Raw genomic sequence first — 72,089 nt, 5'->3', positions numbered from 1 at the left:
TGTCCGAATATATTCATCCAATATATCAATCTTTCAGTCTCGACCATTTCGAGACTCCTCGTTATGTCCGTGATCACATCCGGGACTCCGAACAACCTTCGGTACATCAAAACTCATAAACTCATAATATAACTGTCATCAAAACTTTAAGCGTGCGAACCCTACGGGTTCGAGAACTATGTAGACATGACCGAGACACGTCTCCGGTGAATAACCAATAGTGGAACCTGGATGCTCATATTGGCTCCCACATATTCTACGAAGATCTTTATCGGTCAGACCGCATAACAACATACGTTGTTCCCTTTGTCATCGGTATGTTACTTGCCCGAGATTCGATCGTCGGTATCTCAATACCTAGTTCAATCTCGTTACCGACAAGTCTCTTTACTCGTATGTATCTTGCAAATTTCTATGTCTCCCACCTGGACTAAATCCCGGATGGATTTGAAGCGTCTCTTGATGTGCTTAGTTCTCTTGTGAAATCTGGATTCCTTCGCCAAGGCAATTGCACCAGTATTGTCACAGAAGATTTTCATTGGACCCGATGCACTAAGTATGACACCTAGATCGGATATGAACTCCTTCATCCAGACTCCTTCATTTGCCGCTTCCGAAGCAGCTATGTACTCCGCTTCACACGTAGATCCCGCCACGACGGTTTGTTTAGAATTGCACCAACTGACAGCTCCACCGTTCAATGTAAACACGTATCCGGTTTGCGATTTAGAATCGTCCGGATCAGTGTCAAAGCTTGCATCGACGTAACCATTTACGACTAGCTCTTTGTCACCTCCATAAACGAGAAACATATCCTTAATCCTTTTCAGGTATTTTAGGATGTTCTTGACCGCTGTCCAGTGATCCACTCCTGGATTACTTTGGTACCTCCCTGCTAGACTTATAGCAAGGCACACATCAGGTACACAACATTGCATACATGATAGAGCCTATGGCTGAAGCATAGGGAACATCTTTCATCTTCTCTCTATCTTCTGCACTGGTCGGGCATTGAGTCTTACTCAACTTCACACCTTGTAACACAGGCAATAACCCTTTCTTTGCTTGATCCATTTTGAACTTTTTCAAAACTTTGTCAAGGTATGTGCTTTGTGAAAGTCCAGTTAAGCGTCTTGATCTATCTCTATAGATCTTGATGCCCAATGTATAAGCAGCTTCACCGAGGTCTTTCATTGAAAAACTCTTATTCAAGTATCCCTTTATGCTATCCAGAAATTCTATATCATTTCCAATCAACAATATGTCTTCCACATATAATATTCGAAATGCTACAGAGCTCCCACTCACTTTCTTGCAAATACAGGCTTCTCCAAAAGTCTGTACAAAACCAAATGCTTTGATCACACTATCAAAGCGTTTATTCCAACTCCGAGAGGCTTGCACCAATCCATAAATGGATCGCTAGAGCTTGCTCACTTTGTTACCTCCCTTTGGATCGACAAAACCTTCTGGTTGCATCATATACAACTCTTCTTCCAGAAATCCATTCAGGAATGCAGTTTTGACATCCATTTGCCCAATTTCATAATCCTAAAATGTGGCAATTACTAACATGATTCGGACAGACTTAAGCATCGCTATGGGTGAGAAAGTCTCATCATAGTCAATCCCTTGAACTTGTCGAAAACCTTTTGCAACAAGTCGAGCTTTATAGACAGTAACATTATCGTCAGCGTCAGTCTTCTTCTTGAAGATCCATTTATTCTCAATGGCTTGCCGATCATCGGGCAAGTCAACCAAAGTCCATACTTTGTTCTCATACATGGATCCCATCTCAGATTTCATGGCCTCAAGCCATTTTGCGGAATCTAGGCTCACCATCGCTTCTTCATAATTCGTAGGTTCGTCATGGTCTAGTAACATAACCTCCAGAATAGGATTACCGTACCACTCTGGTGCGGATCTTACTCTGGTTGACCTACGAGGTTCAGTAACAACTTGATCTGAAGTTTCATGATCATCATTAGCTTCCTCACTAATTGGTGTAGGCGTCACAGGAACCGGTTTCTGTGATGAACTACTTTCCAATAAGGGAGCAGGTACAATTACCTCATCAAGTTCTACTTTCCTCCCACTCACTTCTTTCGAGAGAAACTCCTTCTCTAGAAATGATCCATTCTTAGCAACGAATGTCTTGCCTTCGTATCTGTGAAAGAAGGTGTACCCAACAGTCTCCTTTGGGTATCCTATGAAGACACATTTCTCCGATTTGGGTTCGAGCTTATCCGGTTGAAGCTTTTTCACATAAGCATCGCAGCCCCAAACTTGAAGAAACGACAACTTTGGTTTCTTGCCAAACCACAGTTCATAAGGCGTCATCTCAACGTATTTCGATGGTGCCCTACTTAACGTGAATGTAGCCATCTCTAAAGCATAACCCCAATATGATAGCGGTAAATCAGTAAGAGACATCATAGATCGCACAATATCTAGTAAAGTATGATTATGATGTTCGGACACACCATTACGATGTGGTGTTCCGGGTGGCGTGAGTTGCGAAACTATTCCACATTGTTTCAAATGTAGACGAAACTCGTAACTCAAATATTCTCCTCCACGATCAGATCGTAGAAACTTTATTTTCTTGTTACGATGATTTTCAACTTCACTCTGAAATTCTTTGAACTTTTCAAATGTTTCATACTTATGTTTCATTAAGTAGATATACCCATATCTCCTCAAATCATCTGTGAAAGTGAGAAAATAACGATATCCGCCATGAGCCTCAACATTCATCGGACCACATTCATCTGTATGTATGATTTCCAACAAATCTGTTGCTCTCTCCATAGTACCGGAGAACGGCGTTTTAGTCATCTTGCCCATGAGGCACGGTTCGCAAGTACCAAGTGATTCATAATCAAGTGGTTCTAAAAGTCCATCAGTATGGAGTTTCTTCATGCGCTTTACATCGATATGACCTAAACGGCAGTGCCACAAATAAGTTGCACTATCATTATCAACTCTGCATCTTTTGGCTTCAACATTATGAATATGTGTATCACTACTATCGAGATTCATCAAAAATAGACCACTCTTCAAGGGTGCATGACCATAAAAGATATTACTCATATAAATAGAACAACCATTATTCTCTGATTTAAATGAATAACTGTCTCGCATCAAACAAGATCCAGATATAATGTTCATGCTCAACGCTGGCACCAAATAACAATTATTTAGGTCTAATACTAATCCCGAAGGTAGATGTAGAGGTAGCGTGCCGACGGCGATCACATCGACTTTGGAACCGTTTCCCACGCGCATCGTCACCTCGTCCTTGGCCAGTGTTCGCTTAATCCGTAGTCCCTGTTTTGAGTTGCAAATATTAGCAACAGAACCAGTATCAAATACCCAGGTGCTACTGCGAGCTCTGGTAAGGTACACATCAATAACATGTATATCACATATACCTTTGTTCACCTTGCCATCCTTCTTATCCGCCAAATACTTGGGGCAGTTCCGCTTCCAGTGACCAGTCTGCTTGCAGTAGAATCACTCAGTCTCAGGCTTAGGTCCAGACTTGGGTTTCTTCTCATGAGCAGCAACTTGCTTGCTGTTCTTCTTGAAGTTCCCCTTCTTCTTCCCTTTGCCCTTTTTCTTGAAACTGGTGGTTTTATTGACCATCAACACTTGATGCTCCTTCTTGATTTCTACCTCCGCAGCCTTTAGCATTGCGAAGAGCTCGGGAATCGTCTTATCCATCCCTTGCATGTTATAGTTCATCACGAAGCTCTTGTAGCTTGGTGGCAGTGATTGAAGAACTCTGTCAATGACGCTATCATCCGGAAGATTAACTCCCAGTTGAATCAAGTGATTATTATACCAAGACATTTTGAGTATATGCTCACTGGCAGAACTATTCTCCTCCATCTTGCAGCTGTAGAACTTATTGGAGACTTCATATATCTCAATCCGGGCATTTGCTTGAAATATTAACTTCAACTCCTGGAACATCTCATATGCTCCATGACGTTCAAAACGTCGTTGAAGTCCCGGTTCTAAGCCGTAAAGCATGGCACACTGAACTATCGAGTAGTCATTAGCTTTGCTCTGCTAGACGTTCATAACATCTGGTGTTGCTCCTGCAGCAGGTTTTGTTGGGGAACGTAGTAATTTCAAAAAAATTCCTACGCACACACAAGATCATGGTGATGCATAGCAACGAGAGGGGAGAGTGATGTCCACGTACCCTCGTAGACCGAAAGCGGAAGCGTTAGCACAACGCGGTTGATGTAGTCGTACGTCTTCACGATCCGACCGATCAAGTACCGAACGCACGGCACCTCCGAGTTCAGCACACGTTCAGCCCGATGACGTCCCTCGAACTCCGATCCAGCCGAGTGTTGAGGGAGACTTTCGTTAGCACGACGGCGTGGTGACGATGATGATGTTCTACTGACGCAGGGCTTCGCCTAAGCACCGCTACAGTATTATCGAGGTGGACTATGGTGGAGGGGGGCACCACACACGGCTAAAAGATCAAACGATCAATTGTTGTGTCTCTAGGGTGCCCCCCTGCCCCCGTATATAAAGGAGAAAGGGGGGAGGTGCGGCCGGACAGGAGGGGGCGCGCCAGGAGGAGTCCTACTCCCATCGGGAGTAGGACTCCCTCCGTTTTCCTTGTTGGATTAGGAGAAGAGGGGGAAGGAGGTGGAGGAGAAGAAGGAAAGGGGGGCGCCGCCCCCCTCTCCTTGTCCTATTCGGACTAGGGGGAGGAGGGCGCGGCCCTTGCCCTGGCCGCCTCTCCTCTTCTCCACTAAGGCCCACAATGGCCCATTAACCCCCGGGGGGTTCCGGTAACCCCTCCGGTACTCCGGTAAAATCCCGATTTCACCCGAAACACTTCCGATATCCAAATATAGGCTTCCAATATATCAATCTTCATGTCTCGACCATTTCGAGACTCCTCGTCATGTCCGTGATCACATCCGGGACTCCGAACAACCTTCGGTACATCAAAACATATAAGCTCATAATATAACTGTCATCGAAACGTTAAGCGTGCGGACCCTACGGGTTCGAGAACTATGTAGACATGACCGAGACACGTCTCCGGTCAATAACCAATAGCGGAACCTGGATGCTCATATTGGCTCCCACATATTCTACGAAGATCTTTATCGGTCAGACCGCATAACAACATACGTTGTTCCCTTTGTCATCGGTATGTTACTTGCCCGAGATTCGATCGTCGGTATCTCAATACCTAGTTCAATCTCGTTACCGGCAAGTCTCTTTACTCGTTCCGTAATACATCATCCCGCAACTAACTCATTAGTTGCAATGCTTGCAAGGCTTAAGTGATGTGCATTACTGAGTGGGCCCAGAGATACCTCTCCGACAATCGGAGTGACAAATCCTAATCTCAAAATACGCCAACCCAACAAGTACCTTCGGAGACACCTGTAGAGCACCTTTATAATCACCCAGTTACGTTGTGACGTTTGGTAGCACACAAAGTGTTCCTCCGGTAAACGGGAGTTGCAGAATCTCATTGTCATAGGTACATATATAAGTCATGAAGAAAGCAATAGCAACATACTAAACGATCGTGTGCTAAGCTAACGGAATGGGTCAAGTCAATCACATCATTCTCCTAATGATGTGATCCCGTTAATCAAATGACAACTCATGTCAATGGCTAGGAAACATAACCATCTTTGATCAACGAGGTAGTCAAGTAGAGGCATACTAGTGACACTCTGTTTGTCTATGTATTCACACAAGTATTATGTTTCCGGTTAATACAATTCTAGCATGAATAATAAACAATTATCATGATATAAGGAAATAAATAATAACTTTATTATTGCCTCTAGGGCATATTTCCTTCAGTCTCCCACTTGCACTAGAGTCAATAATCTAGATTACACAGTAATGATTCTAACACCCATGGAGCCTTGGTGCTGATCATGTTTTGCTCGTGGAAGAGGCTTAGTCAACGGGTCTGCAACATTCAGATCCGTATGTATCTTGCAAATTTCTATGTCTCCCACCTGGACTAAATCCCGGATGGAATTGAAGCGTCTCTTGATGTGCTTGGTTCTCTTGTGAAATATGGATTCCTTCGCCAAGAAAATTGCACCAGTATTGTCCCAAAATATTTTCATTGGACCCGATGCACTAGGTATGACACCTAGATCGGATATGAACTCCTTCATCCAGACTCCTTCATTTGCCGCTTCCGAAGCAGCTATGTACTCCGCTTCACACGTAGATCCCGCCACGACGCTTTGTTTAGAACTGCACCAATTGACAGCTCCACCGTTCAATGTAAACACGTATCCGGTTTGCGATTTAGAATTGTCCGGATCAGTGTCAAAGCTTGCATCAACGTACCCATTTACGATGAGCTCTTTGTCACCTCCATAAACGAGAAACATATCCTTAGTCCTTTTCAGGTATTTTAGGATGTTCTTGACCGTTGTCCAGTGATCCACTCCTGGATTACTTTGTACCTCCCTGCTAGACTTATAGCAAGGCACACATCAGGTCTGGTACACGGCATTGCATACATGATAGAGCCTATGGCTAAAGCATAGGGAACATCTTTAATTTTCTCTCTATCTTCTGCAGTGGTCGGGCATTTAGTTTTACTCAACTTCACACCTTGTAACAAAGGCAAGAACCCTTTCTTTGCTTGATCCATTTTGAACTTCTTCAAAACTTTGTCAAGGTATGTGCTTTGTGAAAGTCCAATTAAGCGTCTTGATCTATCTCTATAGATCTTGATGCCCAATATATAAGGAGCTTCCCCGAGGTCTTTCCTTGAAAAACTCTTATTCAAGTATCCCTTTATGCTATCCAGAAATTCTATATCATTTCCAATCAGCAATATGTCATCCACATATAATATCAGAAATGCTACAGAGCTCCCACTCACCTTTTTGTAAATACAGGCTTCTCCAAAAGTCTGTACAAAACCAAATGCTTTGATCAAACTATCAAAGCATTTATTCCAACTCCGAGAGGCTTGCACGAGTCCATAAATGGATCGCTGGAGCTTGCACACTTTGTTAGCTCCCTTTGGATCGACAAAACCTTCCGGTTGCATCATATACAACTCTTCTTCCAGAAATCCATTCAGGAATGCAGTTTTGACATCCATTTGCCAAATTTCATAATCATAAAATGCGGCAATTGCTAACATGATTCGGACAGACTTAAGCATCGCTACGGGTGAGAAGGTCTCATCGTAGTCAATCCCTTGAACTTGTCGAAAACCTTTTGCAACAAGTCGAGCTTTATAGACGGTAACATTACCGTCAGCGTCAGTCTTCTTCTTGAAGATCCATTTATTTTCAATGGCTTGCCGATCATCGGGCAAGTCAACCAAAGTCCACACTTTGTTCTCATACATGGATCCCATCTCAGATTTCATGGCCTCAAGCCACTTTGCGGAATCTGGGCTCACCATCGCTTCTTCATAGTTCGTAGGTTCGTCATGGTCTATTAACATAACCTCCAGAACAGGATTACCGTACCACTCTGGTGCGGATCTTACTCTGGTTGACCTACGAGGTTCGGTAACAACTTGATCTGAAGTTCCATGATCATCATCATTAACTTCCTCACTAATTGGTGTAGTCGTCACAGGAACCGGTTTCTGTGATGAACTACTTTCCAATAAGGGAGCAGGTACAGTTACCTCATCAAGTTCTACTTTCCTCCCACTCACTTCTTTCGAGAGAAACTCCTTCTCTAGAAAGGACCCATTCTTAGCAACGAATGTCTTGCCTTCGGATCTGTGATAGAAGGTGTACCCAACAGTCTCCTTTGGGTACCTATGAAGACACATTTCTCCGATTTGGGTTCGAGCTTATCAGGTTGAAGCTTTTTCACATAAGCATCGCAGCCCCAAACTTGAATAAACGACAACTTTGGTTTCTTGCCAAACCACAGTTCATAAGGCGTCATCTCAACGGATTTTGATGGTGCCCTACTTAACGTGAATGTAGCCATCTCTAAAGCATAACCCCAATATGATAGCGGTAAATCAGTAAGAGACATCATAGATCGCACAATATCTAGTAAAGTACGATTACGATGTTCGGACACACCATTACGCTGTGGTGTTCCGGGTGGCGTGAGTTGCGAAACTATTCCGCATTGTTTCAAATGTAGACGAAACTCGTAACTCAAATATTCTCCTCCACGATCAGATTGTAGAAACTTTATTTTCTTGTTACGATGATTTTCAACTTCACTCTGAAATTCTTTGAACTTTTCAAATGTTTCATACTTATGTTTCATTAAGTAGATATACCCATATCTGCTCAAATCATCTGTGAAGGTGAGAAAATAACGATATCCGCCACGAGCCTCAACATTCATCGGACCACATACATCTGTATGTATGATTTCCAACAAATCTGTTGCTCTCTCCATAGTACCGGAGAACGTCGTTTTAGTCATCTTGCCCATGAGGCACGGTTCGCAAGTACCAAGTGATTCATAATCAAGTGGGTCCAAAAGTCCATCAGTATGGAGTTTCCTCATGCGTTTTACACCGATATGACCTAAACGGCAATGCCACAAATAAGTTGCACTATCATTATCAACTCTGCATCTTTTGGCTTCAACATTATGAATATGTGTATCACTACTATCGAGATTCATCAAAAATAGACCACTCTTCAAGGGTGCATGACCATAAAAGATATTACTCATATAAATAGAACAACCATTATTCTCTGATTTAAATGAATAACCATCTCGCATCTAACAAGATCCAGATATAATGTTCATGCTCAACGCTGGTACCAAATAACAATTATTAAGGTCTAATACTAATCCCGAAGGTAGATGTAGAGGTAGCGTGCCGACGGCGATCGCATCGACTTTGGAACCGTTTCCCACGCGCATCGTCACCTCGTCCTTGGCCAATGTTCGCTTAATCCGTAGTCCTTGTTTTGAGTTGCAAATATTAGCAACAGAACAAGTATCAAATACCCAGGTGCTACTGCGAGCTCTGGTAAGGTACACATCAATAACATGTATATCACATATACCTTTGTTCACCTTGCCATCTTTCTTATCCGCCAAATACTTGGGGCTGTTCCGCTTCCAGTGACCAGTCTACTTGCAGTAGAAGCACTCAGTCTCAGGCTTAGGTCCAGACTTGGGTTTCTTCTCTTGAGCAGCAACTTGCTTGCTGTTCTGCTTGAAGTTCCCCTTCTTCTTCCCTTTGCCCTTTTTCTTGAAACTGGTGGTCTTACTGACCATCAACACTTGATGCTCCTTCTTAATTTCTACCTCCACAGCCTTTAGCATTGCGAAGAGCTCGGGAATCATCTTATCCATCCCTTGGATGTTATAGTTCATCACGAAGCTCTTGTAGCTTGGTGGCAGTGATTGAAGAATTCTGTCAATGACGCTATCATCCGAAAGATCAACTCCCAGTTGAATCAAGTGATTGCAGTACCCAGACATCTTGAATATATGCTCACTGACAGAACTATTCTCCTCCATCTTGCAGCTGTAGAACTTATTGGAGACTTCATATCTCTCAATCCGGGCATTCTTTTGAAATATTAACTTCAATTCCTGGAACATCTCATATGCTCCATGACGTTTAAAACGTTGTTGAAGTCCCGGTTCTAAGCCATAAAGCATGGCACACTGAACTATCGAGTAGTGATCAACACGTGACTGCCAGGCATTCACAATGTCTGCAGTTGCTGGCGCAGGTGGTACACCTAGCGGTGCTTCCAGGATGTAACTCTTCTATGCAGCAATGAGGAAAACCCTCAAGTGACGGACCCAGTCCGTGTAATTGCTACCATCATCTTTCAACTTTGCTTTCTCAAGGAACGCATTAAAATTCAATGGAACAACAGCACGGGCCATCTATCTACAATTAACATAGACAAGCAAGATACTATCAGGTACTAAGTTCATGATAAATTTAAGTTCAATTAATCATATTACTTAAGAACTCCCACTTAGATAGACATCTCTCTAATCCTCTAAGTGATCACGTGATCCAAATCAACTAAATCATAACCGATCATCACGTGAAATGGAGTAGCTTTCAATGGTGAACATCACTATGTTGATCATATCTACTATATGATTCACGCTCGACCTTTCGGTCTCAGTGTTCCGAGGCCATATCTGCATATGCTAGGCTCATCAAGTTTAACCTGAGTATTCCGCGTGTGCAAAACTGGCTTACACCCGTTGTAGATGGACGTAGAGCTTATCACACCCGATCATCACGTGGTGTCTGGGCACGACGAACTTTGGCAACGGTGCATACTCAGGGAGAACACTTTTATCTTGAAATTTAGTGAGAGATCATCTTATAATGCTACCGTCAATCAAAGCAAGATAAGATGCATAAAGGATAAACATCACATGCAATCAATATAAGTGATATGATATGGCCATCATCATCTTGTGCTTGTGATCTCCATCTCCGAAGCACCGTCATGATCACCATCGTCCTCGGCGCGACACCTTGATCTCCATCGTAGCATTGCTGTCGTCTCGCCAATCTTATGCTTCTACGACTATCGCTACCGCTTAGTGATAAAGGAAAGCATTACAGGGCAATTGCATTGTATACAATAAAGCGACAACCATATGGCTCCTACCAGTTGCCGATAACTCGGTTACAAAACATGATCATCTCTACAATAAAATTTAGTATCATGTCTTGACCATATCACATCACAACATGCCCTACAAAAACAAGTTAGACGTCCTCTACTTTGTTGTTGCAAATTTTACGTGGCTGCTACGGGCTTTAGCAAGAACCGTTCTTACCTATGCATCAAAACCACAACGATAGTTTGTCAAGTTGGTGCTGTTTTAACCTTCGCAAGGACCGGGTGTAGCCACACTCGGTTAAACTAAAGTTGGGGAAACTGACACCCGCCAGCCACCTGTGTGCAAAGCACGTCGATAGAACCAGTCTCGCGTAAGCGTACGCGTAATGTCGGTCCGGGCCGCTTCATCCAACAATACCGCCGAACCAAAGTATGACATGCTGGTAAGCAGTATGACTTATATCGCCCACAACTCACTTTTGTTCTACTCGTGCATATGACATCAACGCATAAAACCAGGCTCGGATTCCACTGTTGGGGAACGTAGTAATTTCAAAAAATTTCCTACGCACACGCAAGATCATGGTGATGCATAGCAACGAGAGGGGAGAGTGATGTCCACGTACCCTCGTAGACCGAAAGCGGAAGCGTTAGCACAACGCGGTTGATGTAGTCGTACGTCTTCATGATCCGACCGATCAAGTACCGAACGCAGGGCACCTCCGAGTTCAGCACGCGTTCAGCCCGATGACGTCCCTCGAACTCCGATCCAGCCGAGTGTTGAGGGAGAGTTTCGTCAGCACGACGGCATGGTGACGATGATGATGTTCTACCGACGCAGGGCTTCGCCTAAGCACCGCTACAGTATTATCGAGGTGGACTATGGTGGAAGGGGGCACCGCACACGACTAAAAGATCAAACGATCAATTGTTGTGTCTCTAGGGTGCCCCCTGCCCCCGTATATAAAGGAGCAAGGGGGGAGGTGCGGCCGGCCAGGAGGGGGCGCGCCAGGAGGAGTCCTACTCCCACCGGGAGTAGGACTCCCTCCCTTTTCCTTGTTTGATTAGGAGAAGAGGGGGAAAGAGGTGGAGGAGAAGAAGGAAAGGGGGGCGCCGCCCCCCCTCTCCTTGTCCTATTCGGACTAGGGGGAGGGGGCGCGTGGCCCTTGCCCTGGCCGCCTCTCCTATTCTCCACTAAGGCCCACTATGGCCCATTAAACCCCGGGGGGTTCCGGTAACCCCTCCGGTACTCCGGTAAAATCCCGATTTCACCCGGAACACTTCCGATATCCAAATATAGGCTTCCAATATATCAATCTTCATGTCTCGACCATTTCGAGACTCCTCGTCATGTCCGTGATCACATCCGGGACTCCGAACAACCTTTAGTACATCAAAACATATAAACTCGTAATATAACTGTCATCGAAACGTTAAGCGTGCGGACCCTACGGGTTCGAGAACTATGTAGACATGACCGAGACACGTCTCCGATCAATAACCAATAGCGGAACCTGGGTGCTCATATTGGCTCCCACATATTCTACGAAGATCTTTATCGGTCAGACCGCATAACAACATACGTTGTTCCCTTTGTCATCGGTATGTTACTTGCCCGAGATTTGATCGTCGGTATCTCAATACCTAGTTCAATCTCGTTACCGGCAAGTCTCTTTACTCGTTCCATAATACATCATCCCGTAACTAACTCATTAGTTGCAATGCTTGCAAGGCTTAAGTGATGTGCATTACCGAGTGGGCCCATAGATACCTCTCCGACAATCGGAGTGACAAATCCTAATCTCGAATTACGCCAACCCAACAAGTACCTTCGGAGACACCTGTAGAGCACCTTTATAATCACCCAGTTACGTTGTGACGTTTGGTAGCACAGAAAGTGTTCCTCCGGTAAACGGGAGTTGCATAATCTCATAGTCATAGGAACATGTATAAGTCATGAAGAAAGCAATAGCAACATACTAAACGATCGTGTGCTAAGCTAACAGAATGGGTCAAGTCAATCACATCATTCTCCTAATGATGTGATCCCGTTAATCAAATGACAACTCATGTCAATGGCTAGGAAACATAACCGTCTTTGATCAACGAGCTAGTCAAGTAGAGGCATACTAGTGACACTCTGTTTGTCTATGTATTCACACAAGTATTATGTTTCCGGTTAATACAATTCTAGCATGAATAATAAACATTTATCATGATATAAGGAAATAAATAATAACTTTATTATTGCCTCTAGGGCATATTTCCTTCAGGTTTGGCACCTAGCGGTGCTTCCAGGACGTAATTCTTCTGTGCAGCAATGAGGATAATACTCAAGTTACGGACCCAGTCCGTGTAATTGCTACCATCATCTTTCAACTTAGCTTTCTCAAGGAACGCATTAAAATTCAACGGAACAACAGCACGGGCCATCTATCTACAATCAACATAGACAAGCAAGATACTATCAGGTACTAAGTTCATGATAAATTTAAGTTCAATTAATCATATTACTTAAGAACTCCCACTTAAATAGACATCCCTCTAATCCTCTAAGTGATCACGTGATCCAAATCAACTAAACCATAACCGATCATCACGTGAAATAGAGTAGCTTTCAATGGTGAACATCATTATGTTGATCATATATACTATATGATTCACGCTCGACCTTTCGGTCTCAGTGTTCCGAGGCCATATCTGCATATGCTAGGCTCGTCAAGTTTAACTTGAGTATTATGTGTGTGCAAAACTGGCTTGCACCCGTTGTAGATGGACGTAGAGCTTATCACACCCGATCATCACGTGGTGTCTAGGCACGACGAACTTTGGCAACGGTGCATACCCAGGGAGAACACTTTTATCTTGAAATTTAGAGAGAGATCATCTTATAATGCTACCGTCAATCAAAGCAAGATAAGATGCATAAAAGATAAACATCACATGCAATCATTATAAGTGATATGATATGGCCATCATCATCTTGTGCTTGTGATCTCCATCTCCGAAGCACCGTTATGATCACCATTGTCACCGGCGCGACACCTTGATCTCCATCGTAGCATCATTGTCGTCTCGCCAAACTTATGCTTCTACGACTATCGCTACCGCTTAGTGATAAAGTAAAGCATTACAGGGCGATTGGATTGCATACAATAAAGCGACAACCATATGGCTCCTACCAGTCGCCGATAACTCGGTTACAAAACATGATCATCTCATACAATAAAATTTAGCATCATGTCTTCACCATATCACATCACAACATGCCCTGCAAAAACAAGTTAGACGTCCTCTACTTTGTTGTTGCAAATTTTACGTGGCTGCTACGGGCTTAGCAAGAACCGTTCTTACCTACACATCAAAACCACAACGATAGTTTGTCAAGTTGGTGTTGTTTAACCTTCGCAAGGACCGGGCGTAGCCACACTCGGTTCAACTAAAGTTGGAGAAACTGACACCCGCCAGCCACCTGTGTGCAAAGCACGTCGGTAGAACCAGTCTCGCGTAAGCGTACGCGTAATGTCGGTCCGGGCCGCTTCATCCAACAATACGGCCGAACCAAAGTATGACATGCTGGTAAGCAGTATGACTTATATCGCCCACAACTCACTTGTGTTCTACTCGTGCATATGACATCTACGCATAAAACCAGGCTCGGATGCCACTGTTGGGTAACGTAGTAATTTCAAAAAAATTCCTACACACGCAAGATCATGGTGATGCATAGCAACGAGAGGGGAGAGTGTTGTCCACGTACCCTCGTAGACCGAAAGCGGAAGCGTTAGCACAACGCGGTTGATGTAGTCATACGTCTTTATGATCCGACCGATCAAGTACCGAACGCACGACACCTCCGAGTTCAGCACAAGTTCAGCCCGATGACGTCCCTCGAACTCCGATCCAGCCGAGTGTTGAGGGAGAGTTACGTCAGCACGACGGCGTGGTGACGATGATGATGTTCTACCGATGCACGGCTTCGCCTAAGCACCCCTACAGTATTATCGAGGTGGACTATGGTGGAGGGGGCACTGCACACGGCTAAAAGATCAAATCAATAGTTGTGTCTCTAGAGTGCCCCCTGCCCCCGTATATAAAGGAGCAAGGGGGGAGGTGTGGCCGGCCAGGAGGGGCGCGCCAGGAGGAGTCCTACTCCCACCGGGAGTAGGACTCCATCCCTTTTCCTTGTTGGACTAGGAGAGGAGAGGGAAGGAGAGAGGGGGAAAGGAAAGGGGGGGCGCCGCCCCCCTCCTTGTCCAATTCGGACTTGGGGGGGGGGGCAGGGGCGCGCGGCTGCCCCTTGGCCGCCTCTCCTCTTCCACCAATTGGGCCCATGAGGCCCAATAGTCTCCGAGGGGTTCCGGTAACCCCCGGTACTCCGGTATATATCCGATAACCCCCGGAACCATTCTGGTGTCCGAATATAGTCATCCAATATATCAATCTTCATGTCTCGACCATTTCGAGACTCCTCGTTATGTCCGGGATCACATCCGGGACTCCGAACAAACTTCGGTACATCAAAACTCATAAACTCATAATATAACTGTCATCGAAACTTTAAGCGTGCGGACCCTACGGGTTCGAGAACTATGTAGACATGACCGAGACACGTCTCCGGTCAATAACCAATAGTGGAAGCTGGATGCTCATATTGGCTCCCACATATTCTACGAAGATGTTTATCGGCCAGACCGCATAACAACATACGTTGTTCCTTTCGTCATCGGTATGTTACTTGCCCGAGATTCGATCGTCGGTATCTCAATACCTAGTTCAATCTCGTTACCGGCAAGTCTCTTTACTCGTTCCGTAATACATCATCCCGCAACTAACTCATTAGTTGCAATGCTTGCAAGGCTTAAGTGATGTGCATTACCGAGTGGGCCCAGAGATACCTCTCCGACAATCGGAGTGACAAATCCTAATTTCGAAATACGCCAACCCAACAAGTACCTTCGGAGACACCTGTAGAGCACCTTTATAATCACCCAGTTACCTTGTGACGTTTGGTAGCACACAAAGTGTTCCTCCGGTAAACGGGAGTTGCATAATCTCATAGTCATAGGAACATGTATAAGTCATGAAGAAAACAATAGCAACATACTAAACGATCGAGTGCTAAGCTAACGGAATGGGTCAAGTCAATCACATCATTCTCCTAATGATGTGATCCGGTTAATCAAATGACAACTCATGTCAATGGCTAGGAAACATAACCATCTTTGATCAACGAGCTAGTCAAGTAGAGGCATAATAGTGATATTCTGTTTGTCTATGTATTCACACAAGTATTACGTTTCCGGTTAATACAATTCTAGCATGAATAATAAACATTTATCATGATATAAGAAAATAAATAAAAACTTTATTATTACCTCTAGGGCATATTTCCTTCACGTTGAACCAATTTTACCTCGCGCGCGATTATTGTGCGTCTGCTGTGTGGGAGCGTGAGGTTTTTTCCAGCACGCGGCTTATTTCCTGCTGTGTGGGAGTGTGAGGTAGGTGTCGTCCCCAAGGATGACCCAAGGCAGCCCCCGGCGATGGGAGTCGCGGAGGCGCATGGCCGAGCACCACAAGGGGCGCGTGTGCGTCGATGTTTCACAGGGCACGCCTCTAGCGTTTGACATGTCTCGGGCGTGTTTTTTTTCAACATAGTACAGACGCAAATGCTTATATACATGCGCATACACTCACCCCTATGAACGCACACACGCACACCCTACCCCTATGAGCACCTTCGAAAGACTGAGCCGGCATATCATCTTGAAATTTACGAAATCACCGTAGACACCTCGTCGTCGACAGAAACATCTCCTCCCACTGAATGTGCATCGCCGGAAATCCTGAAATAAATTCAGAAATAAATGCCATCACCAGGACTTGAACCCCTGATGGACTGAGATACCACCATCTCTAACCATCCAACAATGGTCCACGGGTCTCGGACGTGTTGAGGGACCGCCGATTGAGCAAATGATCGGGGAGTCGCTGACCAGGCCGACCCACCCGTGAACCGGATGAGGCGCCGATTTATAGAGGTGGGTCACGACTCACGAGTCCCCCGCGACGGTCGGGCGTGGACTAGCCAGCCAAGCCAAGCCGGCGAGCGCGGGAGCGCACCCAGCTACCACCGCCGGGCCACCCTCATTGCTCCTGCGACCCCATCTCGCGTCAGTGCATTTTTTCATATACAAATCGCGCACCAAAAACGGCGTACGAACCGATCGACTAATTCGAGCGAGCCAGCCGGGTTGGAAATTCGAAAGGGGTCGGGTTGTAAATGTGTGCAGGTGCGCGCGTGCATGGATTCAAAGGGGACACCTACCGTCGGTCCATTGATCCTGTACCGCGGATGGAGGCATATGCATACGTGCCAAATGGTTTTGAACCACGGCCGGCGGTGGGTATCCTTGCCTGCTTAGAGTTCGCGATCGGCACGCTCCTGGCCCGAGATTCATAACAATGTGCAGCAAACATGCATCTCAAAGCAACTTCTTTTGGTGTCGGTGGACTCATCGATAGTATTACTCCAGGGTACTGTAACATGTCTCTTGGAGTATTACTTTTGTGATATTTCTTTTCTGTAGATTTTGTAATCCAGGATAAGATGTTTGTGTGACAAGAACTAAAAAACTCTTCATTGATGAGCTATTCCGTTTCTTTGCTTAGAAAATCGAATATTTGATTTACCCCGCCTGCGACTTACTCATGCTTACTCGCGCCTAACCTTATCACAAGCTCGATCAAACATCTACCTCTAAAAAGGCATGAACTACCTGTATCATCATCGGCGCAAAAGCGGCTTTTTATACATCTGCAGATAAGATTTGATCTTCTCCTGCACATCCTCCTCGATGACTTGCTTTGAGGTCATGATCTTGGGCAAATCCCTGAAAGCCTCGTCCTACCTAAATTCAGCATGTTTGGAGGTGGGGTGTTGGAATTTTTGTGCTTCTTATCCAAATGTCAACTACGCCTCTCGGCGCGGTTAGATGCCCCTCCAATTTGAACATGAACTGCTGCATCGAGCAAGAAATGTGTACAAAGCGACTAAAGTTCCTCAAGAACTCATCCAACAAGGTAGAGGGTTGTTGGGACTTTTGGCTTGCCAATATCATCAAGTGACTCGTCGGACTCAGAAGCCTTCAAGCTGGGAGGTTCACTAGGCGCTATCAAACTCTGGATACCAAACCAAAACGGCACCTCCCCAACCGAGCTAACATGTAAAAACGTCTGAGTCAGGTCCATGCCATTGCTCGAAGCCACAATTTCCTCAACCTTGACTTGTTACTGCATGCCTTGGATAATCATTTCGAGCAAGCCAACATCCAAAGCCAAAGAAGCATAACATTTTTTTTTGTCATCCAGACGCTAGAAGGTATCATGGCAGGTGTAAATTCTTTTTTGATGAGCTATTCGATCTCTCTTTTTTTATTTAGAAAATGGAGTCTTGATTTACCTGGCGAACAACTTCTTCATAGGTAAATTACAATAGTCCTCAGAGTCTTAAACAAGGCCTACTTGACAAAAATGGCGACTAGCCAAATGTCACATAGTTCTAATTTGTAAGGTACCTATTACGTGCACGTCCCCAAGATAAAATCTATCATGATATTCCGCTTACAGTCAACCTTGCCTCGCCATGTGTTTTTATTGATTTCTTTTTGTTTGTGCGAAACGTGTTTTTATTGCTTTCGTTAGAATGAAATTGAAAATGAGAAACCCCTCAATTTGGCAAAGATTCTGCTTCAGGCGTAGAAATTTAGTAGCCATGTTACTCCCTCCATTCCTTTATACAAGGCCACTATGAAAAATACATTTTGCATCTATACAAGGTCACTAACAGTAACCGAGGCAAAATTTAATGATGTTTTCTCATAGTAGTAACTTGTTTAATACTTGCATGCATGTAGTCATAATGACAGTGTGCTACTTTCTTCTCATTCCTTCCTTGCATGCATGCAGACGTATTAATGATTCCAGATAACAAGAAGAAAAGTTGGCTTCTAAAGTAGTCATTAAATTTTATCTAGATACCTGTAATTTGAGTTTGTGGCCTTGTATAAGGGAATGGAAGGAGTAATTTATTGGTTGTCTGAGTTTTTTTGAAGCAAGTCAAATTTTTGAGTGTATGTACCAACTGCCAACCCTTACAAACTAGAATTGCGCAAACTTGTCACGGAGGTGGCAGATTTCAAACTGAAAGAGTACAATTTTATATACAGAGACTCACAAATTCAAACAACTGAGAAACATGGAAAAGATTTGGCAAAACGTTAGTAGCACACCCTCTATCCTCAGTCGCCTGAAATAGACAGCGTTACTTATCAAGGGGAAAATGAAGGGTGGTTGGTCAAAGGACACGGAAGGTATAACGCCCATTTAAACCCCACACTCCCCGCGATTTCAGTCTCCCTATAAATACGCACGCCTAACATGGAATCCTCCACCATTCCCCTCGCCATTGCCGCGCCATTCAGAGTCTCGATTGGAAATGGCAATGCAGACGAGCACGGCGCAAGCGCTGCCGCTGCCCCCGCGCCTCTCCGCCTCGCCATCTTCATCTCCCGCCACCGTCGGCGCCCTCCTCACCAATGCTGCCGGCGCCAGCAGGATCCGGCGCGAGTGCCGCTCACCGCGGTCCTTGCTGTCGCGCATCCTCGGCGGGGGCGGCGGCGGCGGGTTTGGCTGCCGCATGCGCATCCCCCGCTACTGCTCCAGCGGCGCCGGAGCGGCCGCCAAGGAGGACGCCGTAGAGGAGGAGGTGGCCGCGCCAAAGGTGGTCATGGCGAGCAAGCAAGAAACAGAGGCTCGCGAGTCGCCTCGGAGTTCCCTGCAGGGTACGTGAGTGATCACCGCGACCTGGCTGAGTTAGTAATTGTCGTTGATGATGATGGCCAATGGCGTGGCGTGGTTAATTCTTTGCGCAGGGATGAAGGTGGCGCCGGAGGTGTCGGCCGCGAGCCTCGGGCTGGGCGCGGGCCTGGTGCTGCTGCTGTCCAGGGGCGCGGCGGAGCTGAGCAGGATGGCGGAGCTGCGCGCCCAGATGGAGCGGCTGGTGCTGGACGTCAGGGCGGAGGCGCGTGGCAGCACCCGCTCCGACTTGTCTGACGGCGGCCATGTCGACGACGGTGCCAGCGTCCTGAAGGAGCGCATCGTCTTCGCTGATGCCGGCGGCGAGGACGCCTCGTTGTCCCGCGGTTCGCGTGATGCCGCCTCGGAGTGCGGCGATGCCGGCGTTGGAGTTTCTGTCGCCGCGATGGATCAGATGGAAGCGGAGCTCGAGGCGGAACTGACGCGCCTGCAGCTCGACTCCAACGACGGCGACGGGGAGGAGGAGTGCGTGACCACGCGGCGAGATCACCAGCTCGAGGTGTCGTCGTGCTCGTACAACTAGTGGTGCTCACGCTCGCTCTATGTCAATTTGACAATTCTGTACTAAGTTCTCTCCGATTGAACTTTAATTTGCAGTCGGAGGCCAAGAGCGACATCTCCTCGGAGAGCGGCTCCCCTGATTGTGTCGACATCGACGGTGTACTCGACGACGCGGCAACAGAATGCAAGGAACACCAAGACAACGAGGAGGAGGAGGAGGGAGACACTGACGAGGAGGACGAAGAGAGCAAGCCGTGCCACGGCGGCGTGCCGGCCCGGGTCCTGGAGCGGAGGCTGCACGAGCTCCTGCAGTCGCAGCACGAGCAGCGGATCGCGGAGCTGGAGACGGAGCTGCAGCGCGCGCAGAGGAAGCTGCGGGACAAGGAGCGCGAGGTGTCGCGGTGGCGCGACACCGCCAAGATCGTGTCCCGCCACAAGGACGAGTCGCTGCTCAGGTAGAACCAACGGACAGCGGAGGCGCGCGCGGCCGGTCTGTCGGTGCTCGCTAGTTTTGCTCCGTCGCAACCATTATCCCATGGCTTTTCTACTCCCTCCCGGCATACTTTGCAAGAAACAAGAAAATCCCATCCGGACCTCAGTGTGATTTCATTACATATTCTCGCGATATATGATCATGCACACGGAACTCCATGACATATAAGCCTCTTAGAAATTCCATCAATAGAGGCTACTTACAGATGTAGAGTGTACATTCACTCATTTTGTTCCGTATATGGCCCGCGTTGAAATCTCTAAAAAGACTTGTATTTAGAAACAAAGGAAATATATATATATATATATATATATATATATATATATATATATATATATATACACCATCACTCATTCCATCATATATATGGTGACTGCTTTATTAGCTTTGTCTTGTGCGTCCATACATATTACTATCATCAGATCAGGCCCTCATGGAGCCTGGTCCACCATAGTAGATAGTCATCCCGAAATCCTTGCTAATGTCAAATCCACCCGTGGTGTATTTGGACTGATCGCTCGACCCATGCTCCACCATGTATCTATTTGGGGTCGCAAACTTGACCGTGTCGTCTGCAATCTCGATCTTTCTTATGAACGCTGCTTTTCCAAATCCTTCCGAAGCAAAATGCCCGCTGCCCATCTGTGGAGACTTTGATGACGCTGTCGGCCCCTCAACCTGCCCGCCCCAGAACGCCAAATCGCCCCTGTATCTAATGAATTCGAACAGCCCACCCGGCCAATATCCAATTGCTATGTTATTGTAACTCACCCACCAATAGTTTGATTTCGGCTCCTAAAATAATTCAACATTAATTAGTTAGCTATATGCCCATAAATAAATAAATAAATTAGTTCATTTGTACATGGTACATACTTGAGGCATCGCAAATTTATTTTAAGAATAACATAATACATACCTTGAATATTTGAATGTCTGCTACTCTCTGGTCTCCACCATAGACAGAGGATGGTTGTATTCTTGATCCAGGACCAATGTGGGGGTGGACTTGCACATATCCAGGACAGTTGTGGTCAATGCAACCCTTCTTTGAATAGCCATCGAACTGTGAAGTTTGTTCCAAGGTCAAAAACAAAAACAAAAAATCAACATACATTATATATATATATATATATATATATAGATATATATATATATATATATATATATATATATATATATATATATAGAGAGAGAGAGAGAGAGCATGTATCCAAATAATATTATGCATTACCCAAGCAACATGAAGTCTAACAAAAGCATCACCACTCAATGCTGGAGCTACCCGAAGACCGGCGCTCACCCGATCAGGCTGTTGTCCTCTTCTATTTTCAATACTTATCCAAATTGCACTAGAATCCTGGCTACCTTTAACCTTTGGCTCCCAAACATTTAATGAAGCACACGCCCCATATAAATCACCCATGTATCTGAGTCCTGCCCTCTGCAAGAAATAAAAGTAACATATGCAAATGTCAAGAATGAATACTATGTATAGATAAACCTGATAGGATATCTCATCTAATTCACGTTATAAAAAATGTAAGGCACCAATCCCATCAGAATTTTTAATTGGACCACTAATTAAGCTAAGAAGTTCTAAGTTATGTGACACATAAATCATATTATATTATTCATATTCAAATGCATTTTAAATGTTATCAATTTCATTTCATATTGCCATGTTGTCGATACAACTTAAATCTTAAGATGTGTGGTCATTCACATTTTGGGAAGGAAAGAGTAATGAAATTAATGAATACAACTTAATGCCAAAAACTAAGAATTTGGGACTAGTATATATGAAACTCTCCAAAGTGTTAATTACTAAAACTTGGTAATGAAATCGGAATTCCTTCATGTACAACTAAAATAATGCTCATACATAACTTATTAGTAGATATAAAAATCTAAGGGCACAAAAATCATTCCTAACTACTCAAATGTTGTAGAGTACAAGGCCCTTCATTCACTATAAAATTGCCAAAAAAACTCATTGTTCCATAATAACTTGGTGAATCTAAACCGTTCATTATTGTGACCCTCGATGGAAAATTAACTGTTACCATCCAAATATGACTTTTTTTTCTTAGAGTACTTTCTTAGAATTTAATTAGATTATTTTAGTGTCTATGGTGCATCTTTAATCCAACATTGTACATATGATATGCATCATAAATGCCACAATTATACGTCAATTGGCATAATCAACCCTATCAAAACATCCCATCAAACTATGATAAAGAATTCATTTTGTAACTTATACAAAAACTCACCTCCCATTGCATATCGTTTTTGAGCCCATCAATATTGTGTGTTGCTATGGTGCTACTTCCGTTACTACGCAGTATTGGAACTGTTCCTGTTGGGCACTCGATGATAGATGGTTCCGCTTGTGAAAAAGAATCCGAAGGAAATGTTTCGGTATCCATCCAAACAGGGATAGAACTTGGTTTCATCTGTTTGAAAATAAAATCAACCACCATGTAACAAAATATTACAAATGCACCAGACAATACACACAAAACATGTTGTAGTTTTATTCATCATTGACATAGCTTATACTATGTCAAAAGGTTGTCACTTTAGTTCACTTTCAATAGTCCTAATTTTCTAATGTAAAAAAGCATATCCAGAAAGATTGATGAAACAAGAAGGGAGTAGAACACACTAAAGCAACATTCGTGGACTTAATTATGAACTGACAATATACTGAGCAATTCATGGATGTATATCATATTTTTATGAAATTAATTTACCTGGATTTTATGGTCTTTCAACAATGGGTGGTTTAAACCCGGTTGCTTATACACATCGATGCAGTCATAGACGTCTCCGTCTTCCATCTATTTTGAGATTTCCTTTGCTTGTTAGTCATAAAAATATATGCTAAATATACATGAGAAGGTTAATTAGTCATACCTGAATGGTTTTATTAACTCCTTGATAAGTGAGAATCTGGGTATTGTCTTCCTCTTGCCTTCTATATCTCACATCTTTTCCTCTGGTCGCTAGAACAAGAAATGACATGAGAAGAGTCACACTAATGGCTTGTGTTCCTTTCATTGTTAGAACCTGGAATTGTTAGTTTTGGAATTCCTATACCACCATATTTATATGCATCTGAGCGTACCACACATTTAATGTTGCAAATAATTATAAGATATATCATAAGGAATTAGTTCACTGTACGCGTACAAAAGATATCATATATTAATTGCACTAAGATATATTACCTCTACAAAATTATAGCATTAATTGCACTATGATAATTTGTGTTGGAAAATATGCCATTAATTTCCCTAAGATATGATCATCCTTCTCTTTTGTACAAAATATACGGTGTTAATGCCATATAAATGATGTGATGTGTTTGATGCATAGGAAAATCTTCACAAGTTCCAAGTTTGATACGGAAAGTGTTAACAGGATTAATTTATTGCCACCAAAAGATATGCTACTCACTCTGTTTCTAAATATAAATCTTTTTAGAGATTTCAACAAGAGACTGCATACGGAATAAAATGAGTGAATCTACACTCTAAAATATGTCTATGTGCATCCGTATGTTGTAGTCCATTTGAAACCTCTAAAAAGACTTATATTTAAAAACGGAGGGAGTAAATATAAATGAGAAGATTAATTTTTCATACTACCCGAATGGTTTTGTTAATTTGTGAGTAAGTGAGGTTTGAATACGGCCTCACAATTTCTTTCATCATTTATCCTTAAAATGTTTTATACCATCACCTTTATTACCCAACCAACATATTTTTGAAGAGACTCTTTCACGCACGCGCGCTGGAGATCAATCAATCCAAAGCGAAGGGCCAAGCCAACAACGTTTCCCTTGGGGCCCCACGTGGATTGATGACTTGCAAGTGTACAGAGCTGTTGTAGCACTTTCGTGTGATAAATAAAGTGTCGAACCCAAAGGGAGCGAATAGGAAGGCATAAGGACAAGTCGCTGCTTAGGTAGAACCAACGGACGGCGGAGGCGCGCGCGGCCGGTCTGTCAGTACTCGGTAGTTTTGCTCAGTGTGATTTCATTACATATTCTCGCTATGATCATGCACATGGACCTCGATGATATATAAGCCTTTTAGAAATTTCAACAGAGACTACATACAAATGTATATAAACGTATTTAGAGTATAGATTCACTCATTTTAAAAAGACTTGTATTTAGAAACGAAGGAAAAATCACTCATTTGATCATATGGTGGCTGTTTTATTAGCTTTGTCGAGTCCATACATATTACTATCATCAGACCCTTTTGGAACCTGGTCCACCATAGAAGATACGCATCCCTAAATCCTTGGTAATGTCAAATCCACCGGCGGTGTATTTGGACGGATCGCTCGACCCATGTGATCCGAGCTGGACTTGGATCGTGACCGAGTAAACTTTGGGCTTTAGGGTCCATGTAGGGCCCAAGTGTTGAGCCCGCGATAGATGGTTATTTATAGTGGAGGTGCGGCACACTTATTTGATTTCAGCGCCCTCATTAGGGCTTTGCATGTGTTGCAACTAGCCACCTCCACTCGCCGCTGGTTGTCTAATCGGACTTAGCAGTCTGCCGTACAACGTTCTTCCTGCACGCGCGGATACCGTTAGAGGCGGTGCAACCTGGAAAAGAAACGTTGTTTTTGCGCTCGATCGATTAGTATTGCAACTGATGAGACGAGGGTGTACGCGCGATCGATTGAGCGACGCTGAGCGGAGAGGAATGTGACGACCTCGCATATATAGGTTGATTGACGGCCGCGTCAGCGGGAGAGGTGATTGTGCTTCCGACGGACGCCGTCGGCAACGAGTCTCCGTCCGACGACGAGGACGCACGCACGCCGATTCGCTCGGAACGAGGGGAGGCATTTGTGCACGAAGAATACGTTTAGTCATGGGTTGACTTGGCTGGCTAGTCCACGCCCGACCCGAGCGTGACTCGTTCGTGAACCATGCACGTACACGCTTGGCACACGATCAGACACAGACTCGGATCACGGCCGGGCAACCTGCGTCGCACTACATATGTAATCCTCTCCCCCGCTGGGCACACACGCGATTTTCTCCTACGCAGTTCACCTGCGATCGATCGATATGGATCTGATCCCACACCAAAAAAGAAGAAGATCTGACCCGATCCTGGCCATGGCCATGGCGGCATCGACCTCGCGGTGGTCCAGCCTCCTGCCGGACCTCCTGGGCCAGCTGATCGCCCGCCTCCCGCACATCGCCGACCGCGCCCGCTTCCGCGCGGTCTGCCGCTCGTGGCATTCCGCCGTGCGCCTGCACGTCTCCCCTCGGCGGCGGCTCCCGTGGGTCGTCCTTCTCGACGGCACCTTCCTGACGCTCTCAGATGGCGGCATCCACCGCGCGCCCTTCGGCAAGAACACCGAGTGTGTTGGCTCAACCGGCGACTGGATCGCCCTCGACTGTAAAGACGACGCTACGCAGACGCACACGTACAGGCTGCACAACCACTCTTCCGGCGTCACCGTCCCGCTCCCAGAGCTGGACTCCATCATCGGCAATGTTCCGGAGGATTTCGAGATCCGCAAGGTGGTCATGCGTTCGACACCCCAAGACCTTATTGCTGTCACAGCAAACATATGGAAATACCCTTTGATCCTGTGCCGACCTGGGAAGGGAGTGTGGGTACCAAGGATATTGGCCATGCCCTACTTTTGTATCTGTGACATTCTGTTTTCTCGAGACAACAAGCTCTATGCGATCACCAAGGCCGAGGACCTTTTTGCACTACATCTTGCTGAGGACGATGATGGCAAGCCCACATCAGGCATGCTCCCGGCCATGAGGACGATATGTATGACGACGCCATGTGGAAGAGGTTGAGTGACATCGATTCATCAAGCGACGAGGAAGCCCATGATGAATTGGTTGGTGAACATAATGACACCGACGACGATCGTCAACATTTTGCTTATATGGAAGAAAAAACTTTTTCTAAATGTGAAGATGGTGCAAGAGAAGGGTGGAATGAAATCCACACCAGCAGGCACCTTGTCGAGTCAAAAGGTAAACTGCTCATGGTTAGGAGAGAGCGGCTTACTGCAGCCATCACTCCAACTCACCACACTCGTAAGGTCGAAGTGTTTGAGGCGGACATGGATACATGTGCATGGGTACCTACGGAGAGTGGGTTGGGTGGCGACCAAGCAATCTTCACCAGCTATCGCTCCAGCAACACAGTTTATGCTGGTGGAGAAGTGGAAGAGGATGTCATTTATTTCCCTGATACTAACGATGTGTTGGACATCAGATCCAAGACAATTAGACCACTGATGCACATGAACCCGTTACATAATCGATGGAGAGCGACGTGGGTTTTTCCACCAAACCTAGTTGTCTAAATGGCAAATACTCCCTCCGTTCCTAAATATTTGTCTTTTTAGAGATTTCAACAAGTGACTACATACGGAGCAAAATGAGTGAATCTAGACTCTAAAATATGTCTACATACACATCCGTATGTGGTAGTCCATTTGAAATCTGAAAAAGACAAATATTTAGGAACGGAGGGAGTAAAACATTTTTTTTGTTTCTTTCTCCCTCATAGGTGCATTCCTATGAATGTTAACTTCACACATACTTCACCAAGTATTGTGGTCTTTCCTATCTTTTTTTTGTGGTCTGGTTATAGTCGTGGTCCCTGGAAGTGTAGTTGTACGATGATGATTCCCCATTATAAAGCCTCCTGAACACGGGAGATCATTGAAGCACATTGATGTCGTTGTGAGAACCCACATTGCAAAGAAGCATGCGAAATTCATATATCATGTGATGTCACTGCTTTTAGTATAATGGTGGCCTCTTTGGTGTGACCTTTATACATTCCACGCAAATCTTTGGGACAGTTCTTTCATTGCCAATGCATGCAATCAATTGATCTGAGCGTACTTGGAGAACCTCTTGCCTCTCCAATAGCCAACAATTTGTCTTTATCATGCACAATTGGTTCTCTTAGATACTGTCGTGGAAGTGTCACGGCAGATGTCCTAGTGTGAGGACTTAGTCGTGAGGCCAACGCATCTTTGTAGTAGCCTTAGAGGGGTTGAGCGGAATTGAGAGATGCAACACAAGACAAGGGTTTAGACAGCTTCAGGCCCCGGGAAACATCATCCGGTAATAGCCCTACATGCTGTTTGTGGCTTGGTCTCATTATCATCATGAGGGAGTCGCCAATAAACCGGCTCTTTGTGTCTAGCCCTAGAGATTGTTTCTTCTTGCCTCTCCCTCTTTGGGGAGCCCTGCCCCTCCTTATATATGTTGAAGGGCGGTTTACATGACTAGTCCTAGTTGGATTAGGATTACTCTATTACAAGTGGAGTCCTAGTCTTGCTTCCTTTGTAGGAGAATATTCCGTATGTCTTCCTCTTAAACCGGCCCACCATAACATGAGCCGGCCTTTCATGAACCGCCCGTTGGGCCACCGGGTCTTTGTCGCTCCTCTGACCCGCCTGCCGGATTACCAATGAATCGTAAACCGCCAGGTCCAAGCGGGTCGCCAGTGAATCACCAAACTCCAGCCGGGTCATACATCCGGAGGTTTATACCGCGGGGTATATCCCCGACATTAGCCCCCAGTTTAATTTGGATTTATCCATGTTAAACTGATCCTGCAACATAAACATAAGAACGAATTTGACAGGTTGCGCTGCGGGTTAAATATTCTTGTAAGCCAGCATCTGATCATCCTTAAGTCCTTGTTATTTCCTTCTTCTAGAGAATCCGGATCATTAGACCAGCTTCATAATCAATTTGCTTTTAGAAGAAATATTGCAAATAAAGAATCCTTTTAAATCGGCCTTCAATGCTCGGTTTATGATTACCACCATTGTTGGGTTATAAAAACTGATAATTCCGGGTCATGATTGTTGCCAACGCTAGTTCATGATTATTGATGACGCCGGGTTGCAGCCACAGGGTCATAATGGTTGGTGACGCCGGGTCAATCTGGTTTGCTCAAACAGAGAATTTGAAAATATTTCTTCGATAATAATATAATACATGTAGCCCCCAAGTCTTGAGCAGAACAAAGTGATGGCTTAAGACTTGCTTCAATATAAATGTTGCAACCTTGAAGAAATCTAGATTGTTCATCTCAGTCATTAGTCACAACTGAATATTCCATATTATGTAGCCCCTAAGTGTCGGGTTGTCATGCTTGCAGCAACCCGGGACTTGTCATTGCCTGATGCTCAAAAAACTTCAACCAGTATAGCCCCCAAGGGCCGGGTCATTATGCAAATGAGCAGGGACTTTATAAATATGATCATGCTTCATTGAAAATAACATCATATGATATAACTCCATCATGGGGCTTTGAACCCACGTCCACAAGGTTAAGAGCTTTGTGCTTTACCAACTGAGTAGTGGACCTGTCAATATAATGGTTTTAAAACTTGTGTACCTTGAATTATTGACAGGAGCAATTGGTAGCCCCCAAGGGCCGACTCATTACAATGTGATGAGTCGGGTCTTCAATAAGGTGATGAAAAAATGACTTTGCATTAGCCCCCAAGTGTCATGGTGCATGCTTGCCGCGACATGAGATTTGCATATTTGATATAATCTCAACTTTGAATAATATAGCCCCCAAGTGCCGGGTCGTAAGCCTGCAGCGACTCGGGACTATTCCTTTCAATTGTAGAATAAATCATATCCATTGATAATATAATAGCCATTGCGCTAAAGCGACTTTGAAAACCTTAATCATAATACTGGTTATTAATAACCATAATAAAATCCCGCCATGTTGGCTATTGGAAGATTTGAATAATATAACCCAATGATTTATGAGCGCATGATTCCAATGGCGCAATCCAAATATATACTGGCGACTTATAATCCCAAGCCAGTCCGGGTTAATAAATACTGGATAATTTATCATCATACTGGCAACATATAGTTGAAAACCAGGCCGGGTTAATAAACGTCGGTGATTTATAATCATGCTTTATTCAACCTGTTTCTGCATACAACAAGTTTAAAGTGTTCTGGCGGTTTACCGCCGGACAGGTCCTAATGCCCAACATATAACCCGGGTTTATAACCAAGGCTGCACTTAAGAATAATCAAAAATGAAATATATCATACCTGTGTCATTGAATCACATCGTTGGTTGGCCAACTTTATTGTAGTAAAGGTGATAACCCCAATCTTGAGTACTAATAACTCCTTCCATACTGTGCCGGTTTATGATAAAACCGTACCGGGTTGTGATAAACACCGGATTAACCATATATAATACTGGCGACTTATAGTCGAAACCAGACCGGTTTAATAAACACCGGATTATAATTGATCATGTACTGACAACTTGTAGTTGAAAGCCGGACCGGGTTAATGAACGCCGGTTTAAAAACATCACAAATCTTGTCAAAAGAGAGAAAACTTAGCAAAAAGCGAACAAAACCCTTGTAGTCGAGGCTTTTCACGGGCTGCCAGGCCCCAAATTCGAGGCTTTTCATGGGCTGCCAGGCCACTGAGTTAAACCATTTCACAAAGCCCTTTAAGATGGTCCTCAATCCTTAACCAATCATCGTTTTAACTTGACAAGTTCAGGGTCTTTATTTTAGAGTAACTTGTCAAAGTTCGAAGGGTCATACCAGGTTTACCTGGGCGGAGTGACTTACTTAAATAGGTAGGTTAACCCGGGGTTTTAGGTGTAAACACCAGGCTTCCAAGCCATGGCTTGATAGCCTGTTACAAGTGTAGATTCTTTGTTCGTTTCGACAGCAAAGGATCCCCAAGTAACATTTTGAGCTGTGCTCAGTGGGTGCCCATGTTTGAGTTGTTGTTTTATAACACTCTCTTTGGCCCCGGATTGATTTGGCTTTGAGCCGATCAAGAGGTGTGACTATGGTTCGGATACGACCAAGCCCCCAAGTGATGTTGTGGCATTGCGCTGATCAAGAGGTGTAGCTATGGTTCGGATACGACCAAGCCCCCAAGTGATCAATAATATGATAAACCAATAAGGCATGATACCCATGTTTGAACCGCGCATCATGGCAGCAGGTCCTCTTTGGCACCCTTTAACTTTTTGCAAGAGATAAATCCTTCTTGAACCGGGATTTTGAACCGGATATTGAGAGCTTCAATGTTTTATGGGAGGCATCTTTCCCTTGAACCGGATTTTAAACCGGAACCTTCATTTTCAGCCGGAAATTGTCTGACAGCCTTTCAGCTCGAACTTGCGAGAGTAATTCCTCTTGAACCGGAAATTCTTAAACCGGATTTGAGAGCTTCAGAGCTTTGTGGGAGAACAGATTTCCCTTGAACCGGATTTCAAATCGGCATTCTTTATTTTGAACCGGAAATTTTCTGACGGCCTTCAAATTGTCATCAATATGGTAGTAGCCTCCGGGACCGGGTTATCTTTCCCTCCAACGTCCTGGGGTTCTTGACTTCACTGAAAACCGGCATATAGCTGAACCATATCATTGTAGCCCCCGTGTCTCAAGGTGACTCGAGGAGTTGGCTTGAGATTCTCCGTGTTTGACCGTAGCAGAAGGTGTATATCATTGATGTTGATAACGCCAGTGAATCGCCAAACTCTAGCCGGGTCATACATCCGGAGGTTTATACCGCGGGGTATATCCCCGACAGATACTCTATTGCAAACACCTGCACCACGGCATGGGCAACCTGACAGTAGTCCTCGGGCATATGCTCTTACCCATTTGGATCATCTCACCAACGGAATCGGGGGCAGTACCAAGTGCAAGCATTCTCAGACCAACCGTGTGTTTCTGTTTAGCAGAGAAACAAAGTTGGGCACAACAATCCCTAGTGAGGTTAAAGTAGTCATCATGTGCCTCCACTCTCTCCACAAGGGGTAAAAACAATGGTTTGCGCATACAAAAACGGCGACGAAACCATGGATCATCCAAATAAGTTGGGTCCGGAGCAAAGTAGTCCTTATACAACAACCATGCCCCAGAGACCATATCCCGATTAATAACTCTTTTCCCTTTGACTAAGCCATTGAAATTGAGAATATGCTTCACCTGTCGGCCCATTTTCTATTGCATGCTCGTGAGCATGATCATATCAACTTCTTCGTCTAAATCCGACGAATCAAAGAACTCATTATTAATAATCATTTTATCAAGATTCGTTGGTCCATGCGCCTCATCCAACGAAGCATCGGAACCCATCGTTTTCCCTACAAATAAATCACAAAAAATTGGTCAGACAATGTGTAGAGCACATAGAGGGCAAGGTGCAGCCCAAAAGTTATCGGACGTACCGCGGTGGCGTCCGGGCTGGCGACGGTGTTCGCGACGGCGAGCACGGATGGGGGGACTGCAGTGCCGGTGCTAGCGGCGTTGAGTCCAAGAACGGTGGAGGAGCAAGGGTGGCGGTGGAGCTATGAGAAGTCCGACACAGAAGAGGAAGAAGAGAGGAGAGATCAAATGGAATCGGTAGGTCGAGGTTGATTTGGTGCAAATTGTGGTGTGTCGGTCTGTCGGGTCCGACGTGGCGGACGCACCCGGTCACGCCCGGGCTGCCCCATATCCGCCGTATATTTGGGCTGGATATGAGTAGTGCCGGTCAGCCCGGGCATTTGAAGCCCGTTTGAGATGCCTATCTAGATCGTATTTTTTTACCGGTCACTGACCAGGCCGTCCGCCCGGGCGTTTCAGGCGGTTTGAGGCGCCCGGCTGAAGATGCTCTTATATTAAGAGTAAAATGTTGAGGTAGCCTCATATGCTAGATGGTATCTCAATCATTCGTTGGTGCAACTCTGTGGTGTAAATTGTCATACAAGTGATATCCCCAGCTCATCAAAGTTTAAGTCTTAAACTTGACATTGATGTTCGCATTTTTCTGGATTTATTTTAGGCCTTTCAAAAAATGTTTTTCACGAAGGCAAAGCTCTGCCTCATCTCATTAATTAAGAAGAGTTAAGAACATTACAAAGCAACCAGTTGAAAGAAAAACACGGTCACGGAGGATACAAACATTTCTATTCTCGCAGTATCAAAAAACTCAAGTGCTTGGCAGCTGCCATTCCCCAAAGCACCGCCTCGGCCTTAACCTTGGCTGTAATGGGGCTCGGCATTGAAAAAATATTCCTAAATCCCTCGCATTCCTCTCACACCATACTACCTCCGTCTCAGTGTATAGGTCATGCGCGTAGTTTTAGGTTGACAATAACTAGCTAGATATGTATTGTAATTGATGAAAAATATATGTTTAGAAACTACATCCTCTTGATAATCCAATGATATACTTTTGATGAAATATAACGCATATTTGGTTAGTCAAATCGATGACCTAAAACTATATATGGGCATGCCCTATACACCGAGACGGAGGAAGTATCTCCCAAGATACAAGCATAAGTAGAGAAACCAAACCCTTCCTCGTGTGGTCGCTTACGATGATCGTGGCTTTGCCACCATTTTTTAACTAAGTTAAAGTTGCTCAAACTGAACTGTCGAGCTAGGCACCGATACCACAGGCTTCCACGCAGTTAATTAGGCCCGCACGCACGCGCGGTGTCGGACAACCTCATCGGTCGCCTCCGAGCCGACTCGGTTCACGACCGGACAACCTTGGCGCTATATATTCCTCTCTCTCCCCCCGGCCAGCACGGACGCAATTTAGCAGATCGCACAGATCTTCGTCAATCATCACGTAGTACGAACGACCGGATCGGTCAATTCCCATGGCGGCGTCGAGTCCGGAGTGGTCGAGCCTCCTGCCGGATATCCTGGGCCAGGTGATTGCCCGCCTCCCACACATCGCGGACCGCGCCCGCTTCCGCGCCGTCTGCCGCTTGTGGCGCTCGGCCTTGCGCCTGCGAGACTCCCATCGGCGAGGGCTTCCGTGGGTTGTCCTTAACGACGGCGCCTACCTGACGCCCTCGGACAGCGGAATCCATCGCCTCCGACTTCCCATGAACACAAGATGCATCGGCTCCACCAATGACTGGATCGTGCTCGACCGCATGGACGGCGTTACGCAAAAGCATACATACGCATTGCACAACCACTTCCTCGATGTCGCAGTGCCGTTGCCGGAGCTGAACTCCATAATCGGGAATGTTCCTGAGAAGTTTGAGATCCGGAAGGTTCTCATGCGGTCGACACCCGACGATCTCGTTGCGGTCACAAGCAACATCTGCAGATACCCTTTCATCTTGTGCCGACCTGGTAAGGGAGCGTGGGTGGCGGGGCCACTAGCTATGCCGTACTTTCGTATCATCGATTTTGCGTTCCTCGGAGACATGCTCTACGTGATCACCAAGGCCGAGAGCCTCTACGCCATCCACCTCACCGAAGACGATGATGGCAAGCCCGATGTCTCCTTTGTCGAACGGATCACCAGGCACACCCCTTACCCTAATGGTGATAGGTACAATAATGACATGTGGATGGGTACAAGTGACAACGATGGGTCAAGCAGTGAGGATGAAGATGACAACTATGATGCGTTGAGTCAAGAAGAAGCCCCCGATGAATTGGTCGGTGATGCTAGTGACATTGACGATGACAATGACCGCTCCTCTGCCTATAATTGTACGTTGTCTGATTGTGAAGAGGTCGTGAACTCCAAAGGATGCAACTTACTCACGACTTACAGACACCTCGTTGAGTCCCACGGTAAGTTGCTCATGGTTAAGCGGCAATGCTTACTCACGGCTTTCACTCCAAACCACCACACTCGCAAGGTCGAAGTCTTTGAGGCGGACGTGGACAAAGGCACATGGGTACCAGTGACCCGTGGGCTAGGCGGCGGTCATGCGATATTCATCAGTCATGGCTTCAACAATATAGTTGCTGCCTGTGGGGAAGTGAAAGAGGGTGACATATATTTTCCCGACACGAACGATGTGTTTGACATGCAAACCGGGATTATTAGAACTTTAGGACCCATAAGTCGGTTAGACGCCTGTTGGAGGACGTGTGTCTTTCCACCGGACCTAGTTGTTTAACTTACCAGTAGTATGTGTCCAACCTATGTTGACTTGCCAATCTGGGCATTGTGATATTTGCTATCTCAAACTTTAGTACAACCTGCGACATCATTAGTCACTAGAACTATGAGAATCATGTTGTAGATATATCAATCATTCTTCGGTCTATTTATGACGAGTTGGCTACCAGATCAGGTTCTCGTGGACATGTAGCAACAACCAAATTATGATGGACAAGCTAGCCAGCAATTTGTTTCGATCGCAAATATATATTCTTACTTTATTTGTGGAAAATGAGACAAGAAAGGTACTACAATGGCACAACAGATCGCAGGCAAGGCACTATAACAAGGATATTCCAACAACAAAATATCAAGTGCTCCGGACAAATCTTCTATGCGCATGATTCTTCGGCGGTGCAACACATGCTTAATCAAAATGTCCCATTTTTTTTACTAGTATGCTCAGCAGAAAAGGATTTTGACACCAATGCAATAATGCGTTCCTTTCATACCAAGGAAGCTATGTTTCTTGACAGCAAGTTCATACTCAGCAAAGAACTAATAGCTGGACAAACAAACTGACATTCAGAGGCTTTGAAAAATATATATTATTGAAGCATTTTTTTTTTCAAAACGAAGACAAAAGATTTGCTTCATCCATTAAATAAGGAGATAATAGCGTTTAGAGTTTTACAACACACCCACGAAAGTGGCATGACAATTACTCGCCCAACAACAAGTTCCCTAGTCTCTTAGCGCCCGTGGTAACCCAAAGCTTGGCCTCGTCCAGGATGGTGGTAAGGATAATAGGCGGTGTCATGCACTTGTGGCGGAACACTCTAGCATTTCTTTCATTCCAAATTGTCCGAGAGACACACATGGTGAGGGAGGCCATAGTATGCCAATTAGGATTGCTACTGTCGGTTCTCTTGTCCCACCACTCGTTGACGGTTTCATGAAAGTGCCACATGGATGTATCCATGTGATATAAGCCAATCTTCTCGATGATGGCTTTCCAAAGCATAATCATGTAGCGGCACTTGAATAAAAGGTGAGCATCCGTTTCCTGCTCCTTTTGCAAAGAGGGCAGAGGCCGCAATTTGGCCACCCACACCTCTCCAAGCGATCGGCGGTCCAAATCCTATCTTGCAGTGCCAACCAGGCGAAGAATTTAACCTTAGGAGGATCCCAAACCTTTCAGACCATGCGGTCCATGGGGGAGAGGGTCAAGCCAAGGAATTGAACCTATTGTTGAAGCATGATGTTTCAACGAAATTAAATTACTGTTTCCCTAATATAATATCACAAATCGACGTGTACAACTCTATGAGCAGGCGAAACCACCTTTGATTAGGATGTTGGACACTGTTGCAAAGGTTTTCTCCTTTGTTTATAGACTTAAAGGCTAGGGGAATGTTTCGTTTGGGTCGGTCTGCCGAAACTTCCGCCGGCGGCATGCCACGCATGCTTCGCATGTCCATCAAAAGCACCGCATGTCCATCAAAAGCACCGCATGTTTAGTAGGACTAGCAAATATATTCGTGCGTTGCAACGGAAAAAATAAACTCTCGCACACCCCTACTGAGCATGGCACTTTTCCTCTTTCTACCATCGTCCATGGTGGTCACTTGTCAACCTTTTTACGATAAAAGTGACAAGTCACAAGGCAATGAGTTTGGCCATCACATTCTAGCTTGCACAAATTGTATAATATAAACATGGCCAATCAAAATTTATAACAGGAAATGCAAAATGAAATGAAGATCAGTCTCAAGACGGTGAGTTTGGTCAGGTTCCAAGCACCTTTACCGTGCATGTTATGTTGGCAACCTATTCAATGTTAATATGTCCATGCATGCCACACCCTCAAATCACAATTCAGACATTCTGATTGCATGCGTTGGTAATGGAAAAACTGCCTCAAAGGTTTCCCCGCGATGTACCAAGGTCACATCAAAGAGTCAACCATCACATTGTAAGCAGTGGCATCACATGACTTGTGGATTTGGCATGCTTTCTTTCGAATGTATGGTTCTCTCAATGACATCAATGTGCTTCAGGGTTCTCTCGTGTTTAGTAGATTTTGTAATGGGGAATCGCCGCCGTGCAACTACATTGTCAAGAGCCGCGACTACAATATGGGGTACTATCTTGCTGATGGTATCTATCCTCGGTGGACCACGTTTGTGAAGACCATATCTGAATCCCAAGGCAAGAAACAAAGCCACTTTACAAAAATGCAAGAGGTAGCTAGGAAGGATGTGAAGAAGGCTTTTGGAGTGCTCGAAGCTCATTGGGGAATTGTTCGTAGAGCTGTAATGATGTGCAAATCAGAGACTTTGCGGTAGCTCATGACATGTGGTGTCATTTTGCAAAACATGATTGTCAAAGATGAGGGTAATATGGTAGCTGTTGGGGATATAGCTATTGGGTATAACCCGCCCAGGAGGGGCCGGGTTAAAGCCCCTGACGGCTTATCTATGGAGAGGCCCGATAAGATCCAAGACACAAGGATGGCGGTTCATGGAGCAAGCCTATTGACGGCCCAAGACCCGGAGGTGACTTGAGGCCTACGAGTGTGAGCCGCTATATGTTCAACTTGTCCTGTAAGGCAGGTTTAGTTAGACACCGAGTCGGTCACGTTGTGTGAGCCGGCCGGGACTCTGTAAGCCGCCGAGCATCAGCCTGTGTATATAAAGGGGTGACCTGGCGGCGGGTTAACTCAAGAAACAACAAGTTGAGAACTAGGTTAAGTGTATTCGCTCCCTGGTAATCGAAAACCAAGCAATACAACATAAAGTAGGAGTAGGCTTTTACCTCGTTGAGAGGGGCCGAACCTGGGTAAACCCTTTGTGTCCTTTGTCCCGTTTTAACCCCTTCAAGCTAACCTAGCTGCGATGGCTCCACACCTAAGTCCTTTTGCTAGGGCATCTGCCATGACAAACCCACGATAGTTGGCGCCCACCATGGGGCCAGAGCATGGTGGTTTCGAGTTCTTGAAGGGCAGCTTCGCAGGGACCAAGGGATACACTGTGGGCCGGATGACCAAGAGCCGGCGCGGCAAGATCTACATCGACGATGCTGGCTGGGGTCCTGAGGCCGACTCAATCGAGTACGGGTATAGGGTCCCCTTTGGTGGGATTCATGTCTTCATCGGCAAGATCGGCAAACCGGATCCTGAGCTGGATTTCTGTTCCGGTGTTGTTGAGACGGCCCGGCGCGTTCAACCCGCTACGAAGCACGTCCTCGTGGGGTGTGTGCATGAAACAAGTCTGGATGAAGGATCTATGTCCAATGGAGAGACGGCCATCTACTTGGGTGATGAGTCCTCCACCGGAGAGACCGATTCAATGTATCAGTTGCAAGACGGCCGGCTTGGGAGCTGTTCCGATGGTGACAGTATTCCGAACCTCTATGAGCCGCCGAATAGGGCTGCGATCTTCATGGCTGGTACACAACTGGTTCATAATTCGTCAACGGTAGCAGCTATGACTTCCAGTTCAATGGCTGCAGTGACAGCCGGTGCGAGCAGTTCAGCGCGCCCTCCGGCGCAAGTGTTGTCAGAACTTTTGGATGCTTTAGCGGCACTCATGGAGATTGAGGTCACCCCGGCGACTCAAGCACAACATAAGGTGGATGTTACGAAGCTAAGAGATGAGATAGCTCAGGCTAAGGAGGAACTTAATGCAGAGAATGTTAGGATGGCTACAGAGCAAGCCGCCCTGGATGCTGAGTCCCAACGGATTCAGGCTAAAAAAATCGGTTAAGTTTGGACCAGAATGCATCAAATGCGGTTCTGCGAAGAAGGCATGAGAGCTGGTTGCCCCTCGAGTACAGTGCACGGAATCTATTCAACACACTGGGGGCAGGGCCAAGTAACCTGGCGGAGGCTAACCGGGCTGCGGAGGCACCTGCGACCGGTGCAACGGTTCAGCCGCGAGGCATGGATCCGCCCCATTTGAATTTGACTCCGCCTCAGCAGACGTTAACACCGCCGGGTCATTTTTCCAACCCATTGGATAATTTGGTTGCTGCAGCAACACGGCTGGCGGCTCTTCCAGTACAAGGAGAGTCTCCCATGGCGATTGAGACCCGGAAGGCTGTGGAACTTCTTAACACGACACTGGTTCAACAAGCAGTTTATTCGTACAGCCGCGACCGGATTCATTCGACTCCACGTCCCAGTCGGAGCTAGAGCCGGCACATTGAGTCGCCGGCGGGTTCAAGCAGTGAGCAGCACCGTAGGCATGACCCGGCGCGTGCGGATAACAATGCTCAGGTTTTGGTAGATCAAGGCAGGGCACGGCGAGAGGCTGAATTGGCGGCTCAACTAGCGGGTTAACAACGATCTCCGGTTTACCCATCGGTGTCCATGGAGGCTGGAGTGACCTCTAGAACACTTGGTGTACCATGCCTAGTACCGGCTTTGCATAATGAGCGTCTGCCCAAGGATTTCAAGGGACCTCGCAAGGTGCCTAATTACATGGCGGATCAGCCCCCTGAGGCTTGGATTGAAAGCTATGAGATGGCCATGGAGATGCTGGATGTCAGTGATGCTGCATGTGCTAAGTATTTCACCATGATGTTGGACGGGCCGGCTCGTAACTGATTGAAATGGCTGTCTGCCAATTCCGTTAGATCATGGGCTGAATTGAAGTCCCATTTTATTCAGAATTTTAAGGATACATGCAAACAGCCCATGTCGATTCTTCACTTAGGCACTTGTGTCCAGGGTGAAGGCGATTCAACGACCCATTGGGTGCGCCGGATCTCGGCCACTATTCACTCCTCAGACAGTATTAACGTCGGCTCAGTTGTCCTCATGTTGGAGAAGAACTGCCGTTTCCTTCCCCTCAAACAGAAGCTGGTGCGGCTTAAGCGCCACTTTAATGACATGGGGGAGCTCATGATGGCTCTCGTCAAATACGCTGACTCGGATAGTACCAAAGATCCAAAGTCGGATGAGGAGAAGGCTGGAAAGGGGAAGAAGAATGGCAATAGAAAGGGGCAGCAGCACAATAAGGCGGGGTAATAATGGTAAGCGCAAGGCGGGCGGCGGTTCAGACTTTGTGGCTAATACCAATACTCAAAACAATAATCAGCGTCGTAAGGGGAATACATTCGTGCCCCGGCTTGGCGGGCCGAAGTTCAATATTGAGGCGGTGATGAATCAGCCTTGCCCAAAGCATAGCACCCTGGATAAGTCGGCTACCCATATGTGGAAAGATTGCTTCATCATGAAGGAGTACCGAAATTCTGGTCCTTATCAGGACCATCATGGCCTGCATGGCGGGTCAGGATCCGGCTCACAGGGGCACGACTTTGGAGGTGGCGGGTCAAATTCTAGATTTCAGGTCCAAGGCAATCAAGGTGGTTTTAATCAGCAGTCTAACCAAGGCAATCCGCAGCAGCAATCTGGCTATGAGAGCAACCCTAAGCAACTGAATAGTGGTCAATATCATGTGTTCACCACCAGTTTATGCAAACGGGATCAGAAGATTCATAAGCGAGCAGTGAATGCGGTTGAGCCGGTGGTTCCTCGATACTTGCGATGGTCTGAGCAGCCTATTGTATGGAGCCGTGAGGATCACCCGCCCCGGGTAGACAATCCAGGTCAGCTGGCTTTGGTGGTGGCTCCTCAGGTTGGAGGATACAAGTTTACAAAGGTGCTCATGGACGGAGGCAGCAGTATCAATATCCTTTATTATGATACTTTTCGCCGCATGGAATTGACTGATAAAGATCTTAAGCCGTCTTCTACCGTTTTTCATGGAGTGGTGCCTGGTAAGTCGGCGTATCCAATGGGTAAGATAACTTTGGAGGTGGCTTTTGGTGATGAGCATGATTACAGGGCCGAAAAGTTAACCTTTGAGGCCGTTAAGATCAAGAGTCCTTATCACGCCCTGTTTGGACGGCCGGCTTACGCCAATTTTATGGCACGACCTTGTTATGTCTATCTGCAGCTCAAAATGTCGGGTCATAAGGGCACCATCACGGTACATGGTAATAGGAAGATAGCTTTGGAGTATGAAGAAGGTGATGCTGCTTATGCTGAATCCGCCTGTGCAACAGAGGAGTTGAAATTTTACAAAGACAATGTTGACCCAGCAGATATGACCCCCTTGAAAAAGCCAACCACTAAGAATGAGCCCTTGTTGAAGTTTAAGTCACTTAGCTGGTTGACTTTGTTCCTGGTGACTCATCTAAGCAGTTCGGTATCAGTGCTAATATGGATCCAAAATAGGAAAGCGCGCTCATCGAGTTCGTCCGTGAGAACCGGGACATCTTTGCATGGAAGCCTTCAGACATGCCAGGTGTACCGAGGGAACTCGCTGAGCACACTCTCAGTGTTGATCCAAAGTTTAAACCAGTTAAGCAATTCCTTCGTCGCTTTAATGAAGAGAGGCGCAAGGCCATTGGTGAAGAGGTTGCCTGGCTCTTGGCGGCTGGGTTCATTGTTGAAGTTTTTCATCCTGAGTGGTTGGCTAACCCGGTGCTGGTACTTAAGAAAACGGCATGTGGCATATGTGTGTGGATTACACAGACCTTAATAAGGCATGTTCGGCTGATACTTTTGCTCTCCCTCGTATTGATCAGATCATTGATGCTACGGTGGGTTGTGAGCGTTTGAGTTTTTTGGATGCTTATTCTGGTTATCATCAGATCAAGATGGCAGTTAAGGACCAGGAGAAGACAGCTTTCATTACTCCCTTCGGAGCCTTCTGCTATGTATCTATGCCTTTTGGGCTTAAGAGTGCCCAGGCGACTTATCAGCGGTGTGTTCAGAATTGCCTTCATAGCCAAATCGGGCGCAATTTTCATGCCTATGTGGATGATATTGTTGTGAAATCCAGGCACAAGGAAACCTTGATAGATGATTTGAAGGAGACCTTTGACAACCTCCGGGTCTACAAGATGATGCTTAACCCGGATAAATGTGTCTTTGGCGTGCCAGCATGCAAGCTCTTGGGTTTTCTGGTTTCTGAGCGTGGCATCGGGCCAACCCGGAGAAGATCAAGGCGATTACTTCATTGGCTGCCGGCTTGCATTAATGATGTTCAGCGCCTAGTGGGTTGTATTGCGGCATTGAGCAGGTTTATAAGTCATCTAGGAGAGAAGGCCATCCCTCTGTGTTTTTTTTCATGGACAAACATACTTTCCGGTCTTTTTTATGGATCCTTTTAGATCTACGGGCCGGCCGTTCACATGAGCATAGGGAATCTATACTCGAGCCTTCGACTTGGCCCCTGGCAGGATAGGTGAGGAATCTTCTAAGTAAATAACCAGCTTCAGTTCATGCTCCTTGCTGGCATAACCATATTAAGCTGCATTGGATAAACAATCGAAACTCCGTAATTGTTAATAGTAGGGTAGCGAAGTAGCCGGGGTTGCACGCGTCATCAGAATTCTAGTATAAGGAAGCGACGGGAAGGGAAAGGTGATTACAAAATACGGATACGTAAGGGTTGTGTAGTATTTAGCTTACAAGGATTGACTCGACACCATCGATGCGTAGATCTCTTCGACTGATAGAGTCTATGCTATTGGTGAAGCTGGTTCTACCTCAACCCGATTATGCGACATCTCTCTTAGCTTATAGAAAGAGCGGAAATACTACAACCGATATTGCGACATCTAATCCAAACAGCGTATCAGCGACAACCCTATTCTTTCTTTCCTTCCTTGCTCCACAATTAACATCACTACGGTCAGGCTATCGAACACAGAGTCAAAAGTGAATTACGAGTCAGGCCAATCTGCGAATCGAGCGAGCTCCCCTTGCAATGATGTGGTGGTGAACCTCTCATTCGCTTCCTTCTAAACTAATTGCTTTCGCTTGACTCTTCCAGTAAAAAAGTATACTGAGTGGCCGTTGGATGGTCGGTGCAAGGCCAGAAATTGGAACACATTGATTCCGCTCGTTCCTGTCCTTCGCTTCATCAGATGATGAAGAAAACTGATAACTTTGTCTGGAGTAATGCTGCTAATGAGGCATTTGAGGCACTGAAAAAACAATTGGCTGAGCCACCAGACCTTGCAACTCCTGTTGAGAAGGAGCCCTTGCTGCTGTATGTTGCTGCTAACATTTGAGCCGTCAGTGTGGCGATTGTTGTTGAAAGAAAAGAGATGGGCAAGGAATATCCAGTTCAGCGCCCGGTTTATTATGTCTGTGAGGTGTTGATTGAGTCTAAGCAAAGGTACCCGCACTGGCAGAAGGTGGTGTATGGGGTATTTATGGCCAACTACAAACTGAAGCATTATTTTTTGGGTCATCCTATCACTATGATCAGCTCTGCTCCTTTGGGGGATATTATTCAAAACAGAGAAGCAACCGGCCGGGTAGCCAAGTGGGCCATTGAGTTGGGACCCCATGGTTTGAAGTATATGCCTCGGACAGCTATCAAGTCTCAAGCACTTGTAGACTTCATCAATGACTGGACAAAGTTGCAGATGCCTGAGGAAAAGCCAGACAACACATATTGGACTATTCATTTTGATGGATCCAGGCAGTTGGAAGGCTTAGGGGTTGGAGTTGTTTTGACTTCCCCATGAGGTGATAAATTTTGTTATGTTTTAAGGTTGTTGTTCTCTTGCACTAATAATGCAGCTGAGTATGAGGCCTTGTTCCACTGTCTTCGGATGGCTAAGGAGATGCATCTAAGCCGGGTGAGGTGTTTTGGCGACTCAGACTTGGTGGCTCAACAATTTTCAGGCACTTGGGATTCCAAGGACCCACTCATGGCGGCTTATCATCGAGAAGTGGATGTTATTGCTGGCCACTTCAAGGGTTATCAAGTGGAACATGTTGACCGCAGGAAAAATTAGGCGGCTGATGCTTTAAGCCGGTTGGGATCCCAGCATAAGCTGGTAGCACCTAATGTTTTCCTTGATATTTTGGTGATGCCCCTTAGTCAAATTGCCTACAGAGGAAGATCTTGATGTTCCTGACCCGGAGGCACAGTTGGTGGCAGCTCTTCATGCTATTCCTAATTGGACTGTTCCATATTTGGCTTATATAACCCGGGGCGAGTTACCTGATGATGAAATTTTTGCCAGGCAGATAACCCGGCGGTCTAAGTCAATGACTATTGTCAATGGAGAGTTGCACCGATACAGTGTCACAGGGGCGTTTCAACGTTGTGTTTCTCCCGAGGAGGGCCGTGAGATTCTACGGGAGATTCATGAAGGAGATTGTCGTCATCATGCCGGCTCTAAGTCTCTCATGGCTAAGGCTTTTCATCATGGGTTCTATTGGCTGACGGCTCATGCTGATGCAGAGTATCTGGTCAGTAAATGTGATGGTTGTCAGAAATTTTCCAGACGAGCTCATGTGCCGGCTCAAGAATTAAGGATGATTCCAATAACTTGGCCGTTTGCAATCTGGGGTCTTGATATGGATGGGCCTTTTAAATGATCCAAGGACAAAAAGACCCACCTGTTGGTGGCAGTTGACAAATTTACAAAGTGGGTTGAAGCTGAGCCAGTCAGCAAATGTGATGCAGCGACGACGGTTCAATTTATTAAAAAGGTGATCTTTCATTTTGGGTACCCTCACAGTATCATCACTGATAATGGTACTAATAGGTCTAAGGGTGTGTCGGTGGAAACGACACCCATGGGATCACAAGAATACCTACTATGGTTGGCGGGGCGCGAGGTTGTGAGAAGAGCAGGTCTAACAGGAAGCACGCGGATCGTTTACCCAGGTTCGGGCCGCAAAGGTGCGTAATACCCAAGTCCTGCTTTGGTGGACGTATTGAGTGTTCTTGTGTTCTTGAGCTAGCTACGGGGTGCAACTTGCCCAAAAGAGCCGAATCCCTCTCCAGTATGCCATGGGCCTCCTTTTATAGTCGAAAGGGGCTGCCACAATGGCACACAGGAGGTGGAAAGGTCAACAGTGATGCGAGCTTATCTCCCGTGTTACAGGACAAGGCGCATTTAATGCGTTGCTTAGGTGTCCCTTAGCTTTATCGGGGACGGGAACGAGGCCCGTATCGTCCGTTGCCGCCTCGCCTTGCTTCGACACGCGCCCAGGCCAGCGATGCATACGGCGCCAGGCAGGCAGGCAGCTGAGGTGGCGCGGTGGTAGGGTCTTCACGAAGATCTGCATGCCACCACGCAGGTGCTTGCTGAGTTGGTGTAGAGGCCGCCCGTCGCCACGCAGGTGCCTGCCCAGATGGTTGAGCTAGTAGCTGCTTGGGGACTGCGGTGGAGTATTGGCTGGCGCGGGCCTGACTGTGGCCCCGTTGATGCCCTCGGCAAGGGCCTTGCCGGGGGCCCGGCTGTTGGGGAACGTAGTAATTTCAAAAAAATTCCTATGAACACGCAAGATCATGGTGATGCATAGCAATGAGAGGGAAGAGTGTTGTCCACGTACCCTCGTAGACCGACAGCGGAAGCGTTATCACAACGCGGTTGATGTAGTCGTACGTCTTCACGATCCGACCGATCAAGTACCGAACGTACGGCACCTCCGAGTTCTACACACGTTCAGCTCGATGACGTCCCTCGAACTCCGATCCAGCCGAGTGTTGAGGGAGAGTTTCGTCAGCACGACGGCGTGGTGACGATGATGATGTTCCACCGACGCAGGGCTTCGCCTAAGCTCCGCAACGGTATTATCGAGGTGTAATATGGTGGAGGGGGGCACCGCACACGGCTAAGAGATCTCAAGGATCAATTGTTGTGTCTCTGCGGTGCCCCCTGCCCCCGTATATAAAGGAGCAAGGGGGAGGCAGCCGGCCAAGGGGAGAGGCACGCCATAGGGGGGAGTCCTACTCCCACCGGGAGTAGGACTCCTCCTTTCCTTGTGGGAGTAGGAGAAGGGAAGGGGGAAGGAGAAAGAAGGAAGGGTGCGCCCCCCTTCCCTAGTCCAATTCGGACCAGACCATGGGGAGGGGTGCGGCCACCTTTTGAGGCCTTTCTCTCCTTTCCCGTATGGCCCATTAAGGCCCAATACGAATTCCCGTAACTCTCCGGTACTCCGAAAAATACCCGAATCACTCGAAACCTTTCCGAAGTCCGAATATAGTCGTCCAATATATCGATCTTTACGTCTCGACCATTTCGAGACTCCTCGTCATATCCCCGATCTCATCCGGGACTCCGAGCACCTTCGGTACATCAAAACTCAATAAAACTGTCATCGTAACGTTAAGCGTGCGGACCCTACGGGTTCAAGAACTATGTAGACATGACCGAGACACGTCTCCGGTCAATAACCAATAGCGGGACCTGGATGCCCATATTGGCTCCCACATATTCTACGAAGATCTTTATCGGTCAGACCGCATAACAACATACGTTGTTCCCTTTGTCACCGGTATGTTACTTGCCCGAGATTTGATCGTCGGTATCTCGATACCTAGTTCAATCTCGTTACCGGCAAGTCTCTTTACTCGTTCCGTAACACAACATCCCGCAACTAACTCATTAGTCACAATGCTTGCAAGGCTTATAGTGATGTGCATTACCGAGTGGGCCCAGAGATACCTCTCCGACAATTGGAGTGACAAATCCTAATCTCGAAATACGCCAACCCAACAAGTACCTTTGGAGACACCTGTAGAGCACCTTTATAATCACACATTTACGTTGTGACATTTGGTAGCACACAAAGTGTTCCTCCGGTAAACGGGAGTTGCATAATCTCATAGTCATAGGAACATGTATAAGTCATGAAGAAAGCAATAGCAACATACTAAACGATCGAGTGCTAAGCTAACGGAATGGGTCAGGTCAATCACGTCATTCTCCTAATGAGGTGATCTCGTTAATCAAATGACAACTTATGTCTATGGCTAGGAAACATAACCATCTTTGATTAACGAGCTAGTCAAGTAGAGGCATACTAGTGACACTCTGTTTGTCTATATATTCACACATGTATTATGTTTCCGGTTAATACAATTCTAGCATGAATAATAAACATTTATCATGATACAAGGAAATAAATAATACTTTATTATTGCCTCTAGGGCATATTTCCTTCACCGGCAAGGGTCTTGCCGTGGCGTTGTGGTCGTCCCCAGCAAGGCGCTTGTCGGGGGTCTTGTGGATTTCCTCGGCTAGGATCCCGCTGAGGGTCGCCGTCTTCTGGTCCTCATCTGATCTCACATGTTTATGATCTTGACAAACATCTGCATGCCACCACAGAGGTGCCTCCTGAGCCCTAGTTCCACTATAGTTGTTGGCAGAGTTTGGAACCTTTTGGGCTCAAGGGTGGCTTGCTCTGCTGGTGTTTGGGCAAGTTACCCCGGTAAGGCTCTTGCCGGGGCCGCGGAGGCCGCCCCGGCAAGGATCTTGCTGGGGGAGTCCACCTCGCCCTCTTGCTCTTTGTGTCCCTGATCTTGGTGTTGTCTTGGTTGTGTTTTGCTTCGGCTTATCTCCGGCTTCCCTCCGTTGCCCTGCTACGTGCGGCCGTGGCGCGTGGCTCTGACTGCCCGTGCATAAGTAAAGGGGTCAAAAGGAGAGCCCCTATTTTTGTACACCGACAGCAGCCCCCGGGCCTGGGCCACACATAAGCGCGACACGTTGTTGGGCCAGGCCCAGAACGGTGCGCGGGCAGGTGGGGCGGATTTTACCGCAGTAACTGTTTCGTCCGCTGCGCTTCCCCACGACCCGCGTTGAACGCGTGACGTGGAGGGGCGTGCGTGACGTGGGGGTCATGCGTGGGGCGGTTCCCGCACGCATGCGTCACATCGCAGTAAAGAGGCGGCTCGTGCCTTCCCCATAAAAAGAGGGAGGCGTGGAGGCGCGGCTCATTTACTGGGTGGACTCGGATCGCAGTCTTCAAGGCGCATACGCCCCATGATCACGGGGTGGGGAACGGTCGCCTCACCCGTCCCCTTGATTCTGCTCACTCTCCACGTGTCCTCCATGCAGGTGGCAGGCGGTGGGGGCGGGAAACCGGGTCGTCGCTGATTGGGGCAGCGGGTCGGTCCTGATTCCTTGCACCTCCGATGGCTGGATTGGCCGAGTGGGGCGGCCGCGCCTCAACTCCGCCTCTTTATAAGGAGGGGGAGGGGGATGTCACCTCCACATTCTCTCAGCATCCATCGTCTTCCACTTCCGCTCCTTCCTTCCACCCGTCATGGCGAGAGGGGGCGCAGGTCCTTCGACGGTGGGGGCGAGGGTCGCCGCTCGACAGCGCGTTCCTCCTCCCCATGAGCTCGCGGCGGCGGAGCCGGCTACGAGAGGAAGGGGGAGGGGGCGAGGCCGAGGTCGCCGCGGCGGTCGGGGAGAGGGGGACGAGGCGGCGCGATGGTCGTGCCTCCGCCAGCGATGCCTCCCGCGATGGAGGGCCACGTCGGGGACCAGCCCCGCGAGTTCTTCATCAGGCTGCGCCGGCCACCGCGTCGTCGTCTCCGCCTCCCCACCCCTTTCGCTCAGGAGATGGAGCTTGATCCGCCCCAGACCCTCAGGCTGCACATGAGGGGCTGCGGGAGCGGCGGCACGCGGGTCGACGTCGACTTCCCCGCTCCTCACGTCATGTACCTCCGTCGTGGATGGAAGACGTTCGCTCGCATCCATAGCCTGTCGGCGGGGCTCGTCCTCTACTTCAAGTTAATGGAGGGCCGCCTGCTCTCCGTCAAGGTCTTTGGAGATCTTGGAACTCGTCTAAAGTGCTGCGTGGAGAGCTCCTCCGACAACGAAGATTCCTCCTCGAGCGGGAGTGACGAGGAGGACAGCGACAGCGACGACGAGGGTGTGGAGCCGCAGGACGCCGACCCCGACTCCGACTGACCGCACCGCCCCTCCCTCGGCCACGCGCCCTGCCGAGGGCATTCCTCGTCAAGCTCTCCATCGGCGCGTTTCCCATCGCCTCCTTGGGCGGCTGGCGTAGGAGGGACGGCGAAGGCGAAGAAGGAGGGCAGCGGCCGTCAACTCGGAGTACGCGGGCACCGACGCCTTCGTCGCGTATTGCCGCCCCGCTGCCTCGTCTTCCAGCTCCTTTCCCGGCACCAAGATGTTCTCTTGGTGCCTTCTGCTCCTCGCACCTCGCCTAGGTGCTCCTTTTGCCCTCCTGCTATCTTGTTCCACCTTCTGAGGAGACGGACAAGAAAGGGATTACGGGCACCTTATCTCTTTTTAGTTTGTAAGCCTGCGGGTACTTGTTAATTTTAAGACTTGTAATCCCCTTACTCATGTTTTTAATTCCATATGAACTGTACCTGTATGGGATGTTTTTAATGAGAAAGGGTGTTTGCCGGGTTCTTTGTGCGTGAGCGAGGCCCATGCCATGGAACGATCCTTGTTATTTCTAAGATAAACATTGTCGCCCGGCAACAGGCCTTGCCGTCCCCCCACTTCAGCCGACCATTCTTGCGCTCTTGGTGGAGGCAGGGGCGAAGTAGAGTTAGGCCCCTCGTGTATTTCCTGGCCACCGCGTCTGCGACCCGGTTCTGTCCCAGTGGCTTGGGTACAAGAAGAAAGGGGAGCACGATGGTTTCAGAGTGAAACGAGGTCTCATTTGTCCCAGTTCTGTATGGAAATGCATAACAGGGGATGAAAGACTTATCTGAATCCACAGCCCCCGGCAACCTTGGCTTGCCGTGGTTGGATCCTTGTGTCTTCATCCCCCGGCAGTCTTGGCCTGCCGGGGCCGGAGCGCCGGTTCGTTCTCTTTTTTCCAAGCGGCTCAGTAGAAGTGTCCATGTGCCCTGCGAACCAAAGAGAACAGAAAGACGCACACTCGACCTCTAGGCTAGGGGTTAGTCGCCGCTAAGCACTATCAACCCTGACCGAGGGAGAGACTTAACCTAGCATGCATGTTATAACTTAGGGCGCCAGCGCTTCATTTATTTATGCTCAGGGTCTGTGCCTAGCTTTGTACAGAGGGTTACATGCCTTGTCGGCAAAGCTTGTACAAAAGGTGGCTTGCCGGGAGGCCCGGCAAGCCGCGCCTTATGGGTAAAACTTGTGAAGATGCTCGATGTTCCAGGAGTTGCTCACTTTGACAGCATCTTCGGTCTCCAGGCAGACTGCGCCGGGCCTGGTGACTCGTATTACTCGATAAGGGCCTTCCCACTTCGGCGTCAACTTGTTGGTATTCCTGGCCGACTGAATGCGCCGAAGAACAAGGTCGCCTTCCTCAAAGCTTCGGGCATGAACCTTGCGGCTATGGTAGCGGCGCAAGGCTTGCTGGTAGCATGCTGCTCTCACAGCCGCCCGAAGACGATCTTCCTCAAGGAGCGTTGCGTCATCTTGCTGCAATTGCTCTTGCTCAAGCTCGTCGTAAGTGAGCACTCGAGGTGACCCGTATATGAGTTCCGTGAGGAGAACTTCTTCTGCCCCGTAGACCAGGGCAAAGGGTGTCTGGCCGATGGGTCGATTTGGCGTCGTCCTGATCGACCAAAGAACCGTCGGCAACTCATCAATCGAGCGCCTTCCGCTCTTGTGCAGCCTGTCAAAAGTCTTTGTCCTCAGGCCTCGCAACACTTTAGCATTTGCCCTCTCCGCCTGGTCGTTGCTCCGCGGGTGTGCTACGGAGGCGAAACAGACCTTGCTGCCGAGGTCTTGGGTGTATTGCATGAAGGTGTGGCTTGTGAACTGCGTGCCGTTATCGGTGATGACTCTGTTTGGCACACCAAAACGGCAGACTAGTCCCTTGAAGAACTTGACGGCTGACTGTGCTATCACCTTCCTCACTGCTTCCACCTCCGGCCACTTTGTGAACTTGTCGATTGCAACGTACAAGTACTCAAAGCCCCCGATAGCATGGGGGAAGGGGCCCAGTATGTCGAGCCCCCAGACCGAAAATGGCGAGGAGAGAGGGATTGTTTGAAGGGCTTGAGCTGGCTGATGAAGCTTCTTCGAATGGAACTGGCACGCTTCACACCTGGTTACTAGTGCTGTCGCATCCTGGAGGGCGGTGGGCCAGAAGAAGCCTTGCCGGAATGCCTTGCCGGCAAGGGCCCTCGACCCTATGTGAGAGCCACATATGCCTCCATGTATCTCTGCCAACAGCTCCAGTCCTTCCTCCCGGGGGATGCACTTCAATTTCACACCATTCGGTCTTTTTCTGTACAGGACGTCATCGACGAACTGGTACAAGGCAGACCGACGGGCTACTTTTTCTGCTTCTTCCTGCTCCTCAGGAAGTTCCCCTGTGTGGAGGAAACAGACGGTATGCTGTGCCCATGCCGGAGCCTGGGGATCAACGGGAAGGACCAAAGGCATCTCTTCCACCATGGGGGCAGCCGTCTCTACGGCTAGGGCTTGGCGCCCTGCCGGAGCCACCTGCCCTTTGGCAGGCTCAGAATCCGCAGCAACACCCTTGCCGGTGGCCCCTGGGGGCTTGGCAGGAAAGTACTTGTCGGGGCATGATTTCCTCCGCTTGTCCGGCTCCGTTGATGGTTCGACGGATGGTTGAGTTAACCGAAGCAAAAAGGTACGTGGTTCCATAGGTAGCTTGAATGCAGCGTGCTTTGACAGGTAGTCAGCGATGTCGTTCTCCGCTCGGGGAACGTGCTCTGCTTGTATACCGTCGAAGCGCTCCTCCAGCTTCCTCACCTTATCTACGTAGGCCTCCATCAACGGACTCTGATAATCTTTGTTGACTTGTCTGACGACGAGCTGCGAATCACCCCTGACGATGAGCTTCTTCACCCCGAGGTCTGCCGCAATCCTGAGACCAGCAAGCAGCCCCTCGTACTTAGCAGTGTTGTTTGTGGACATCTCCCTGGGAAAGTGCATCTGGATCGCATACTTGCGGTGCTCTCCGGTGGGTGCGACAAGCAGCACACCGGCACCGGCGCCTTGCAGCGAGAAAGCCCCATCAAAGTACATGATCGAGTCGCGACTTGCTTCCTTGCCGGGGAGAGCGGTCTCCTGGATTTCTTCGTCGGGCGTTGAGGTCCATTCTGCAATGAACTCCGCCAAGACTCTGCTCTGGATTGTCAAAGTACTTTCAAACTTCAACCCAAAGCTTGATAACTCCAAGGACCATTCCACAATTCTTCCGGTTGCGTCTGGGTTGTGCACTATCTGTTGTAACGGGAGGCGGGTGACGACAGTGATCTCGTGGGCTTGGAAGTAACGACGCAGCTTCCTCGAGGCCATAAGGAGGCCGAAAAGCAATTTCTGCACACCGGAGTATCTTGACCTAGCCCCCTGCAAGAGGGAGCTGACAAAGTAAACCGGGTGCTGCATCATCTTCTTCTTCTGCACCACTCCACTTGACTGCGTAGGCTCTGTCCTGATGGCGTCAGACTCTGCCGAAAGCCTTGCCTTGCCGGCACCAGGCCCTGCCGGGGGAGTCTCTGACTTGCCGTCTGCCGGTCCTGCAGTTGCCACAGCCTCTTTGTCAACCTCCCTCTGCGCCACTAGCGCGGCGCTGACCACTTGATTCGTCGTCGCCAGATACAGCAGCAACGGCTCTTGTGGTTTAGGCGCAACTAGTATCGCTGTAGAGGATAGGTATCTCTTTAGGTCTTGCAACGCCGCCTCGGCCTCTGGGGTCCACTCCATTGGTCCCGCCTTCTTCAAGATCTTAAAAAAGGGAAGGGCGCGCTCGGCAGACTTGGAGATGAATCGGCTCATGGCGGCAACGCAGCCAGTGAGCCGACATACATCCTTGATCCGCTTGGGCGCCTCAATCTGCTCGATAGCCTTGATCTTGTCTGGGTTTGCCTCGATCCCACGCTGCAACACAAAGAACCCGAGAAGTTTTCCGGACGGAACGCCGAAGACACACTTCTTAGGGTTCAGCTTGAGGTTGATCTTGCGCAGGTTGGCAAACGTCTCTTCTATGTCTTGTACAAGAGTTGCCCTGTCCTTGGTTTTGACCACTATGTCATCCATATAGGCTTCCATCTTTCTCTGTAGCTGGGGCTCAAAACCAATTTGGAACGCTCTTGCAAACGTCGAGCCAACACTCTTCAACCCGAAAGGCATCCGTAAAAAGTAGTACGTACCACATGGGGTGATGAATGCTATTTTCTCTTCATCTTCTCTTGTCATGAAGATCTGGTGGTAGCCCGAGTAGGCGTCGAGGAATGATAACAGATCACACCCGGCCGTGGAGTCAACAATCTGGTCGATGCACGGCAACGGGAAGGGGTCCTTAGGACAAGCCTTATTGATATCTGTGTAGTCAATACACAGCCTCCACTTACCGTTTGCCTTGCGCACCACCACCGGATTGGCCAACCACGTCGGATGGAGCACTCCCCTCACTAAGCCTACTGCTTCCAACTTCCTGATCTCCTCTGTGATGAATTCCTGTTGTTCCAAAGCTTGCTTCCTGACCTTCTGCTTGACGGGTCACGCGTGGGGGCAGACAGCAAGATGGTGCTTAATCACTTCCCTGGGAACGCCGGGGATGTCAGATGCTTGCCATGCAAACACATCGACATTCGCCCGCGGGAAAGTGATGAGCGCGCTTTCCTATTTGCCGTCGAGGGTGGAGATTATGGTGAAAGCCCCTCCCTTGCCATCCTCCTTGACGGACACCCTCTTGGTCTCTGGTGGTGCAGCTCTGGATTTCTTGCTCTTGCCGGTGGAGCTCTCTGGCACGTCCTCGACGGTAGCACAACACTCCGAAGAGGTGCGCTTGCCGGAGTGGGTGCGAGAGGTCTTGCCAGGCTTCTTCTTCCCTCCCGTGGCTTCAGCGGCAGGAGCAAGTGCCCTGGCGGCAGCTACTGCAACTGCTTCCCGGTAGAGTAGGTCGGCGCAGATCAGTGCATCCTTCTTGTCGGAGGGGACGGTGATGATGTTCATCGGCCCAGGCATCTTCAGCGTGTTGTAGGCGTAGTGCGACGCCGCCATGAACTTGGCTAGTGCCGGGCGGCCGAGGATCCCGTCGTAGGGCAAGGGGATCTCGGCTACATCGAAGACAATCCTCTCCATCCTGTAGTTCAACTCGCCTCCAAACGTCACAGGCAACATGACCTTCCCCTTCGGCTGGCTCCTTCCCGGGTTGACCCCTTGAAACGTGCCCGTTTCCACGAGGTCTCCATCAGGAATTTGCAGCCTTTTGATCACAACGGGTGAGATCAAGTTCAGACCGGCCCCGCCGTCAACCAGCATCTTGTTCACCTTGAGGTTGCGTATCGTTGGTGAGACCAACAACGGCAAGCACCCGACCACAGTTGTGCGGTCAGGGTGGTCCTCGCCGTCAAAGATGAGGGGCGTGCTGGACCACTTCAGCGGCTTCTGAGCGTCGAACGAGGGCTCCGGTGCTGTGATCTCACGCGCCCACTGTTTGAGCTGGCGGTGAGAGGTATGCAGCGAGGCGCCACCATCGACGCACATGGCCTCTGTAGCCTTCTGAAACTCTTGCTCGCCGGACTCGTCGTCCTCGTCATGATCATCGTCTTCTTGCTTCTTGTCACGGCCCCGGGCGGGCCTCTCCTGCTGGTTATCCTTGCCGCCGCGGCCTCCTTGGCCGCCACGCTTCTTGCCGGATCCTTCGGCACCATACTGGCCCTTCTCCTTGTCCCGCCTCTCATAATCGGCCTTTTGCTTCTCAGCAAGCAGCTCGACTTGTCGCCAGTTCTGGAGGTCGTGACCCTTGGTGCGATGGATCTTGCAATACTGCTTGTCGGAGCCCCCTGGCTTGTCGGCAGCCGCCAAGGCCCGGCAAGCGGCGCACCCGGCAATTTCCTTGTCGGGGTCGTCTGCCTTAGCCTTCTTGGCGGCGCCGGTGCTGTCGGATCCCTCGACGGCAAGCACGGTCTTGCCCTTGCGTTTCCTGTTGCGACGCCGACCCTTCTTCGTCGGGGCGGCGGTGTCTTCATCGGTAGAGTCAGTTTCCACGCCGGTGTCCTCGCCGGGGTACTTCCTTCCCTCTTCAGCCCGGGCGCACCTATCGGCCAGAACATAAAGTTCTGCCACATCCTTAACCTTGTTCATCGCCAGCTCTTCGCGCATCTTGCGGTTGCGCACGTTCTGATGGAACGCGTTAATCACGGCGGCGGGATGAACATCGGGGATGTTGTACTGCACCCGGCTGAACCTATGGATGTACTTGCGCAAGGTTTCCCCTTCCTTCTGGGGAATGATATGCAAATCACTGGCCTGGCCATGAGCTTGGTGGCCTCCGATGAAGGCACCAACCAACTCATGGCACAAATCCGACCAAGAAGAAATGGAATCCACCAGCAAGTGCATCAACCAAGACATGACATTGGGCTTCAGTGCCAACAGGAAGTAATTGGCAAGCACCTTGTCGTCGCGAGCTCCGGCAGCTTGCATCACGATGGTGAAGATGTTGAGGAACTCTGACGGATGGGTCTTGCTGTTGTACTTCTCGCCGATGTCGGGCTTGAACGTGCGGTGGGACGGCCACTGGAACTGTCGCATGATACGTCTCCAACGTAACTATAATTTTTGATTGTTCCATGCTATATTATATTCTGTTTTGGACATTATTGGGCTTTATTACACACTTTTATATTATTTTTGGGACTAACCTATTAACCGGAGGCCCAGCCCAAAATTGCTGTTTTTTGCCTATTTCCGAGTTTCGCAGAAAAAGAATATCAAACGGAGTCCAAACGGAATGAAACCTTCGGGAACGTGATTTTCGGAACGAACGTGATCCAGAGGACTTGGACCCTACATCAATACATCAACCAGGAAGGCACGAGGTAGGGGGGCGCGCCTACCCCCCAGGCGCGCCCTCCACCCTCGTGGGGCCCATGTTGCTCCACCGACGTACTTCTTCCTCCTATATATACCTACGTACCCCCAAACTACCAGATACGGAGCCAAAAACCTAATTCCACCACCTCAACCTTCTGTACCCGTGAGATCCCATCTTGGGGCCTTTTCCGGAGCTCCGCCGGAGGGGGCATCGATCACGGAGGGCTTCTACATCAACACCATAGCCTCTCCGATGATGTGTGAGTAGTTTACCTCAGACCTTCGGGTCCATAGTTATTAGCTAGATGGCTTCTTCTCTCTCTTTGGATCTCAATACAATGTTCTCCCCCTCTCTTGTGGAGATCTATTCGACGTAATCTTCTTTTGCGGTGTGTTTGTTGAGACTGATGAATTGTGGGTTTATGATCAAGTTTATCTAGAGCAAAAATTGTTGAACCTCTTAAAAGTATTGGTGGGAATATCAACCGCATGAATAATCTGATTATGCTTTGCAATAAGAGGCTGGATGCTTTAGATTAAAGGATCACCGAGCATAACTCCATTAAGAATTTGCTCACCAAAGATGGCAATACCTAGATCTATCCTTGCTATTATGCCTAGCTAGGGGCGTTAAACGATAGCGCTTGTTGGGAGGCAACCCAATTTTATTTTATTTTAGTTTTTTGCTTTTTGCTTCTGTTTAGGAATAATTATTTGATCTAGCCTCTGGTTAGATTTGTTTTTATGTTTTAATTAGTGTTTGTGCCATGTTTAACCTATAGGATCTTCTTGGATGATAGTTATTTGATCTTGCTGAAAATTCCAGAAACTTTCTGTTCACGAAAAGAATTGTTAAAAATCACCAGAACGTGATAAAATGTTGATTCCAATTGCTGCTGATCAATAAACAAATTTTCTAGGTCGTCCTATTTTGGCTTAATTTGTGGAATTCAGAAGTGTGCGTTAGTTACAGATTACTACAGACTGTTCTGTTTTTGACAGATTCTGTTTTTCGTGTGTTTTTTTTGCTTATTTTGATGAATCTATGGCTAATAAAATAGTTTATAAACCATAGAGAAGTTGGAATACAGTAGGTTTAACACCAATATAAATAAAGAATGAGTTCATTACGGTACTTGAAGTGGTGTTTTTGTTTTCTTTCGCTAACGGAGCTCACGAGATTTTCTATTAAGTTTTGTGTTGTGAAGTTTTCAAGTTTTGGGTGAAATTTTTGATGGATTATGGAACAAGGAGTGGCAAGAGCCTAAGCTTTGGGATTCCCATGGCACCCCAAGATAATCTAAGGACACCACATGATATGTGTTTTGCTTGGAGCGTCTTGTATTATTTGAGTCTTTGTTTTTTTAATTTACCACAATCATCCTTGCTGTACACACCTTCTGAGAGAGACACACATGATTCGGAAATTATTAGAATACTCTATGTGCTTCACTTATATTTTTTGAGCTATATAGTTTAGTTCTAGTGCTTCACTTATATCTTTTAGAGCACGGCGGTGGATTTGTTTTATAGAAACTATTGATCTCTCATGCTTCACTTATATTATTTTGAGAGTCTTTAAAACAGCATGGCAATTTGGTTTAATTATAATATCATGAGAAATTGATACTAGATAATTGTTTTGAGATATAAAGGTGGTAATATCATAGTTGTGCTAGTTGAGTAATTGTGGAATTGAAAAATACTTGTGTTGGAGTTTGTGATTCCCATAGGATGCACATATGGTGAACCGTTATGTAATGAAGTCGGAGCATGAGGTATTTATTGATTGTCATCCTTTGTGTGGCGGCCGGGATCGCGCGATGGTTAACTCCTACCAACCCTTCCCCTAGGAGCATGCGTAGTAGTACTTTGCTTCGAGGGCTAATAAATTTTTGCAATAAGTATATGAGTTCTTTATGACTAATGTGAGTCCATGGATTATACGCACACTTACCTTTCCGCAATTTTCTAGCCTCTTCGGTACCGTGCATTGCCCTTTCTCACCTTGAGAGTTGGTGCAAACTTCGCCGGTGCACCCAAACCCCGTGATATGATACGCTCTATCACACATAAACCTCCTTATATCTTCCTCAAAACAGCCACCATACCTACCTATTATGGCATTTCCATAGCCATTCCGAGATATATTTCCATGCAACTTTCCATCGTTTCGTTTATCATGACACGCTCCATCATTGTCATATTGCCTTGCATGATCATGTAGTTGAGATTGTATTTGTGGCAAAGCCACCATTCATAATTCTTTCATACATGTCGCTCTTGATTCATTGCATATCCCGGTACACCGCCGGAGGCATTCACATAGAGTCATATTTTGTTCTAAGTATTGAGTTGTAATTCATGAGTTGTAAGTAAATAAAAGTGTGATGATCATCATTATTAGAGCATTGTCCCAAGTGAGGAAAGGATGATAGAGACTATGATTCCCCCACAAGTCGGGATGAGACTCCGGACTAAAAAAAGAGGCCATAAAAAAGGAGAAAAGGCCCAAATAAAAAATGAGAGAAAAAGAGAGAAGGGACAATGTTACTATCCTTTTACCACACTTGTGCTTCAAAGTAGCACCGTGATCTTCATGATAGAGAGTCTCTCATTTTGTCGCTTTCATATACTAGTGGGAAATTTCATTATAGAACTTGGCTTGTATATTCCAATGATGGGCTTCCTCAAAATGCCCGAGGTCTTCGTGAGCAAGCAAGTTGGATGCACACCCACTTAGTTTCTTTTGTTTGAGCTTTCATACACTTATAGCTCTAGTGCATCCGTTGCATGGCAATCCCTACTCCTTGCATTGACATCAATTGATGGGCATATCCATAGCCCGTTGATTAGCCTCGTTGATGTGAGACTTTCTCCTTTTTTATCTTCCCACATAACCCCTACCATTATACCTTATTCCACCATAGTGCTATATCCATGGCTTGCACTCATGTATTGCGTAAGAGTTGAAAAGGCTGAAGCGCGTTAAAAAGTATGAACCAATTGCTTGGCTAAAACCGGGGTTGTACATGATATGAATATTTTGTGTGGGGAAGATGGAGCATAGCCAGACTATATGATTTTGTAGGGATAACTTGCTTTGGCTATGTTATTTTGATAAGACATAATTGCTTGGTTAGCATGCTTGAAGTATTATTGTTTTTATGTCAACATTAAACTTTTATCTTGAATCATATTAAATCATAACATTCGTGCCACAATAAGAAGAATTACATTGAAATTATGCTAAGTAGCATTCCACATCAAAAATTCTGTTTTTATCATTTACCTACTCGAGGACGAGCAGGAATTAAGCTTGGGGATGCTTGATACGTCTCCAACGTATCTATAATATTTGATTGTTCCATGCTATATTATATTCAATTTTGGAAATTATTGGGCTTTATTATACACTTCTATATTATTTTTTGGACTAACCTATTAACCGGAGGCCCAGCCCAGAATTGCTGTTTTTTGCCTATTTCAGAGTTTCACAGAAAAAGAATATCAAACGGAGTCCAAACGGAATGAAACCTTCGGGAACGTGATTTTCGGAACGAACGTGATCCAGAGGACTTGGACCCTACGTCAAAACATCCACCAGGAAGGCACGAGGTAGGGGGGCGGGCCTACCCCCCAGGCGCGCCCTCCACCCTCGTGGGGCCCACGTTGCTCCACCGACGTACTTCTTCCTCCTATATATACCCACGTACCCCCAAACTACCAGATACGGAGCCAAAAACCTAATTCCACCACCGCAACCTTCTATACCCGTGAGATCCCATCTTGGGGCCTTTTCCGGAGCTCCGCCGGAGGGGGCATCGATCACGGAGGGCTTCTACATCAACACCATAGCCTCTCCAATGATGGGTGAGTAGTTTACCTCAGACCTTCGGGTCCATAGTTATTAGCTAGATGGCTTCTTCTCTCCCTTTGGATCTCAATACAATGTTCTCCCCTCTCTTGTGGAGATCTATTCGATGTAATCTTCTTTTGCGGTGTGTTTGTTGAGACCGATGAATTGTGGGTTTGTGATCAAGTTTATCTATGAACAATATTTGAATCTTCTCTGAATTCTTTTATGTATGATTGGTTATCTTTGCAAGTCTCCTCGAATTATCAGTTTGGTTTGGCCTACTAGATTGATCTTTCTTGCAATGGGAGAAGTGCTTAGCTTTGGGTTCAATCTTGTGGTGTCCTTTCCCAGAGACAGTAGGGGCAGCCAGGCACATATTGTATTGTTGCCATCGAGGATAACAAGATGGGGTTTATATCATATTGCATGCTTTTATCCCTCTACATCATGTCATCTTACTTAAAGCGTTACTCTGTTCTTTTGAACTTAATACTCTTGATGCATGCTGGATAGCGGTCGATGTGTGGAGTAATAGTAGTAGATGCAGGCAGGAGTCGGTCTACTTGTCTCGGACGTGATGCCTATATACATGATCATACCTAGATATTCTCATAACTATGCTCAATTCTGTCAATTGCTCAACAGTAATTTGTTTACCCACCGTAATACTTATGCTCTCGAGAGAAGCCACTAGTGAAACCTATGGCCCCCGGGTCTATTTTCCATCATATTAATCTTCCAACACTTAGCTATTTTTATTGCCTTTTATTTTACTTTGCATCTTTATCACAAAAATACAAAAGATATTATCTTATCATATCTATCAGATCTCACTTTCGTAAGTGACCGTGAAGGGATTGACAACCCCTTTATTGCGTTGGTTGCGAGGATTTTATTTGTTTGTGTAGGTGCGAGGGACTCATGCGTGGCCTCCTACTGGATTGATACCTTGGTTCTCAAAAACTGAGGGAAATACTTATGCTACTTTCCTGCATCACCCTTTCCTCTTCAAGGGAAAACCAACGCAGTGCTCAACAGGTAGCACCACAGCTCTCGGGTAAAGGCTGGGCAACCCACCTTGTAAGGTAGGCCGCCGGAGCCCCCCGGTGCTGGGTGGTCCATAGAGGGTCCTGCCCGCTTATCTGACTGGTGGCGTGTATCGCGCCGGCGCTCAATAGTGGTTCGAGCATCTTCGTGGGCTCGTTCTCGAAGAACTTGGCGCTTGTCGCGGTGGGTCCATGGGTCGGACGACGCTATGGAAATCTTATCACATGCGTCGTCACGACGGATCGACACCGGCGGCAGCTGGCGCGGGGGAGGAGAGTGTATTGTGGCTGCAGCTCCCCCGTTCCTCCTACCGCTGACATGTTGTGGCTCGACGGAGCGCCAGCCTGAGGGCCCCGCCGGTCGCGGGTCATCTTTATTGGCGACGGCGACGAGGCTCCGGATGGTGGCTCTCCACTCGTCGAGCTTCTCCGCAGCAGGAGGGAAGTCGAGGAGCAGCTACGCGCGCGCCAAAGCTTCTGCTGGCGTGGGTGGTGGCGACAGCTGCGTGGACCGTGGCGCGCTTTGACTTCTAACCATGTTAGAAGGAGCTCTATCACGGCCCAGCGGTTGTGTGCCATTTTCGCCAGCACTTCGGCGGGCATGCTGGGCTCCTTCGTCCCGCAGATGATGCACACGACTCTTCCCCGGGGGGCGTCCGGGATCTCCAGCGTGGTGGCGCTGCTCGTTGCGTGCACCCTGGGAGGAGCGCGCTGCGGGCGCCGACGTGGGCGTCATGGAGGCTGCTGCGCCGCCCGCAGGGGGCACAGTGACACCCCTGGAGGGCCCCGCGCCGACTGCGGGGGGCCCAGGCCCATCTTTGGATTTGGCGATGCGCGGCCCGTCGTCTGGCGCATGAACGACGCCGCTCGCCAGGCTTTGACTGCTAGAGCGATGCTGGTGCTCGCGGGCCGCGGCTCGGGTTATGTCCGCGACCGGCCCGCTGCTCGTCCGCACTGGCACGGGCCGTTCGGCTCCCGGTGAGCCGATCGCCGTGATCGTCTTCTTCTTGGGAGCCATGGCGATGAAGAACCGCTAGGCTAACTGCTAGATCAGATTCTCACAACTGCGCCCCCTACCTGGCGCGCCAAAGATGTCGGTGGAAACGACACCTATGAGATCACAAGAATCCCTACTACGGTTGGCGGGGTGCGGGGTTGTGAGAAGAGCAGGTCTAACAGGAAGCACGCGGATCGTTTACCCAGGTTCGGGCCGCAAAGGTGCGTAATACCCTAGTCCTGCTTTGGTGGATGTATTGAGTGTTCTTGTGTTCTTGAGCTAGCTACGGGGTGCAACTTGCCCAAAAGAGCCGAATCCCTCTCCAGTATGCCATTGGCCTCCTTTTATAGTCGAAAGGGGCTATCACAGTGGCACACAGGAGGTGGAAAGGTCTACAGTGCTGCGAGCTTATCGCCCGTATTACGGGACAAGACGCATTTAATGCGTCGCTTAGGTGTCCCTTAGCTTTATCAGGGATGAGAACGAGGCCCGTCCCGTCCGTCGCCGCCTTGCCTTGCTTCGACACGCGCCCAGGCCAGCAATGCATGCGGCACCATGTAGGCAGGCAGGTAGCTGAGGTGGCGCGGTGGTAGGGTCTTCACGAAGATCTGCATGCCACCATGCATGTGCTTGCTGAGTTGGTGTAGAGGCCGCCCGTCGCCACGCAGGTGCCTGCCCAGCTGGTTGAGCTAGTAGCTGCTTGGGGACGGTGGTGGAGTCTTGGCTAGCGCGGGCCTGGCTGTGGCCCCGCTGATGCCCTCGACAAGGGCCTTGCCGAGGGCCCGGCAAGGGTCTTGTCGTTGCGTTGCGGTCATCCCCGGCAAGGCGCTTGCCGGGGGTCTTGTGGATTTCCTCGGCTAGGATCTCGCCGAGGGTCGCCGTCTTCTGGTCCTCATCTGATCTCACATGTTTATGATCTTGACAAAGATCTGCATGCCACCACAGAGGTGCCTCCCGAGCCCTAGTTCTAGTACAGTTGTTGGCAGCGTCTGGAACCTTTTGGGCTCAAGGGTGGCTCGCTCTGCTGGTGTTTGGGCAAGTTGCCCCGGCAAGGCTCTTGCCGGGGCCGCGGAGGCCGCCCCGACAAGGATCTTGCCAGGGGAGTCCACCTCGCCCTCTTGCTCTTTGTGTCCCTGATCTTGGCGTTGTCTTGGTTGTCTTGTGCTTCGGCTTATCTACGGCTTCCCTCCTTTGCCCTGCTACGTGCGGCTGTGGCGCGTGGCTCTGACTGCCCGTGCTTTTGTACACCGACAGGGTGCCATGAAAGAATTTTGTCAACACGAACATATTCACCTTGATGTTTCATCTGTGGCTCATCCCCAGTCTAATGGCCAAGCTGAAAGAGCCAATCAAGAAATTTTGAGAGGTATAAAACCCCGGCTTATGGTCCCTTTGCAGAGGACGCCGGGTTGTTGGGTTGAGGAGTTGCCTTCAGTACTATGGAGTGTCAATACTACCCCCAACAGATCTACAGGTTACACGCCGTTCTTCATGGTTTACGGAGCAGAGGCGATTCCCCAAGTGACATCCGTCACGACTCACCCCGTGTGGCGGCTTATGTTGAAGCTGATAATGAAAAAGCATGTCAAGATGCTCTTGATCTTCTGGATGAGGAGCGTGACCTTGCAGCGGCTCGTTCGACGATTTACCAGCAAGATCTGCATCGTTATCACAGCCACCGGGTCAAAACTCGCACTTTTCAAGGAGACTTGGTGCTCAGGCTCATTCAGGATCAAACAGACATGCACAAACTATCCCCACCTTGGGAAGGGCCCTTTGTGGTCAGCAAAAACATGAACAACGGATCATACTATCTCGTTGACGTTCGAGATCACAAGGACTCACGTACATCTCAGGAGGAGACCCGCCGGCCGTGGAACATTGCTCATCTTTGGCCTTATTTCACCTGAGCCACTGGTTCTCGTGTTGTACATATTTTTATCCATGTATATATTATGATCAAGTATAATAAAGCCGGCATCCCTGATAATTCAGGGTCTCTGTCGTTTCATTTCTGAATATCTGAGTCTTTATTGTCAGATCATAAGATCACTTGTGGGCTTCCTGCTCATTGAGCATAGCTGTTACTACCCTCTTGATCCGGCTTGTACGCCTTGATTACAAAATACTTGGGGGTTTCCTGCTCGTTGAGCACAGCTGTGACTACCCTGTTGATCCGGCTTGAACGCCGCTGCTACAACCCACATGGGGGCTTGCTACCCGGGTTAAAGGGACCAAAGAGAGTCTGTTGTAAAGCACAGCTCAAACATAGGTACCCTGCCTTGATGTCTCAATATATATCACTTGGGGGCTCCCTGTTCATTGAACATAGCTTTGATAACCCTTTTGATTGGCTTGAAACGCCGGGTGTAAACACCCAAAAATTTCAGTTGATCCTGCCTTGTACGTCTACCACTCCACCCAGGTAATCCTGGAATGACCCGTCAAACTCTTGACAGTCAATCTTATTAAGACCCTGAACTTGTCAAGGTTAAAACGGTGGTTGGTCATGTGAGGCCCGGCTTACAGGTTTGAATGAAGGATTAACTTAGTGGCTGTGCAGCCCATGAAAAGCACTTGATGTTGAGGCTTGGCCGCCTATGAAAGACTTGATTTTTTGTTATTTGTTTTTGAACTTTATTTGGGTTCATGTCTTTATATACCATGTTGATATATGTTTTAAAGAATTGATTCAGGCCATATAGCATTGATTCTTATGACTCATATTTGCGTATAACCGAAGTGCTGATAACCCGGTCTGGCTTTGGACGATGAGTCACCAGTATGTCTTGATTATGCATTTTGAGCGTTGAGCTCTAAGTCTTTGGGTTGTTACCCTTGCTGCATACGGCATGGTAAGCCAACAGAATGAACATATGTCACAGGTATGATATTTATTTATTATGAATATACGAGGTTTTGATAAAACTTGCCCTGGTCATAGACTATGGTCGCCAGTGGATTTTATATGGGGTATTATGACCCGCCCTGGGGTAAACCGCCAGGGTACATGTTATTTACTTGTGTGCAGGGCTTATCATAACAAGATCAGCATGATTGATGAAAATCATGAGCATAAATGGCACGACCTGTAAACGTCAGATCGGCGGTTCAACAGTATTGTGCAAATAAACATGCACGATGGCATGGTAGATCATTGTTTTTATCTAGCCTATTACAAGGTGCTTGGGGGCCCAAAAGAATAAGTGTTTGAAGCACGCGGCGACTCATGCTGCAGAGGCTCAGCCGGTCTTCGATCAATCATCTTGGCCCTGGTGTGTTGAAGATTCCAGGTTATCTAGTGTCGTTTCTTCTTCTTCTTACTCATCACCCATTTGCAGGAAGTCAGATGTGGCCCAATTGATCCCAGTCAAAGCTTTGAAAATAGCTTCCTCGTCTATAAGAGTTGACGGGTCAATGTCAGGGGCAAAGGTATGCTTACGGGTTGGAGGGATGAGGTTCACGGCCTCATGAACCGGCGCCTTCACTTTGGCATTTTCTGTGTCGTAAACCGCATGGTACTTGGTGAGGTCGGTTTCTTCAGTCAATTTGCTTGCCCAAGGACGCATCTCCCTTGCTATTTTGGTAAAATCAGCAGCACTGAAGGGAGGCATGTCTTCCTTTAAGCTGGGGCAGCCAGTTGCTATTTCTTCCGGGTCAAGTTCAGCCTGCCATGCCTTTGCCTGGCTCAAGCAGTGATAGCACCGGCTCTGGAGGATGATCTCTTTAATTCTTCCACCATTTGTGGAATTACAGACAGTTTCTCCAATACCTCCTTGATAAGGGAAGGTGGTTGTTTCTTATGCATGGCAGCAGAAATCGCCCGTTGGGCGCCGGTGTATAGCTGTTCCACAAGGGTATAAACGGCCTTCAGCTTTATGCGCATGTCATCCCCTAGCTTGGAGCTTCTAGAACCTGCGTTGGCAAACTTATTTATGAACCAGCCCAATGGTTGTTCAAATTTGAGGAAGAGATATTAAAGCCTATTTTCACTTACCAAAGATGGTCGTTGTCATGCTGTTGATTTGGTATTTTAGACCGGACAACTCATCAGTTACCGGTTTAAGGGCAGTTTCAGCGTATTCTGCTCTCTTCAGTAGAGCTACCCTCTCGGTCTCCTAGCCGGTTTTATCAGCACTGAAGTCTTGTTTCAGCTTTTCAATGTTTGCCAATGCAGTCTTCAGTTCTAATTTGGCTTTTGATGTCTCAGATTGTTGGGTTTGAATGTTGGCCCTCAGGTCATTGACTTGGGATTCCTTCAAATTTAATTCAGCCTGCACCAAGAACAAGATAGGAAGTATTATAATCATCTTATCTGAAGTCCCAAGCATAATACAAGTATTTTGTTTGGCACTTGGGGATGCATATTGCTCTTTTTTAAAGACAATTCTATGATGACCCGGTTAAACTACTATGACTATAACTGACTCATGGGTGCTACATACTTGGACTTTATTCACAGTTATAGTGGTAAGTCCCGGTTTATTCATGCTGATTAAGCCGGCCCTTGGGGGCTACATGTGCAAACTTGATTGTTACTATTTGAAGTTCTGGCTCAACTTGTCAATTTAAGCCGGCCCTTGCGAGCTATATATGTGAAATTTAGAATTATTTTTTGAAGACCCAGCTTTAGCTATGCCACTTAAGCCGGTCCTTGGGGGCTACTTGTTGATTCTACAATTCTAACAGGCTATGACATGGATATCAAATTCAGCAAGAATATTTGAAGTCTACAGAGTATTCAAATTTATCGTATCCAATAGACTTGGCGGCTAGTTGAGATATATTTGTATGAAAATATTATGGTGTTTACCTCAAAACATTCCTTCATAAAATTGACCAGGAAGGCTTCGAAGTCACGGCTGGTGTGAAGACGGTTTAAATAGCCGGAGTGAAATCTCTTGAGCACTGAACTGAGTATAGCTTTCCAATTCCACTTTCCATTTTCCCTTGTGAACAACAAAAAATTCCTCTTTGGCGGTGTGCTTCGATAGAGCAGTGGGATTGCCTGGGGCTGTATAAGCTGTGCCAGTAATCATTATGTCGTCAGCCTCTTGAGCCAGCTGGGCAGGACTGGGCGGCTTGGCAGGTTCAGGGTCAACATTCATGGGATCCACGGTGACCGGATACTCTGGTAGTGGATCATCCATGGCAGCTCCGGAAGATTGATGCAAAGACTTAGATATGGTCTTCTCCGGATCAACATCTTTGGCCGGCTTGTCAACCTTTAGTTTCTTACTAGGCTTGGCCATGGCGCTGAAAATAAGGCATAAGATGGAGTTGATATGGTGGTTGAGCACATGATTGAAAGTGAAAAATCTTAAAGATATTTCTTACCCAGGCACAGTCTTGAAAAGAGGGACTTGAGTCCCAGTCGCCAGAGGAAGAATGAGAGGTCTCCTGATAGTTTGAATCAGACGGGTTAAGAGGTTGTCAAAAATGACCTGCCTTGGGGTAAGCCAAATCAGAAATATTTGAAACCTCTGGACGACGCTTGCGAGGGGCCGGTGTATTTGGTAAATGAGAGGAGAGAATCCCGCCCCCGCTATTCCGGGTCATGCGTCAAGCTTCATGTTGCTGCTTCTTCAAAATAAAGTTGGGATCCAAATAAGCTAAAGGATGAGAAAACCTTACTTTCCGGCTTGCTTGACGAACTTTCTGTCTTGGCAGAGGTTCTGAGTCGGAGGAAAGGATAGTTACCTCTTCGCCATCTGTGTGGCTTCCTTCTGCGTCATCCTGATAAGGATCATTGTCAATGAGATGTACAAAAAATGAGCCAAGAGAATTGAGTTCTACCTCCGACTCATCATCATCATTATCGTCATCCAAGTTAAATAACTCGGAGGGGTTGGTCTTCTTCTTGGCAGGCTTTTTGGTAGCCTTGCTCTTTGTCCGGGTCTTCTTGATCGGCTTCTCCAACTTCTTCTTCCAGAAAGAAGAATCAGACTGTGGAAATAGAGATTGATATAAGAAGACAGTTTAAATAAAAGGAAATTATTAAACCAGAAATAGATAGAAAACTTACAGCTGGCGGCGGGTTGAGAACGCAGAAAGGATTCAGTCCCACTTTGCTGCAGTCTGCCAAGCTCTTGTTCAGCAAAGACTTGGTCATATTATTGATATCCTCTTCAGTCATTTCTATTTGGCAGTGGCGCAATGAGTCTTTCAAATCGCCAGTATATTCGCACATTAAGCCGGGTCGGAGGCGTAAGGGCAAGATTCTCCATGAAACCCAGCATCGAACAAGGTCGATGTCGGTTAAGCTGTTAGCCATGAAGGCTCTGATTTTGGAAAAGATGGTTGTATATTTGGCCCGTTCTTTGGTGCTGATCTGGTCCGGGAGTGGATGTCGATTGCTAAGTCAGTGCTCGCAGTAACCCGGCAGGGGATGTTCACCTTCTAGAGATGTGTCTTGACAGTAGAACCAAATCTGATTCCAGTCCTTGGGATGACTGGGCAGTTTGGCGGCTGGGAAGGTGGCTTCTTTCGGCCTTTGAATAGAAATGTCGCCTAGTTATAGGCCGGGCCCATCTATGTACTCGGTCTGCCGGTTTAAATAATAGAATTCTCTGAACAGTTCGACAATGAGATCTTGCTGTAGATACACCTCGCAAAAGACTTGGAAGTTGCAGATGTTTGACATAGAGTTGGGTCCTATGTCTTGTGGATGAAGTTGGAAAAAGTTCAGCATGTCACAGAAAAACGTTGAGCCGGGTGGGCTGAACCCCCGGAGCATGTGATCTGTGAACACTATAACCTCGCCTTCCTTGTGTTGAGGAGGGGTTTCTATGCCTGGAACCCTCCAGTGGATGACCTCTTTCTTGGCTAAGACACCCATTTCAACGAATTCGTTCAAGGCCTCATCGGTGACCTGGGAGATAACCCAGTTGCATGATGTGACGGATTTCGCTTTTGACATTGTGAACTACAAAGGAAAGTATTGTCTGGTTAAGAATTATGCTGTTAAGACGACCAGAGTTTAAAGGTCAAATACATTGTGCGGAACCAGATTATAAGGATGAACAAGCAAGCATGGTTAAACCGGAGAATATTACCGGGTTATACAGGTTATGAAGCATATGTTGGCGTCTTAAATGGGGCCTAATATTATATGGTGGGTCACGATTGTTATATAAGACGCCATGACAGTTATGGTACTTCTGATCTCTCAGTGAAAATTTGGCTATGCAGATTGATTCTGTAATTTTGGATTTGCTGCAGTTTCGAAAAGAAAAATAAATTCTAAACCTAAGGTTGTTACGACGGAGGAACTTGTGTGCTTAAGGATTTTCTGTATAAGAAAGATGATTCCTATGATTGAAAAGGGGTGTCAAACAACTTCCGCGCGCCTTCAACACTACTTTCAGATCAATATGAGTGCGCTACGGAGGAATGGTGAAGAACGACGAAGAACACCGATGAACTAAAAGAACCCTAATGCAGACCTGAGGCATGGGGAGATGAATACTTACAGATGCTGATGGAACAGCAGAGGCGTGCTGGCGTTCTCTTATCCGGTCAGGTTGATGCGGCGGCGTGATTTGGCGCAGCGGACGTTGGTCGGCGGAGGCGGAGCTTGGGTCCGCAGACGAGTCGCGAGGAAGACGAAGACGAGGAGGCGAGGGAGAAAAAGTGAAGACAAGGACCCCCCCTCCCTATTTATAAGGCAATAATCAGATGGCATGCGCGGGAATCGAGGATTTCGAAAAATGGTTATGAGACTATGTGAATGCCTCGATTTTCGGGATATCCATTAAAACAAAGATTCGTTCAGATATATTGGGCTCTATGTGAAGTTAATGTGTGATAACATCATGGCGGGTTACCAAGTTTCGGTGAGGTGATGTCGTGGCGGGTTACAATGAATAGATGGTGGAAGTTTTGCTAAAATCAAGATGATGAAGATTGATGTGAACAAGTTCAAATCAACCTAGGGCCTAATGTTGGGGATATAGCTATTGGGTACAACTCGCCCAGGAGGGGCCGGGTTAAAGCCCCTGACGGCTTATCTATGGAGAGGCCCGATAAGGTCCAAGACACAAGGATGGCGGTTCATGGAGCAACCCTGCTGATGGCCCAAGACCCGGAGGTGACTTGAGGCCTACGAGTGTGAGCCGCTATATGTTCAACTTGTCCTGTAAGGTGGGTTTAGTTAGACACCGAGCCGGTCACATTGTGTGAGCCGGCCGGGACTCTATAAGCCGCCGGGCATCAGCCTGTGTATATAAAGGGGTGACCCGGCGGCAGATTAACTCAAGAAACAACAAGTCGAGAACTAGGTCAAGCGTATTCACTCCCTGGTAATCGAAAACCAAGCAATACAACCTAAAGCAGGAGTAGGCTTTTACCTCGTTGAGAGGGGCCGAACCTGGGTAAACCCTTTGTGTCCTTTGTCTCGTTTTAACCCCTTCAAGCTAACCTAGCCGCGATGGCTCCACACCTAAGTCCTTTTGCTATGGCATCTGCCGTGACAAACCCACGACAGTAGCCCAAACCAATGATTTTTGAGACGCCTGAAGATATTCCGAAACAACAAGATACAGTCCAACTTATGAACTTTCTAGAGATGCATCAAAATCTTCAAGATCATCAGGTGCACGCGAAACTACTCAGTGATCTCGTGGAGCATATGTGGACCTACAATGAAAACCAAAGAGCTAATATTTGAATTGTACACTTAAAATAAATTTTATGTTTGAACTATGTATTTTTGCTACCAACATTTGTTATTTACTAGTGACATTCACGTGTGCGATGGACGTGCATGGATTTGACAGTTTGGATTTGAGGTGTGTGGCTGCTGGACACGACATATGAGTGATTGTCCAGTGCCGTCTACAGGCCTGCCCGTGTGCGTGTTCGCAAACGTATAGGGGGTTAAATTTGGGCGGCTGCTAGGTGTCATCCGCTTGCTAATCTCGCAAATTAGCATCCCGCAAGACAGCCATTGGATTTAATTATGTGCGACCATCGGGTTGAAGCCACGTGTTCACCCTCCCGACCACCTCTCATTGTATTTCCCCCGTTGCCACAACCATTGATGCTGGAAGCAGATTCCCCACCTCCTCCGCAACTCCTCTGCACCCGCCCGAGGCGAGGGCGAGGATTAGATCGACGATGCCGCATTGCCTCTACCATCGCCGCTGCCGACGTAGCATCGCCTCTACCATCGCAGCCGCCGGTGCAGCATCGCCTCTACCATCGCCGCCGCCTCTAGCATCGACGCAGCATCACTGCCACTGACGCATCATCGCCCCCCCTCCCCGCCCCCTACACCTTCCCGCGCCATGGCAGCTCACCACATAGTGCGATCTATGTTGTCGACCACCATCGATCAAAGCTCCGGTGCTCCATCAAGCGAACGGCAGGCCAAATTGGCCCCGATTCTCACCGGCGAGCCGATTCCGTGGACTGGAGTTGCAAGGGAGCTTTGTGATCCTCCTGTATTCTATGTTGAAGGCTCGCGGGCTAGTTCCTCGCATGCGTGGGTAAGTTGCTGTCCAGCTATCCAGCTACTTCTCATGAAGCATGAAGCAAAGGTGGTACTGTACTGTGTGTGATTTCCTGAATTTCATCAAGCATGAAGCATGAACTATGAAAATTCAGTGTGGGGGTGGTTAAGCTGTATGTGTGGTGAATTGCTCCTAACACAACCGAAAACTGAAAAAATCCTCCAAAAAATTAGATGTTGGTAATGCTGTATGTGTGGTGACTGACATATTAGTTGTGTTGGTCACTGACTCTGTTCGCTGTGTTGCAATTTAGACATAGTAGTTGTGTTTGTAAATTTCTTCACTGGAAAAAGTGAAAAAAGACATGAAGAAAAATGTTGCGTCATCTACTAGGCAAAAATGCTACTTTGTAGTAAACATTGCCACCTTCATTAGTTTAGCACAGTGAGAAATCATTGTTGTAGCATGTAGTAGAAGCGTTTTATTACTATGATGAGGTAAAAAAGAAGAAGAAACGATAACTACCTTTTTTACATTCTACCTTTTTATACATTGTTAGAAGCACTAGTTCCTATCTACATTCTACCTTCTTCTACTGACATTATGATTGTGTTTTCTGCAACAATAAAAACAACAACTAAAAGGCTGCTGGTGCTCGAGGTGATGATGATGAGAGCTACATCATGGGGTAAATTTCTGCTGCGAACGGAGTTAGTATGGAAGGGATGGTTAATGTTGCTGATGTGCAATAGGATAGAGATGATGCAGATGATGATGCAATATCATCGCAGCCGCTTGTTCCATATGTGGGTATGACATTTGATTCAGTTGACAATGCAAGAAAATTCTACAACAAATATGCTTTCAGCCACGGGTTTGGAATGAGAACATCTGCTTCAAAGAACAGTCAGGAGAGAGGACCCACAAAGCTAATTAGTAGTACTTTCACATGTGTTCATGCACGACCTGATGGATGCAAAAGTGAATCTGATAGCACTACAGATAGTATTGCAACAGAGTCAAGCAACACTAGCAAACGCCCTGGGCTTTGGATGAACATGGCTGACACAAGAAAAAAGAATAGGTTGCAACATCACGATTGCAAGGCTCACATGATTGTTGGACTCCGAGAGAACCAATGGACCATCATGTGCTTTACAGAAGACCATGCCGTTGGGGAACGTTGCATGGGAAACAAAAAAATTCCTGCGCACACCCAAGATCCAATCTAGGAGATGAACATCTATGAGAGGAGAGATTGGATCTACATAACCTTGTAGATCGCTAAGAGGAAGCGTTAAGAAAAGTGGTTGATGTAGTCGAACGCCTTCGCGATCTAATCATGATCCGTCCCGCGAACTCCCGTTCCAAGTGCCGAACGGACGGCACCTCCGCGTTCAACACATGTACGGCTTGATGATGCCTTCACCTCCTCGATCCAACGAGCGATGGTGAAGTAGTAGCTCGAGTCCTCCGGCAGCACGATGGCGTGGTGGCGGTGGTGGTGGAGAAATCTCAGCAGAGCTTCGCTAAGCACTACGGAGAAGAAGAGGGATGCAAGGGAGACGAGACGCGGCGCCGTGGCGTGGAGATGTGCTCAAGGGGTGCGGCTGCCCTCTCTCTACCTCTCTATATATAGGGGGAAGGGAGGAGGAACGGGGCACCCTAGATCCCATCTAGGGAAACGGCGGCCATAGGTGGAAACCCTAGATGGGTTTTGGGCGCCTCCAACCCCCCG

The 72,089-nt window shown here is 47.5% G+C and overlaps 3 protein-coding genes across 3 annotated transcripts; 2 read left to right on the top strand and 1 right to left on the bottom strand.

The window, feature by feature from the left end:
* Nucleotides 1-19,025: 19,025 nt before the first annotated feature.
* LOC109731632 (uncharacterized) lies at nt 19,026-20,702 on the top strand. The gene is made up of 3 exons (XM_020290804.3): nt 19,026-19,423; nt 19,514-19,956; nt 20,055-20,702. The coding sequence occupies exons 1-3, from the start codon at nt 19,078-19,080 to the stop codon at nt 20,415-20,417; spliced, it is 1,152 nt and encodes a 383-aa protein (XP_020146393.1). The 5' UTR covers nt 19,026-19,077; the 3' UTR covers nt 20,418-20,702.
* A 112-nt stretch (nt 20,703-20,814) lies between these two features.
* On the bottom strand, nt 20,815-23,547 carry LOC109731633 (protein neprosin-like). The gene is made up of 6 exons (XM_020290806.3): nt 23,374-23,547; nt 23,211-23,297; nt 22,728-22,910; nt 21,686-21,895; nt 21,371-21,517; nt 20,815-21,246 (listed from the first exon to the last, which is right to left on the bottom strand). Exons 1-6 carry the CDS (start codon nt 23,515-23,517, stop codon nt 20,875-20,877), a joined length of 1,143 nt encoding a protein of 380 aa, XP_020146395.1. The 5' UTR covers nt 23,518-23,547; the 3' UTR covers nt 20,815-20,874.
* Nucleotides 23,548-25,603: 2,056 nt separating this feature from the next.
* LOC141026195 (uncharacterized) lies at nt 25,604-26,308 on the top strand. The gene has a single exon (XM_073502186.1). It carries the CDS (start codon nt 25,604-25,606, stop codon nt 26,306-26,308), a length of 705 nt encoding a protein of 234 aa, XP_073358287.1.
* The last annotated feature ends 45,781 nt before the right edge of the window (nt 26,309-72,089 follow it).

This window comes from Aegilops tauschii, chromosome 6 (genome assembly GCF_002575655.3).
Source record: "Aegilops tauschii subsp. strangulata cultivar AL8/78 chromosome 6, Aet v6.0, whole genome shotgun sequence".
NCBI lineage: Eukaryota > Viridiplantae > Streptophyta > Magnoliopsida > Poales > Poaceae > Aegilops > Aegilops tauschii.
The sequence above is the reverse complement of the archived record's forward strand: the minus strand, read 5'-3'. Positions and strand labels throughout refer to the sequence as shown.

What these genes read in the sequence shown, in the direction of transcription:
- LOC109731632 (XM_020290804.3), top strand. Translation starts at nt 19,078, where the DNA reads ATGGCAATGCAGACGAGCACGGCGCAAGCGCTGCCGCTGCCCCCGCGC. An exon ending in GCCTCGGAGTTCCCTGCAGG is followed by an intron (nt 19,424 to 19,513) that starts GTACGTGAGTGA and finishes TTCTTTGCGCAG; the next exon opens with GGATGAAGGTGGCGCCGGAG. An exon ending in GGCGAGATCACCAGCTCGAG is followed by an intron (nt 19,957 to 20,054) that starts GTGTCGTCGTGC and finishes TTTAATTTGCAG; the next exon opens with TCGGAGGCCAAGAGCGACAT.
- LOC141026195 (XM_073502186.1), top strand. Translation starts at nt 25,604, where the DNA reads ATGGCCATGGCGGCATCGACCTCGCGGTGGTCCAGCCTCCTGCCGGAC.
- LOC109731633 (XM_020290806.3), bottom strand. Translation starts at nt 23,517, where the DNA reads ATGAAAGGAACACAAGCCATTAGTGTGACTCTTCTCATGTCATTTCTT. An exon ending in GAGTTAATAAAACCATTCAG is followed by an intron (nt 23,298 to 23,373) that starts GTATGACTAATT and finishes ATCTCAAAATAG; the next exon opens with ATGGAAGACGGAGACGTCTA. An exon ending in AAAACGATATGCAATGGGAG is followed by an intron (nt 21,896 to 22,727) that starts GTGAGTTTTTGT and finishes TATTTCTTGCAG; the next exon opens with AGGGCAGGACTCAGATACAT.